General features: G+C 35.7%; 1 non-coding gene and 1 pseudogene across 1 annotated transcript; one reads left to right on the top strand and one right to left on the bottom strand.

Moving 5' to 3' along the window:
- The first annotated feature begins 4,666 nt into the window (after positions 1–4,666).
- LOC129510025 (small nucleolar RNA SNORA54) lies at positions 4,667–4,788 on the top strand. The gene has a single exon (XR_008664482.1). It is a non-coding gene; the product is annotated as a small nucleolar RNA SNORA54 (small nucleolar RNA).
- A 16,217-nt stretch (positions 4,789–21,005) lies between these two features.
- Positions 21,006–58,679, bottom strand: LOC129509370 (60S ribosomal protein L7a-like; annotated as a pseudogene).
- Between the last annotated feature and the right edge of the window lie 13,410 nt (positions 58,680–72,089).

Raw genomic sequence — 72,089 nt, 5'->3', positions numbered from 1 at the left:
ATGAATAAAAAAATTTTAAAAAAAAGTAAATAAAAGCTGAACCATATCCAGACCATATCTATGCTTCACTTGCAAGTTATTATTAACCTTAAGTTATAGGTTCACCCTATAAGCAACTCAGAAAGACAGACTTTTTTTTATGAAATGCACAGTGACATGTTGGGTTTCAAGAGATCTGAAGGTCTTTTCATCTGTCACCTTCAACAGGCTTATTCAGAAATTTATTTATTTATTTATTTATTTATTTATTTATTTATTTATTTATTATTTATTTATTTTGTCCCTTCCTTATAACTAATTAACCATATGTTTTGGGGTCATGAGATGCCATGATGCAGATCACATGCCTTTTCTGTCCACGGATTATTTGAACTCAACCAAAGCTATTTCAGATCTATTGTTGAAAATAACAGTTCTCGTCAATCTGTATTGCATATAACAGCTGCTGAGTTGTGACTATATCATTGGATATAGTTTGAATAACACCAGAGTATGTTGAACCATGAGAAATCCAAACCAATGAATAATTTTTTTGAATAAATTCTTTTGACAGCTCTGACAATCCAAAACAAATCTTGACCAAGCTTCTTAATGACATCCCACACATGGAAAAATAAGTTAATTTTACTAAATAAATAAGTGTCCAGTCATTAAATCCACTCTGGATTTTTGGTTCAATTTCAAATTGTTCATACTAGTATGTAGCAATACAATAGATTTTTACATTTTGACCTAGTATCTTCTGACCTTGCTAACCTCGATTTTTTAAGTGTAATAGCTTTTTTTGTAGGTTCTATGTACACTTTTCATAAACAATCATGCTAATCTATAAATAGATTTTACTCATTTCTCTCCAATCTGTATAGCATTTATTTATTCACCTATTTACTTCCCTTGTTGCACTGGTTAGGACCTTCAGCATAATGTAAAATTGAAGTGAGATGAGAATAAGCATTCTCATCTTTCCTCTCCCCTAATCTTAAGGGGAAAGAATTCAGTCTTTCACAATGAAATATTATGTTAATCTATTTGGGGGTTGGGGAGGAGGGGAGAAGATCCCTTTATTGAGTTGAGAAAGTAAGCTTTTATTTCTAGTTTGTCGAGAATTTTATCATGAATGGATGTTGAGTTTTGTCAAATGCTTATTCTGATAAATATGATCATATGGATTTTCTTCTTTAATTATTGATATCCTGATTGCATGGATTTTGAATACTGAACCAACCTTGCTTTTCCAAGATAAGTCCCATACAACATTTTCTTAAAATTGTTGATTTTAATTTGATTACATTTCACTGAGGATTTTTTTTTTAAAGATTTTATTTATTTATTCATGAGAGACACACAGAGAGAAGGAGGCAGAGACATAGGCAGAGGGAGAAGCAAGCTCCTTGTGGGAAGCTTAATGCAAGACTCAATCTTAGGACCCCAGGATCATGACCTGAGTCAAAGGCAGATGCTCAACCACTGAGCTACCCACGCATCCCTCACTGAGGATTTTTATATCTGTTTTCATGAGAGATAACAGGCTTTGTTTTCTGTTTGTTTGCTTGCTTTGTTTTTTACCTATAATGTCTTTAGCTGGTTCTGTTAAAAGGTTCTGGCTTTATAAGATGAATCTAGAAGTTTTCAGTCCTCTTCTGTGGTCTCAAAGAATTTGTGTAGAATTGATATTTCTTTCTTGAATATTTGGTATATCAAGTCCACTCCACTGAACATACTTTAAAGTCAGCAATTTCATGTAAACCAATACCATTCACACCTTAACTAGGAATCCTTGATGTTTTAAAGAAGTTACTTCTCAAATTGACTTTTGGATTTAATTTAACCTAAATTGTAAGAGTGTTTTACAAGGAATTTGATAAGTTGATTCTAAGTTTATGTGGAAGAACAAAAAATAAAGTGTTGCTGAAGGATAAAAAGATGATATAATAAACCCCCATGAAACATCAATGCTTATTATAAAGCTATAATAATAAAGACAGTATGGGATGGGCTAGGATAGACAAATTGGCCAACATATTAACTAAACCAAGAGGCCAGAAACAAACCAGTACATATAAGGGTATGAGAATATGAGACAAATGAGAGATATGTGTTATAACTCCCTGAAGAAAGGTTTAGCCTTTAAAAAACAAAAAAGTAGTCTACCTTTTCCCTTGTTTGCATATACACTCTCTCAAATAAATAAACACAATCTTAAAAAAAAAAAGAGAGAAAATCCTAAGAGTTCTCACCACAAGGAGAATGTTTTAATTTTTCTTTTCCTCTTCCTTTTCTGTTTATTGTATCAATATGAGAAGATGAATATTAGCTGAACCTATTGTGGTAATGATTTCACAAAATAAGTAAATAAAACCATCATGCTGTATATCTTAAGCTTATGCAGTGATGTATGGTAATTAATTCTCAGTTAAACTGGGAAAAAATTTCTGTTAATCAAAAAACATGAAGTAAAAATATAGACTAAACTGAGACAAGTTACTTGTAGCACAAAGCCACCAAAGGAATAGTATAGTTATAATATAAAAGACTGTAAATTGGTATGTAAAAGATAAGCAATAGAAAAATCAGCAAATAAAAGACATTCCACAGAAGAGGGACTATAAACGTAAATAAATGGAAAATAAAATGCACAGCATCAGTAGAATTCGCATCATTTCAAACTAAGACAGAGAGTGAGATACCATTTTATACCCACTATATTGGAAAACTAAGAAGTCTTATACTACCAAGCAGTAGAGGGTAATGTGGATCAAGAGGATCTCATATACATTACTTGTGGGAAGGTAAATTGTTATGATCATTTTGAAAAATAATTGGGTACTACCATGTAAGTGAAAAATTTTTGTGCCATAACATTTTTATGCCTTTTATGCCATACTAACTCCACTCCTAGGGAAATGTTTGCATAAGTTTACCAAATGATATATACAAGAATCTTCAGAGTAGTATTATTTATAATTGCAAAACAACAGAAACCGAAATGTAGTTCATCATCAGAAAAATGAAGAAATCATGTTATGCTCTGTAAAATTCTATTAAATAAACTTACATGCAAAATAATGAATGAACTGTAGAAGTATAATATTGATAAAATAAGCCCCAAAAGACTATGTATAATATGATAACATTTTTATAACGTTCAACTATTTAGGGATTCATACACAGTAGGAAACTTTTTTATAACGAAGTAATGATAAGCAATGTTGAGCACAGTGTTTTTAGGTAAAGCAAGGAATTGTGATAGAGTAGCATATGAACCTTCAGTGATTCTGGTTCCATACCAGAGCATTTTATAATTACAATTTACATTATTTACATATATATCCTTTGGCTTATATCGATTATGTAATTTAATAGTTTTTAAAGATTAAATAAGGTTGCGTATGTGTGTATGTGTATAATTTTAAACTGCTTAGTTGTTATCACTATACATGATTTAATCCTATGCAAGGGGAATGAGCAAATGGCCAGATTTCCTGGATTCCTCCAATTCTATACACTGAGTGATGAGAGAAAGAAGTTTCATCTGGATTAAGGGCTCAAGACCACAATATATTTCACTCTAGTGCTATACCATTTCTGCCTGAAGCCCCTATCCCTCAGCCTGTCACTAGCTTAATAGGCTGGGGAAAGAAAAAGTCCAAGAGAAAGCTTTATCACCACATAATGAGTTCAGTTTTTTTTTTGTCTCCTCACTCCTCTTCAAAAAAGAGAAGCAAACAGAAGACCAAATCAGTTACAAATCCTGAACATAAATATGCCAGAGGCCTTCCATAATCCTACAACCTATCCATTATCTTCTTTTGGAAGAAAATAAAATCAAATAAAAGGGAATAAAAGGGGAACAGAAAGAAACAATGCCTGACTGGTTGCCGAAATTATTCTATTTTTGACCCACTGAAGCTCAAGTCACATTTTTAGCTTTCAGATAAACTTGTACAAAAACTGGATCCAGGTCAAATATATTTCCTCTTATAAGATAATTTTTTAAAACTTCCCATTTTTCTAGAAATACTTTGGGTAATCTATTGACTTCTTTCTGTGGTCCAATTAATCTAGCACTATATACATTGCAGATCATTTGTCAAGTAGTGTGAAGCAGCCATTCCCAAGACATATTCTTGCCATGCCCTTGCCAAAACAAGTAGAAGCCTCCCTGAGCCTATCATAATTCATACTTTAAAAACTTCCATCCATATCAACTGTATGATTGTGGAAATCTCAATTAGCATATGATGGTTTCAACAAATTGAAGAAAATCTTATAAGAATCCATGAGAGATGTCTCTACTACCTATTGAAGCCATAAGCCACCTGTTTAGGGTTAGAGCAGAGACAGAACACAGAACAATTAAAGGTAACTCAAGGGGCACCTTTAAAAAAAATCTTTAAAAAAGAAAGGTAACTCAATTATATGCTTATATCATTCAAACATAATTAGGTGATATATTCCAAAGTAACACTTATTTAAAAACTTCCTTCCTTTGCCCATAAGTTTTCATCATATGCTACCTATAATTTTATTCTAATTTCTCTCTAAAAAATGTGAGAGAAAGAAAAACATGTTAAAAATTCTTCTGGGCACCTTGAATCAGCCTTGTTCTCCACCTTCTCTTTCTTTCACTCTCTGTTAGGTAGATGCTCCCAAAGAGAATGGGATGAGGCACTGTTTGTGGTCTGTTAGGCTGGCTACAGCTAACAGGCTCCATTCTAGTGCAATAGTAGCTCCAGTGGCACAGGGCTGGGTGATTGTGGCTCTCAGTTTCAGGTCCTAGGGATGCAGGACCTGGAAAATTAAAAAAAAAAAGACCTTTTTTAAATAAAAATAAATTTTATTTTTTATTTTTTTAAAGATTTTATTTATTTATTCATGAGAAACACAGAGAGAGAGAGAGAGAGAGAGAGGCAGAGACACAGGCAGAGGGAGAAGCAGGCTCCATGCAGGGAGCCTGACGTGGGACTCGATCCCAGGTCTCCAGGATCATACCCCGGGCTGCAGGTGGTGCTAAATCGCTGTGCCACCAATAAAAATAAATTTAAAAAAATTTTTAAGGGAAGGAGAGGGAAAAATCTGGTTTCATAAAGCCAGAATCATCCCTATTGGTTTGTGAAAGAGGAAGGACTGTGGAAAAATTTTAAGTTAATAATTTTTTACTAAAACTATATGAATCATTCTATATATCTGTGCAATCTGAGCCACCTTTATCTTAACCAGTGGTTCTCAATTAAAAACACTTAAGGGGCTATGATTTTAAAAATTTAAGGGGCATCTGGGTGGCTCAGTCAGTTAAGCATCTCCCTTTAGCTCAGGTTGTGATCTCAGGATCCTGGGAATCAATCCCATGCTGGGCTCCCTGCTCAGTGGGAAGTCTGCTTCTCCGTCTCCTTCTGCCCCTCCTCTCTGTTCACACATCTGCTCTCTCTCTCTCTCTCTTAAATATTTTTTAAAAAACGATAAAAAATTAAACATTTAAGGAACTTTTATTCTTCCTTCACTACTGAGGGATAATTTTGTTGGATATAGAATTCTAGATTAGTGAGTTTTTCTTTTCTTTTAAGATTGTATTTATTTATTCATGAGAGACACAAAGAGAGAGGCAGAGACATAGGCAGAGGGAGAAGCAGGCTCCCTGTGGAGAGCCTGATGCAGGACTGGATGTCAGGACCCCAGGATCGTGACCTGAACCAAAGGCAGATGCTCAACCACTGAGCCACCCAGGTACCCCATGAGTTTTTCTTTCAACACTTTAAATAATTCATTCCACTTTGTCCTTGCTTGCATGGTTTTTGATGAGAAGTCTGCTGTAATTCTTATCCTGTTTCTCCATAGGTAAAGTGTTTCATTCCCTGTGACTTAACATTTTCTTTCAGCCTTTGAAGTTTGAATAGGATTTGCCCGTGTGTGTGTGTGTGTGTGTGTGTTTGTGTGTGTGTGTGTGTGTGTGTGTGTGTGAGAGAGAGAGAGAGAGAGAGAGAGAGAGATCCTGCTTGGCTGTACTCTCTAGATTCATCAATCTCTCTACATTTAGGGAGAGTGGTTTTCCCTATGACTTCAGTTTTCTGATAAGTTCAACAAAAATCATTGATTTTTAGTTTATTCCATTATTTTTCTTATAAGGACAGGAATGATGACTTATAAGCTCTTTACATGTCAAAACTAAAGCCAGAAGTCTTAGGGGGCTTTTAAAATTCAATTGAACTGGGTTGTTGAAAGGAATTTGTGTTTTTTACTCTCTGGAATGATTATAATATGTAGCCAGTATTAACAGCCTCTTCCCTTAGACCTTTAGATCTTAAAACATTTCTAAATTATGTCACTATTCAAGTCTCTTAATAAGAGATAATGTGAAATACCCTATTTATAATTTTCTTTCTGACGAATATCACATGGTATATCTATTTAATAGCATTTTTCTATGATGATCATTAAAAATGTGAGACCACAACTGTGACACTTCTGGGCTTAATCCTGCATGTCAGAACCAAGCTGCCACTTTTACTTAACATGATCATCTATCATTTCCTAAAATTTCACTCACCTGGGACAAATCACTCCTGACCAGTCATTTTTTACATACTTACCCTTGCTATTACCCTAGAGAACTCTAAAATCCATATCAAAAAAACCCACCAGAATTCCTAGTTTTATAGATCCTGAAGTTCTAAGAACTTTACTTCTACTCCTCTTAAATAGCCAACCACATGGTTGCTCTCTATCTTACCTGACCTGAATAATACTGTCATAATACTCTTATGGCATCTCTTCTCTTTGACTATTGCTTCTTATTCTCCCTCATTGGGTTTTCTTCTTCTATTCTCCCCTAATTGTGTCTTTCAGTGTTGCTTTCTTCCATTCTTCTTTGTTTTCTAAACACTTCCCATAAGTAATTTTATCAAACATTTTGACTTCAATTATCATCCATCAACAAAACCAAAGAACTGTGCCTCCACTTTCCCCAAGAAAACATGTTTAAAAGTAGATATCTATAGTTTGGTTGTATATATTTTATATATTTCATAATTTGAAGGTACATAGTTGGAATCTTTTTCATTTTTCAATTACATACAATAATTCAAAACATATTCTTTTGGAAAAAGTTTCAAATAGCCATCAAATTTAAAAAGAGCCTCCACAAGAAAAAACTTAGCATCAGTAGTCTAGGCAAATGATATGTCATTTCTAACTGATCGACTGAATTTTAATCATCTACGTGTTGCTCCATGCAAACATAAGAGGTGATATTCATTAACTGAGGAGAATTACAATTGTCATCAATTACTTGCTGCTTTACTTTCTGTGTAAAGGTCTAGTCTCTTGAACTATACAGTAATATCTTCCCCCTCTGTAGAAAGACTTAGGTGTTTCACTTCTTTAGGATAATACATCCAGAATAATGAAACTCAAACAAGGTTAGCAACAAGGTTCTGGGACCTTGTCACCCTCTGAATTTAGAAATCATCCAGATGATTCTGTTACAAACCAGAGTAGCTCCGTCTGGTCCAATGTTGAAGATCTAGTAGTGATTGATAGGTATTTGTTAATTGATTGATGTCTATCTGATACAGCGAGAAATTTGACTCCACATTTAATATATAGAAAAAGGGAATCCCTGGATGGCTCAGTGGTTTAGCATCTGCCTTTGGCCCAGGGCATGATCCTGGAGACCTGGGATCTAGTCCCATGTCAGGTTCCCTGCATGGAGCCTGCTTCTCCCTCTGCCTGTGTTTCTGCCTCTCTCTCTCTCCCTCCCCCCCCCTCTCTGTGTGTGTGTGTCTTTCATGAATAAATAAATAAAATCTTTAAAATGATAATAATATATAGAAAAAGATGACATTTTTCTAATATGTAAGAAAGTTACCTTGTTGTTTTGTTTTGCTTGTGCTTTTATTTCCTCTTTAGCAATTTGACTTTGGATGCAAACAGGATAACTTTCTTGCGTTAATGGAGTTATCATCCCTCAATTTTCTTTGAAACAAGAAGCTAAGAATTATTATATGAACATATGATCACTAAACTCTCCAAAAATTCTCATTAGTTCATAGGATATTTCCCTTTTTATAAAATAAAAATTATTTACTTATGGTTATTCAGCATACATCAGATTATCTGTCATCTATAACCTTCTACTATGACCCCTTTCCATTTTTTCCAAGTAAGCAGTAACATTTCCATCATTAAATATCATTTAAATCATGATTGTATCTAAAGAAAATAATTTCTTTTTTTTAGAAAATAATTTCAAATATGGGACAACATAAAATCTAGATTCCAGCACCAATCATATACCATACTTAACTAGAGGACACATAATTTGAGGAGTGAGATGTAACACAGCATTAAATTAGCCCCTCAGCACAGTAAGATATTTAGTAGGCCATTATTTTCACAGTTCATCACAATGAGTAGCTTTGCCATATTTGCTTTATAGGGAACATTTTATCCACCCCATAAAAATCTTTTTTCCCCATCTCTTCTTCTTTAAGCAACGGTTGATAATCAGACATTGAATTTTAATAAGTGTAAGAATATCCTAGTCACTGAGATTAGAAGCTTTCCTTTGCAAGATTCCATTATTGCTTCAGGAAAACTTCTCTAACACTCTCCAGCATAATATATTGTTACTGCTTTGACTTTCATTCCCAAATAACTCCATTAATTACCAACAACCAGACTTCACTTCCTTACGATGTTTTGTGCACCTGGTTTGCAGACAGGATGTAGTAACAGAAGCCGACACAGCACACCCAGACCGCAGTACAGGCCAGAATGTTGGCTACTCTCAACTAATTTTATGTGTCTGTGGAAAACAGAGCTTTGGATTTCAACCAGCTGAAATTACTGTTTGCTATTTTTCTATTCAACACCAACATTTTCTGTACAAAATCAGAACAAGGAAAGTTAATTTTCAAGATGGTGATCAAGTCATCTTTTACTTGCAGACCTATTCAAATAACTATGGATTCACATGTTGAAATAGAAACCTTGTGAATCAAAGCCTTCCAATAATTTGGGTCTTTGTCATTGACTTTGCATATTACAGCATGATATCTTTCTAGTAACAATTACACAATAAAGGCTGAGGGCTCCTCTGGAAAAACAAACCAAAAAAGGCCTTAATATACTGCATTCTTATTTACCATTTATGTCTATATTAGTTCAGGGAGTTGAATGTCTACTTAAAATAAGTCTTAAAATGCCTTCTCTGCATGTGGCATGAGCTCCATGCCTGTAGTATGCCCAACAAATATTCTGTGGAAAGAAAAATGCTTTGTTTTTATTGTGAAATCAGGCTTTCTTCCCTCCTATTTCTCTCACATTAACTTGTTTTGTAATATCCAGGGTGGGTTTTCTGATAAGAAACTAGCCACAGGAGCTGTCTTTGGATCCTGCCTCCCTGGGATCTAATAAAACCTCCAAATAAAAGTGTCAATGAAGTTGATGGTGAACTGTCCCAAGACCAGCCATGTAGGATGTAAGAAGCAAGCTGTCTATGAGAATGTAAGAAAAGTACATTCCGCACTTTGACTAGGAGGTTATATTGAGCTAAAGATACAGATGAGGAAAAGACCATAGTATAATTCCTCAAAGATCTCCAGCACAACTGAATTAAAGTTTATAACTACAGACACTTTAAGGTACATTACAAAAATCCTTACACTAACTTCAGCATTCTAAAATAAACTGCAGAAAGATATTCTCTGGGCTTTATATGCTCTCTCTGGATCCCATGGACCTTGATTTAGGGAGATCTAGGATCACAAAAACCAACTCAGGACTGCCTTCAGGGCCACTGCATGGTACCCCAGGAAAGAACCAGAATTGTTTCATAATAACAACATACTGTTTGGACCAAATTTATTTTACTTCCCATAATATTATCAAGAAAAATGGAATGAGGTGATTGATTTTGTGGGAGGACTGGCCTAAGGGCCAAGCATGACAGAAATATTTAGAGCTACAGAAAACTGGAAATTTAATTTTTTTTTCTTAAGGATAAGACTACTTCATTTTAAAATTAAGTGGAACTTTGCTCTAAAAATATTTAATATTCTAAATTTTTTCTAAAGTAAGAACAGATAGGAAGGTAGAAAAGTCGCTGGACTATACAACAAAATGAAATCTGCAACAGCATTTTCTCTTTAATATTGATTTCATCATTAAAGAAATAATTGGAATTTTTCTTCTAGAGTACAGACTTTGATAGAAATGTCGAAAGATTTTTACTAACTTTATCTTTTAATCTTAGTCCTTGTGGCAATTATTCCCAGACCTTATTGTGGTTTCCTGCACAAAATTATACCCTTAAGCAAAGCAGCCTTGCATTTACTACAGCCCAGGACAATAAAAAGTCAACAGCAGGAGAAAATATGTTTTATATGTTCAGTTAACTTTACACAGAACTGGAAAATATTGGCAAGTGGCACTTAATTATATGTTATTCTAGTTTCTTTAATATATATAAAAATTGCCAACCTGAAGAGAGATTATTAATTTCTGGTTATTTAGAGAAACAATAACTATTTCTATTATTAAAGCCTTCAAAAAATAGCCTTTATATTTATGACTTTTAAATTCTTCTACTCAATTTATAGCATTATCATTTATTTTTAATTTAAATTATCTTCATATATAAAATGAAGGAACAGTGATTTTATTTGATACACATAAAAATATAAACTAGACCTAATTTCTTTAGCAGGTTGATTTGGGACTTGTATTAGTTTAATATCATCTGGATTAGAGATCTTCCCATTGGTGGTAGAGTACATATGCATTAATTATATATTGCTATATAATAAATTACTCCCAAACGTGGCTGCTTTAAATAGCAGACATTTATTTTCTTACAGTTTTGGTAGGCCAGAAATTCAGGGGTGGCTTCACTGAGTGGTTCTGGCTCAGGTTCTCTCATGAGATTACATGCAAGATGACAGCCAGGGCTACAGTCATCTGAGTGCTTGGCTGGGGTTGCAGGATCTGCTTCCAACATTTCTCACTCTTTCATGATTACTGGCAAGAGGCCTCAGTTCCTCACTGGTTGTTGGCAGGAAGCATCAGGTTCTTGCACATAGGGTTTCCATTGGGCTTCTTGAGTGTCCTTACAAAATGGCAGCTGGCTTTCCCAAAACCAAGTCATTTAAGGAAGCAGGAAATCAAGGGGAAGCCACAATGTCTTATCACTTAGCTTTAGAAGTCACATTTAGAAGCCATCATTTCCACAATGTTCCATAGGTTACAAAAATTATCTCTGTTCTACATGGGAGGAAAATATACCAGGATGTGAATACCAAGAAATAGAGATGGGTGTGATGAGCTACACCAATCTAGTCCAGAAAGGAAGAAAAATCAAGAAGAAGAAGAAGAAGAGAACAAGGAGGAAAGAAAGAAGAGGAAGGGAGGAAGGAGGAGGAAGAGGAGGAAAAGAACAACAACACAACAGAAAGAAAAATCCCCATATACATGAAAGATGGATAGCAAGGTCATAGACAGTAAAAATTTCAGAACTAGCTGGCACATTTTTAGTATTAAAACATTTCTTGAAAGTAGCTGCACAAAAGCTACTCACACTTTAAAATAAAATGCAAAGGCAAGTGACCAAAACCTTGTGGGATTCTAGGCAGGTACCTGCCTTTTATTCAATTATTTTAATTTCAATTCTCAAATCTTTCAATAATTGAGACTCCTTATGATTGCTGCTTAGATTTCCTACTCCTTCTAAACACTAATAAGATGGTGAATAACGTGTATAAGAAGGACCTCATGAAATTTTACCAACAGAAATTTAAATCAAATGATATAAATAATAATTTGTTACCATTTGAGTTGTAAGCTGACACCATTGGTGGCTATCAGCCCATGGCTATGTAACTAAAAAATAAGATTTGTAAACTATAATCTGAGTTTGTACATATATAAATAAAATCTCTGCTAGAAATGCCGTGTGTGTATCCTACATGTAAACCTATGTGTAATAGAGGCCATACGGAGGCATGAACTAAAAGCATTTTTACAGTTTCTCAAAGTCCTAAAGATGTCTGACTCATTGGTCCTACTTTTTGACAAGAAATCTTCACAGGAAACATCAGTAACCTGGATTAGTTTTACTTCCTCATTACTGACTTTCTAGTTGCACTCAAGGACCTATATCCTCCAGATTGACAATGAACTCTTAATGGAGTTCAATAGTTCCCCATCATCCAGGAAATGACAGTGAGAAACTTATCAATGATGAAGTCAAACATTTTATTTGCCCAATGTCTGCCCATAGTAACAGATGTCCAGAAAGTACACAGCCTTAAATTAGAGCTAGACATTAGCCAGAAGGGAAAAATAGTGAATCTAAGTGCAAAAGATGGTAAAAGAGCACAATAAAATAAAAAAGAGAAGTGAATTTGCAAAAGGAGGAGAGAAACAATAGAAAGGATAAAAGCATAAGCTGAGTTACATGGAGCAAGGAAGGTATACAACTTCAAGTAGGGGAAAATACAAAAACAAAACAAAAACAATACAAAAAAACAACACACACACACACAAAAAGAAAGAGAGAAGAAAGAAAAAAAAAAGAAAATGCTATGAGAGAAGAGACAAAAGAGGCTTTATTAGAATTAGCATCCAGGCACGCCTGGGTGGCTCAGTGGTTGAGCATCTGCCTTTGGCCCAGGGTGTGATCCTGGGATCTGGGATCAAGTCTCCCATCAGGCTCTTAACAGGAGCCTGCTTCTTCTCGGCCTGTGTCTGCCTCTCTCTGTGTGTCTCTCATGAATAAATAAATAAAATCTTTTTTTAAAAAAAGAAATAGCACCCAGCACAGCAGGTACCAAGAAACACTGCAGAACATCAAGTACAAGCAGAAAGATACTCTGACCCACACACAGACATAATAGAAGAGAGTCGCGGGATTATAGCTGGCTCAGTAGTCAGAAGTGAGGAGTGGAGTTAGAGACAAATCTGGGCTTGTATTTAGGGAGTGCTAAGCCTCATAGAAGAGGACATCTTATAGGTGTGTATTGGGGGTAGAGGTAGGAGGAGGTTGGGAGGAGCTGGGGATAAAAATGTGGCACAGAAAGTCAGGAGATTCCAAATAGCATTAGGTGCCACAATGGAGCAAAGGAGGTTGGAGGACAGAGCCCAGACTAGTTCTAAAGAATATACTCTTGTATTTTCCTTGACACAAAAGACAGAGCTCCAGTACTAAAATCACCTAGTGGCACAAAGCAGTTTATCACAAGAAGATGACCCATTAATCAAGAAACTATGAATTAAACATTAATTATCCATGACACAAGAGACTATAGGACTCATAATGCCAAAGTGGCTTTACTGAAATCCTTAATTTGCAAAATTTTATATATGGAGTTATATTCATGAATGCAGCATATTACCAGACACTCCACAGATACTAAATGAGCTATTCTTTCACTTGAATTTCTTACTTACTTCCTTATGACTTAAAAATGTAAGAAAAGAGTAATGCTACCTTTGGGCATTTTTAGTAGGAGGCTAAACAAATGTGAGTGGGGGTTAACCATGTAGCAATCAAGGATGTGGCTAAAAAAATATAGAGGTGGAATAAATTGAGGAGCCAAGTAGCTCTACAAATCTGTGGTTCTATTGACCACATTAGAGTATCAATTTATATAAACAGTGTACTTTTAATCTTTTGAAGTACTTCCACATATTTTCCATATTCCATTTCATATCCTTACAACAGTTCTAGGGTAAGTTGGACAGGTATAATTATATCTGTTCATTTAGCTGGAGAAATAGACTCACAGAGGATAAATGGCTTCTATAAGCTGATGAGTTACAGAGATATAGTATACGAGTGCCCTGAATCCCAGCGTGGTTTGTCTCCCCCAGACCAAGCCTCTGGTACTTGAAAACAATCACTAGGAATATTGCTGAACTATAGATTCTAATGTAGTAGTTCTAGGGTGGGACCCTAGGACTCTGCATTTCTAATCAGCTCCCAGGTGATACCAATGCTACTGATCTATATTCTACACCAGACTGCATCTAATTCAGTAATTTCTTGGGCAGCCTGGGTGGTTCAGTGGTTTAGCACCGCTTTTGACCCAGGACGTGATCCTGGGGACCCGGGATTGAGTCCCACATAAGGCTCCCTGCATGGAGCCTGTTTCTCCCTCTGCCTAGGTCTCTGCCTCTCTCTCTCTCTCTCTCGTGAATAAATAAATAAAATATTTAAAAATAATAATTCAGTAATTTCTTAAATCAGTAGCTGACCATCAATTATTTTTTAAAATACGGATTCAGGAGCCTTAATTCAGGTACAGATTTGGTACAGAACCCTGATCTCTGCATTTTCTTTAAAGTTCCGTGGATGATTCTGATTAATAACCAGGGCCAAGGATATTTTCACACTTATAAAGTCATAGCACCTGTACTATACATTTAAAAATCTTTAAGAGAGTATTTTCATTGCAACTATTAGGAATTCTGGTTCTCTCCTAACTCACCACAAGAGAACTTTTTCATCCACTTGTAAAATATTGAACTCTTTCAGATTTCTATCTCTCATTTTTTGATCTCAAGATTTTCATTTCTCCAGTTTCCAAGGTACAAAATGTTCCACCACTCTATAATGTCACAAGATGTCAGTTTCACTCATTCTTGTTTAAAATAACATCACTTACAAATTTCAATCCCTATTTTCTTTGACCTTTTAAGATGTCTATGGTTCTTGAAGAATTTAGGTGTAATTTTCATTATAAGGCACATTTTAGAGGTCTGTACAGAGAGATAAGAATGAAGTGTTCAAGATATAAAAATCATTTCAAGAATTACAGTTTGAAAGGGAAAAAACTAATATCTGAGTGATGATTAAAGAGATGGCAACCCTACTGCTGCAGTTAAGCTTCTCAAGTGAACTCACGGCAAAGACTAGTTGAGATAAGAACAAGCACTGATAGAAAGCATTAGAACGATGTGCCATGCTGGTCTTGCATGTGGTCTTTGAGCGTTTGATAAACTAGCAAGTTATCTTCCAGAATCTCCACTCACTGATTTGAGGCACAAGTTAAGAATAGTCTAAGGATGCACACAGCTTTCTTTTTTTTTTATAAGGATGACCTTGGCTTTAAATTGCTAAACTCTACTGTAGCCCATGTCACTCTTTATATAAAAGTAAACAAAGGTGGTGATCATAGGCTATAGATTCTGGAAAAACAGTCCAGGCAAGTGAGAGTTCTCCCCATGCACAATCTCAAGTTATTAATGTTACTTTTTTGGGGGTACTAATGGGGTAATGTCACCAGAGCAGAGATGTCTTCTCAGTTTACAGTGGTCTTAATATCACAGTAATTTTTTTAATAGCACACTCTAAGCTAAAAGAAATACCGAACAGTTCTACTTAATCAGTAGTTAGGGTTTAACAATTTGCTAAGTATTTATATCCTAACAACTCCGTGTCTGTTGAGCACAGTACAACATCTCAAACCTTGGAATCAGAGAGAACACTGCTACATCATTTCCTGTTCCAAAATGATTTTCACAAAATCCTTGCTTTCTATCATAGAAAACCCAGCCTCACAAAGATACAACATGAACAGAAGGAACATAGCAATCTAATGTTTAAATTGTTAGCTCACATAGTATCCAAAACAGGTTACTGTAATTTCCCTTGAAATTTTAAAATATCTAAAAAAAAAAAGAAAGAAATTTTAAAATATGTAGTAATGTCCCTATAAATCTGCTGCAGCTCCACAAAATGCCTTTGTACACAATTTAGAAAAGTGGCTCTAGCAAATTTGAAGCCCCAGACTCAGATTTCTGGTCCTGGCCGCTGAACCTTCTAGCCATGTCTTATGGGGGAAATCTATTAATTACTCTGAGCTCCAATTTCTTCATTTTAAAATATAAACAGTTTCATCACTCTAAAAACGAACATGACTAAAAGTACTTTGGTATATAGAAATACTATACTAGATATGTATTTCCTTAAAAGTGGTCTAGTATAGCAAATTTTAAACTTTTATTTTTTTAAAATCTAGAATTCTTTCTTCAATAAAACACCCTTAAGATACAAAGCACACATATGAGATTAGACATAGAGATACTCCATTGGAAAAGCCATGTTGGTCATTTCACTCAGACCAAGCCCTTTATCTCTTTATGCTCTGCTATGTTCCAAGGGGGATGGATTCCCACTTTCTTGCAAATTGGCTTAACACTGGGCTTGTTTTATAAGCTACTGGAAGAAGAATCTAATATTCCTCCCATCCTGTCTTCTGGAAACATCTTCAGCAGTCCTGCATTCCATCTCCCATTAAAGGCTCCCTCCTACAAGGTTCTCATTCCTATCACATGGCCTCAGCTCCTCCTCCTGTCTCACTCGTCCAATGGGTACGGGTGGACTCCAACAGATGCTTTACTTGGAGTTGCCTCAACTTCTCCAAGTTGCTATCTCAAGCTTGTACCTAATATCCTGTATTAAATTTCCTACACCAAATTTTTTGCTGTTAGGTTTTACCTATGACTGATCTCTAACTGATACTAAGATGTGAATAGCCCAAAGCACTGTCTTTAGGCCCCAGGCTTCTGATATAGTGTTCCTTTGGCACATCTGAAAAACGGAAGGCTCATTTCTCATTCTATCACTAAAAAGCTGTACAATTTTAGGCAAGTCACAGAATCTCTGAGCCCCATTTTCCTAATTCTGCAAGGATCATACCTACCTCCACTCCTGATAAATGGAAACTATTTGGTTTGATTTTAAAAGATCAGACTGACCTTTATTACAACCCAGGACTTTGTATCTTTGGATAAAGGGTTTACACTTAAAAATGAAGACGTCGATTTTCAGGACACCAAAAAAAAAAAAAAATAGACCTCTCCTCCACACTCACCATCAAAACCCAGGCCTAGCTTTACAGAAAGAAAATTATGAACTGTTCTTTCAAACAATTAGATGGGAATGAATGAATTTCTATCAATTGCAAAAAAGTTAAAACAGATCTTGTTTACAGCTACTGATTCATGTTTCTATTCTGATCTTGGTGTTTATGCCTAACAACCCACACTGGTATTGTGCTCATTCCTTCTTGTATTGTGGTTTCAGCACTTCCAGAGTGGTTTTAGGCACTCCTAATCCAAATTTTAGGTTCATGTACTCAGAGATAATTATCTTTGGTTGCAAGGAGGATGCACACATGACAGAAGATGGAATTAGACAATTATGGTTTGAGAATTGCTGCTCCAAATAGAAAAGTTGAAACATATATGTTTGTAAATAACTGTGGCCTAGAGTATGTTGTAGGGTTTTTTTCTCAATAAAACTTTTTTTCTTTAAGTTCCATGTTCTGTAGCATCAACTCTGTCTGATAGAAAGAAGATATTTGGGTCAATGTCACTACCATGCATAGTCTGAGCCATGACTGAGTACTGACTAAATAGACTACAGCAATATGAATACATTGTATTGTGACTCCTCTTATCAGCCTGGCCCCTAGGATATAATAAACTTGGAAAGGAGCAAGAGTGAGTCTTTTCCAATATGTATTTCCCATGCCAGCATAACTGCCTGACACACAAGTGGCTTTCCAAAGACCTGAGATGAGTAAATGAATACATGCAAGGCTCGATTAAAACCAACTGATGCTTTCAGCACAGTTCAACAACAGTGTCTCCTCAGTCAGGGCTCAAAATGAAGACCTTAAGAATCATATGTATAAATCAGCTGGTAAGTTAAATGCTAGCCAGACTCACCAGCTATGTTTACACTGGATATAAGGGGAAACTCTCAAGCCATGAGATAGAAACAAATGTGGAATCTGACAACAGCTTTAACCCAAACTTTTAGTCACTCATCATGACAAAGAAAATGTCTAATAATAACAGATTAAAGTAAAATATGGCAGATAAAGATGATACCAAAAAAATGAACTGACATCAAGAGCAGCAGTGAGTGGGGAGAAACTCTAATGTTCTTCTTCCTTGGTGTACTTGCTTATTTTGCTTAACAATTAATCCAGGCTGAATGGATGGCAGAAAATGTAGGGCTAATATTAGAGAAACTCTCCCTTAACAGTCTCCCTGTCTGATTTTCCCAAAACACTTTAAGCCTCAGGCCACAGTTCTATTCCATGACTCTACTCTTCTTTCTTCATATATCTTTTCCACTTTCCCCAATTCTATGACATCATGCCTGACAGAGCTTTCCTCTGGTAACACTCTGCACCCTCACCACCCAAGCCTCTGGCCACCTAGTCAACCAATGTTGTTGCATAATGTGCATAACACTAAGGAAAGCATGGGAATATAAAGGAAAGATAAAACAACTGCAGTGCCTTCATCCTGAAAATAGTTATTATCTAGCTTGATAGCCAATGCACATATGCATGAAAATATTCTAGGTCTCAATTTCATCATTATATCAACAGGAAAATGTAGTTTTTCCTAGCGCTATCATTCTATGACTGTAAGACTTAGACAGTAATAAATCACCAAGTCCAAATTGATAGAGTATTTGCAAAATGACACAGTAAAATTGGAGAGTTACTAAGTCATACAAAGTTATCCAAGAGTTATAGTTAAATGAATTAGACAGACTTCCGAGTAGAGGGTACAGTCTGAATGACATTGGATAAATAAGATCTTAGGAATGAGAAGCCCTCAAGAAGTCTCTCACTCCACCCCATTATTCAGATTTATTAAATCTTAACATTTTTTCATACTTTTCACAAATCCCTATTGTTAAGAAATATTGTTAACAATAGTGATTTCTGTGATGTTGATCCTATTCTCCTTCCCCACTAGATAAATCAATTGAAGGAAGAATGGATAAATTAACTGAGATATACTCATACTATGGAATACTCTACAATAGTTACAAGAAATAAGTATGAACATAGACAAATTTTTAAAACAATGAATGGTTAGGTTGATTCCAGGTGTTTACCAACACAAGCATTGTTGAAATAAACATTTCTATACATATTTCCTTATACATAAGTGCAAGAGTTTCTCAAAAGCCTATGTTAAGAAGTGAAATGTGTGGGTTTTGAAGGATATGTACATTTTCAGCATTATTAGAGATTGTAAAAATCTCTCTAAATAGATTTTTTAACCAATTAGTAACATATGACAGCTCTCATTTTTGCCATCCTCGGGGATATTTGGTTAAAGAAAATTCAATTTTGACAATCTAATAGTTTTTAAGTTTAGTTCTTGAGAATGTTCTTAAGAACATTAGTTCTTAAGTTTATTGCTTCTTTCTATGAGTTGCCTATTATATACTTTGTGTATTTTTTCAATTGTTTTGTTATTTTTATGTTGATTTGTATGAATTATTTATATATCCTAGGTAATAACATCTTGCTAGCCATATGCATCTAAAATAATGGATAATAATAACTTTGTGAGGAGCATGTTTTCTTTAGAATTTGTTCATTTTGATACAGTCAAATTTGGCATTTTTACATTTTGTAGTCTTATGTCTTCTCTAAAATATTCTCCCCTAAAGGATAAAAAATGAGTGGGAAATATCAGAAAGGGAGACAGAACATGAGAGACTCCTAGCTCTGGGAAACAAACAAGGGGTAGTAGAAAGGGAGGTGGGTGGGGGGTGGGGATGACTGGGTGATGGGCACTGAGGGGGCACTTGATGAGATGAGCAGTGGGTGTTATGCCATATGTTGGCAAATTGAACTCCAATAAAAAATTAAATATAGGGATCCCTGGGTGGCGCAGTGGTCTGGCGCCTGCCTTTGGCCCCAGGCGCGGTCCTGGAGACCCGGCATCCAATCCCACATCGGGCTCCCGGTGCATGGAGCCCGCTTCTTCCTCTGCCTGTGTCTCTGCCTCTCTCTCTCTCTCTGTGACTATCATAAATAAATTTAAAAAAAATAAAAAAAATTAAATATAAAATAAAATATCTCCCCTATATTTGCTTCTAAAAACCTTTAGAAAAAAAATAGTTATCTTCCTTTGTATGATGTGATATAGGAATCTAATATTTTTTCCTTTATGAACAATCAACTTTCATAACATTGTTTATTGTCACTGCTTTATAATTCTGCCTCTAAGCTATTCTAAAAGTAAATTTTAGGCAAAAACGAGAGCTGTCATATGTTGCTAATTGGTTAAAAAATCTATTTAGAGAGATTTTTACAATCTCTAATAATGCTGAAAATGTACATGTCCTTCAAAACCCACACATTTCACTTCTTAAGATAGGCTTTTGAGAAACTCTTGCACTTATGTATAAAGAAATATGAATAGAAATGTTTATTGCAACAATGCTTGTATTGGTGAACACCTGGAATCAACCTAACCATTCATTGTTTTAAAAATTTGTCTATGTTCATACTTATTTCTTGTAACTATTGTAGAGTATTCCATAGTATGAGTATATCTCAGTTAATTTATCCATTCTTCTTTCAATTGATTTATCCAGTGGGGAAGGAGAATAGGATCAACATCACAGAAATCACTATTGTTAACAATATTTCTTAACAATAGGGATTTGTGAAAAGTGTGAAAAGTTCTTTCCAGAACATTCCAGAATGCAGCACATTCTAAAAATTAAAGTCTCTCTTTTAAGCTATTTTGGGACAGAAGTAACTACAGGAAACTTAATGGATTAGTCTGTGTGCATGTATGTATTTTGTGTGCGTGTGTGTGTATTCCAGAAACACTGAACTACTAGAAATCTTGTTTTTAAAATACTCATTCTGAGACAGTAGTGGGCTGGAAAGAAGAAGAAGAAAAGAATATTAATGATGCTGGGGACTCTTTGGTATAACTCAGCTGCAGAGATCATCCCCAGCCATAACGCGAGACTTAGGACCATTCTGGTACAACCAGAGTCTCAAAATCATGTCATGCATAGACTTCAAACTTCTTGTGAGTCTCTGAAATGTATCTCTACGTTCTCATCTTCAGCCTGAATTTATCTATGGCCCACAACCTGAGTCCATGACAGTCTCTAGATCAGTACTTCTCTGGGAGCAAAATAGGGAGCAACATTATTTAAGTTGTTTTTAACACATCATCTTCAGAGTAACATGGTCCACTATAGGTGCATTGCCTTCAGGATGACAGCTCACCACGATGTTTCCCTGAGGGTAGTTGGCCGTGTTCTGAATCAAATGCTTTCTTCTTGGGAATACGGGGTCATCTATCAGGGAAAGAGAAATGACCCATACAAACTACTAAACAAACCATCTCCAGGAAGCATCTCTGAGGAAGCCAGTGGACAGGGTACATATGGACATTACTGAATTATCTCAGATAATAAAGGAGGGGCTGTTAATATAATCAGACGGGTCCTGCAGCTGTTCAAAACAAATTCTGAGCCCAGGTAGTAAAGAGACACATATGAAAGCAGTAATTTCTGGGGTGTTTTTTTCTCACTTTAATACTCCCATAATTTAAAAAGAATTTAATGGATTTTCATTTTCAAGACCTGGAAAAACAAAAGTCCTCCTAAGCTAAGAGCAAATGCTTCCAGTGTTTGCCTAAAGCCATTCTTTTTATTGGGGCAGTTACAGCCCCTTGAGAAGAAGGGGTTTATAATGGAAAAAATGAGACAGCATCAAGCATAATGAAGCTCAGAATATAAATAATAAAAACACTGTTAATGCCTGACACTTTATGTTTCTAAAGAAAACGCCTGCTATTTATCTAAAATAAGACAGTTGTTGAGGAAGTGGATAAAGACCAGGCCAACTTGCCCACAGTGGTTCATTCCCTTTAAAATATTCCACAAAAGACAGGCGCATATTTAACAGGATTCTTTTATTTTACCTTTATTATCCTTCAGGGAAAATGATCCCTTGATGTGTGTTAGATTTCAGTTAATTTCAGTCTCCCATCTAATGCAGCAGAAACACTTTCAACAAAGTCCCCAGTGAGGGGAGGATCATGTTTTTCAGCTAAACCATATAGCGTCTTAATGTATGAGAAAGAACAGGAGAAATCCCAGGGCCCATTTCTTCCTGCAGTACAGATTTTGTGTGTAGAATTCTTCCATCGGGGGTGTGTGATTTCTTGAAGTAACAGAACTTTTCTAAACAACTTATAGAAATATGAACTTAATTCATAACTTCATGGAGCTTGGTACCACAGACATGGCAATATATGTGATACTGTCCCCGTCCTCAAAGAACTCCTATTCCAGGAAGCAGAGTCAGGCATTAAACATAATTGTAGGCAATTATTAAACATCTTATGTGTGTACCACTAGGCTCAGCTCTTTACATGCTTTATGTCCTATAACCTGTACATCAATCCCAGCAAAGCAGGGAGGATTATTATTACCACGTTTTGAGTTGCTCGAAACAGTCTTCAAGGGATTAATGAGCCTCCACACAGGCACCGGACAGCTTGAAAATTCTGTGATTCTTTAATAATTATATTTTAGATTTTAAAACATGACAGGAGAAAATTATTATGAAGATGGTATTCTTAGCATGCACTCATGACAGATTGTGGAAAGTTGTCAACTAGCTCACAGATAAACATCATAAGCAACATGTTGGCATTTTTTATATTATACTAAATGTAAGTTATTTTGGAATATAATGTAAAGAAGTATTCTTTTGGCCTAAATGACATAAACTCAACTCAAAGTGAACTCACCTAAATAAATAAATTGAGGAAAGTATTCAAAGTTCAAAGGTCCTGGACTAGTAATCTCCAGGTTCATGTAAATGCATGTATTCACATATTACCAGCAATTGTTCTACTTTCCTCTGGGTCACCCTCTTGGTCAGGTAATTTTTCTCCTTGCAAGAGGATCTCCCTATAGTTTAGCCAGTCTGATAGCAAGAACTTTTCCTTTTTTTTTTTAATCTAACAGAAATCCCAGAATTAAATATCATTAACCTGATTTGGATATCATTGCAGTCAGAGGAGTAGAATGCTCTTTAAAAAAGAAAAAAGAAAAGATTTTATTTATTTTTGAGAGAGAGAGAGCAGGAGAATGAGTTGTGGGAGGGGCACAGGGAGAAGCAGACTCCTCGCTGAGCAGGGAGCTCTATGCGGGACTCAATCCCAGGACCCTGGGATCATGATCTGAGCCAAAGGCAAATACTTAACTGACGGGAGTCACCCAGGCACCTGGAGTAGAATGTTCTGATGGATAAATCAGGATCATATAGCCACCCATGGCTGCAAGTGGAGAAAGTTTCCCACCTAAACCACATAGACTGAGGATGGAAGAAAGGGATTCCTCAAAATAAATCAGAGAGTTGTTGAAAAAAAAAAAGTGGCCAGATTCTGTACAAGGAAATACAATTGATGTCCTTCACAAAGAGGATACAGTAGTAAAGAGCTAGACATGCTGAAGATTGGTGACCAGGTAGAGTGATATAGAAGAACTTTAATCCTCTTTTCCATAATTATTTGATGCTCCTGAAAAGAAATCTGGGTAAAAAAACAAAACAAAACAAAATAAAACAAAAAAAATGGTAGAAGAAAACCAGTATTATGAAATTAACAGTACCAGTGAAATCACCTCATGCTCCTAGCTCCTCTCTGAGGCAGAGAAGTACTCATTGAACCCCTGAATGGAGGTAAAAGAATCCATCTCAATTTAGTGTTGAGGTAGAACAATTATTAATTGAGCAAAACACTTTTTTTTTTGAAAGACAACCTTTTATTACTTTTACGTACAGAAAATTCAACAGCATCCACGTAGCCCAGCTTGGTGGCTAGTTCTTGAGCCTTTGCTTTTTCCAGCTTGGCAATGGGAGCCACTGACTTGGGACCCAGGACATTGCCTCCCCAGTGGCGGTGGATCTCATGGTATCTGTCATTATAATTGGTCCTGATGGTTTCTACCAGCTTAGCCAGAGCTCTCTTGTCTTCCGAGTTAACCTGTGTGAAGGCAACAGTGGTGCAGGTCTTCCTGTGGACCCGACGCCCCAGCCTGGCCTTCCCCTTGATAATACAGTAGGGAACCCCCATCTTACGACACAGGGCAGGCAGGAAGACAACCAGCTCAATGGGATTCACATCATGGGCTATCACTACCAGCTGAGTCTTCTTGTTTTCCACCAAGGTGGTAACAGTGTTAGCCCCAGCTCAAAGGACAGGTGGCCTCTTAGTGGGGACATCCCCTTTGCCCGCAGCTTTCTTCTCCTCTAGGGCCAGCAGCTTCTGCTTCTTCTCTTGCCTTGTCTCTGGTCTGTACTTGTGGGCCAGCTTAAGCAGTTGCATAACTGTTTGGCGGTCCAAGGCCTGGGTGGACTGGTTAATGGCAGGAGGCACTTTGAGACGTTTATACAGGATGGCCCTCTGCCGCTGCAGCCGGATGTAGCTTGGCCACTTGACAAAGTGGGTGAGGTCCCTCTTGGGCTGGATGTCCTGTCAGATGCCAAAGTTTTTAGGCCTTTTCTCGAACAGGGGATTGACCACCTTCTTGGTCTCCTGCTTCTTCACCATGGCAGGGGCCAGGGCCACATTCTTCCTCTTCACCTTCTTCCCTGTAGCAAAACACTTTTCCTACAGTTTCTTAATTCCAAAAAAGGACAAAGGTTCTCACTCTTAAAATTGAAGAAAAAAAGAAGTTAGAGTAAGGTGTTGATTTTAAAAGATTCTATTTTTCTTACAGGAAAAATCTCTTAGCTTATCCTCCCATGTATCTCTTGAAATTCTCTACCTTAGAAATTGCTGGGCAAGATACTAATCAGAGAGCTTTGAATTCTCCAAAGAAAAGTCTCTAAATATGAAAATCAATGTTAAAATTATTATAACTTGGAAAGATAAAACTACTTAGGTATCATACACCACAACAAATAGTCTTTCAGTCACATTTAACAGATTAAACTCACTGATTATTTTAAGATCAACAACCCCTTTGTGATTGGCATCTCATCAAATTAAAATATATTCTAGTTTACACACTCAGTTTTGTATACACTCTGAACATCAGAGCATAAATAATGTACATACCAAATGTTGACTTTAGAGCTTGTGTAGGCAGAACGAGTTTTTCCTCAAAAAACAGACATACAACTAAGGAGATATGTTTCAAAATCTTATATGAAATGATCTTAAGCTTTTGCCAAGAATTCCAGTAGAAATATAGATTTCTTTTGCAGTCTATCTTAAAACAGGAGATAGCTGAATAAACATTTTCTAAAGTCTTGTTTTCTGTAAAATTTTATTCATGAGCTACCTTCTGAATCATAAATTCTACAAACTTGTTGGACTCTTCGCCTTTCACTCTGATCAAGTATAAATATCAATCCCACTGAAGATGGCCTCAGAAGAGCAATTGTATTCACAGGAGTTGAATAATGGGCATTTAATACTATTAGTTTGTATCTTATAATTCTTCAGAGCCAAGGTTGGCACATTAATTTATCCTCCTCAACTTTTCTTACTGATATATAACTCCCTTATCCTTTAAACATGCTTACCACACAAAACATTGGCAGGATCTGAACTCTGCATCAGATGAAAACAGAACAAATTATTTGCACATAGGTCCAGATCCATATGTGTGTCCTACTTTATGTTCATCAATTTCACTTTCAACTCCAGAAACTCAAGGATGTCAGACTTTCAGTTCCTAGATTTGGCCTTTTATGGAAACAAAAGCTACTCCTCCTTTGTACATCTTGAAATAATATTCTTTGGTAAGAGCCTGGAAAGATATGTGTACATTTGAGGGTGTTATCCACATCCACATATGTGGAAATTTTTATATGTATATATATGCATATATATATGAAAAACATAATTCTCTCTGTGTGTGTGTGTGTGGCATTTAGATCTAACACCACTCACATAAATAGTTTACAGTAGAAAAATATTTGTAATTCAACTTCTCCAAAGGAGACCAGTATAAGATTATTCATGATGAGAACTCATTCAAAATTCTTTTAAATGTCAAAATAATGGATATTTTACTACTTTCATCTAGCCTGCTTTCCCAAGATGTTTAGTAAATTGGATGTTTCCACTAGATAGTTTCTCTAGATATTAAGTCTAAATATAGGTTTTCTCTCATTTCCTCTCCCTCAACTTTTTAGATTTATGCCCATCATATTTTTTTAAGATTTTCATTATTTGAAAGAGAGTACACACATAAGCAGGGGGAGAGGTGGGGAGAGAGGCAGGGGAATCCCAGGATTCTGGTGTTAACAACCTGCAGCCACCTAAGAGCCTTTGACCAAAACATTCTTGGTCTCCCATGAACAATCACATTCTAGCCAAAAGTTATTTTGCGTCTCACTCAATTAGACTTAGCTACTACATGGCCACATTCTACCAAAGATAGGTTCTTTTCACACTGAAGTCAAAAGAATTCTGGGCAGGCAACAGGGAAAAGCATAGGGACAGGAGGGCCTTTCATCTCTCTTTAGAAGATAATAGCCCCAGGCCTCTTGTTGCTTAGTTCTTCTCTGAAATTCCTGGATTGTTTTCCACTTAAAGGCCAAGCTACTGCTCCCTTAGCTAATGTCAAATACAAGACCACCATAGCTGCCAAAAAAACAAACCAGAGAATCATAAACTAGCCAACACTGAATTCTCAACAGTATCCATTAGCTTGCTGATTCACATGTTACTTATTCCCACTTTAAAATACAAAAAGTTAGGCAATGGGAAACCACAGCACATTTAACCTGAAGCTTTGAAATGTGCACGGATGACAGCAATACATGAAGTCAACACAGGAAATATAAGTTTAGAGCTATGGCAAGCTTGGAGAGTTTCTGGAACCACAGATCTTACTTTGATGTTCATAGCTATTTCAATCGGCAGAAGTAGCAGTTGTAGAGGAGAGAAAGCAATCAAACAACTTCGGCTAGCATTTCTCTAGAGGACTTTTCTTTCCTTTGAGGAACTCTTTTCGATTTATTAAGTTATCTATCTCCTTTTTAGCAAAGTGTTTTAGAATGTAAGAATTTACCAAAGTGACAAGTAACCTACCGGGAATTAAACCAAAATGCAAACTTAGCTGTTGTCTTTAAAACCACATGTCTTTAAATCCCTTGGTTGTTAACTTTTATCCCAAAGAAAAGAGGCCTTAACTTTCATTGACTTTCGCTAGGTAATAACTGGACTATTTTTGAGTTATATTTCCCTTTACCTTGACAACTTAATTGACCTGTTAGAAGTGTAATTTACTATATAAAAATGCTCCAAGAGCATTAAACAAATTTTATATAAAAATCAAAAGAGTATATATTTTAAAAGGGCAGTATGGAATAAAAATTAGATTAAAATGGTTTTAAGAAGCCCAAGTGCAAAATTATGATGCTACAATTTCTATTCAGAAACATTATTCCAAAGCCTTAACCCAACTGTCTACCTCAGATGTATCATGGCCATCCACACAGCGACTTTCTTTGGAATTAAACTTTGGAATTACTTGTTTACACAAGAAAACTCATCTCAGATGTAGCATCTGTTTCTCACTAAGGCTTAGCTTTCACCTAATTCTCCAAATGGGTTGACTGAGGTTCAAGAATGTGAGGTGACTCACTCAAGATCATACAGTGAATCCAGGGCAAGCTGCCTCTCTCCCTTGAGTAGTAGATGTATATCTTGGTACAAAACTCAATTGATGCTGTTCTCGGGCCTGTGACACATACTGACATCCACTTGAAAACCTTAGTTCATTGAGTAAATCACCTGACGTCTTTACATTTTTAAGTGTATCAGAAGGAAGGAGAAAACACCATGGAATCTGAATACATTCACCAGGTCTCCTTTATTAAATTATGTGTCTTGACTCCAGAAGCAGCCTAACCTAAAATATTTGAGTATGAAACCCACAGGTAATATTATCTACCTTGTATAATGCAGCAAGAATGCAGTAAAGGGAAAAGAATATATGTAGAGTATATTAAAAGGTAAAAAAAAATCTGTTTACATGACCCTATATATTTATTTCATATGAAACATTTTACTGTCTTTATATACTATGAGCAGCTACTTTCATATACTAATTCTTGCTTGGATAATTTATTGTTTTACATCACTCACTGCAAGGAAGCCAAATAATACTTAAGTTTAAAATAAATCCAAAATGATTATATTTCAAAGAAATTAACTGTGCCATAAGTATAAATCTATATATACTCAGCCAAACTGAGTTACCACTGTGTGAACTTATACATTTTCCTATCAATAAGCCTATATATTTCAACATGTTTTCATTTTAATCATGATCTTCAGTTAAATGTGTGTGTATATATACACAGATATGGAATTGTTTCAATTCTCTTCTAAATTACAGTGAACAGAATTATTCAAATTTTTATCAGCATTTTCCAAAGAGTAATATTTATTTGATACATTACTATAAGAACAGCTTTGAATCAAGCAACATATCCACAGAGGTCACTTTCAGACTTATTTTTCTACAGGTCAAAGTTCTAAGTTCAGATGTTTCTACATACTGTAATTACCTATGATTGACTCAGTGATTCCTAAGTCTGGCACTATAACTAAAATGTTCTTTTCTATAACTCCCAATAGGTATCATATAATTCTTCTGACACTCCCACCAAAGAGTTGCTCAAATTCCCTCTACTTCATTTTAAATAAAAAAATAAATGGGTTACGTCAGATATTAACATTAGAGAAGCATGATATAGGGTGAAGAATATATGAAAATTCTTTATATCTTTGCAATTCTTCTGTAAGCAAAATTTTCCATTAAAAAGTTTAATCTTAAAAAATATGCTTTATGTCATTTTAAAGTGGAATGAAGTGATGGTGAATATTAAAATAAATAATCAGGATCTGAAGGCAAAAAAAGGGAATTCTTTGGAGTAACCACATGGTTCTTTCATGAATTTGATTAACGCTTAACTATTTTTCTTAGTCTTCTTTTAATTTTCTGAAATGTTGTTAATTAGAACAGTCAAAATATCTGTAGTCATACCAAAAGTGTGCCCAAGTCTTTCCATAAAGATGACTTGTCATGAATGTTCTTCAATCACCTCACAGTAATTTTGATAAATTATTCAGCAAACATGTATGGAATACTCACTGTATCCCAGATATCAAATTGGGCACTAGAGCCATGAAGTTGTAAGGTGTGGTCTCTATGCCTGGAGAGCTAACACTGCAGGGGGTGGAAATATAGACAACACATAATGAGAAGCTCTAATTCAGCAATACTGTAACTCCAGTTGAGCTTTCAGGAAAGCTCCACAAAACAGTTTTTCTTTCAACCTAATGGTCACAAAGCTTATATTTGATAGCACTGTGTAGTTTACAAAATGGCCTCATATAATTCTTCTCTTCCCAGCCTCATCACAAGCACGTAATGCTAGATAGACTGCTTTTTCATTCATTCCCATGTTACCGATGAAAGTTACACCCAGCCACACCTGAGGCTCAGAGTTTCATTCATGTCCTATGAACTCTTGATTTGTCCTTGTCACACCTTCCTAGGTAGAGATTTTGCCAGACTCTCTCTATAAAGATTCCATTCTTTGTTGATATTAAAGTGAATGCCCAATTTATTCTTCTTTGGCTTTTCTTCTCTTATCACCTATTTCTCAAAACAAGGTAAATAATTACAGTTATTCTAGTTTCAAATCAAATCTCCTTTCCCAGGATAGGAAGTTTGTTTTTGAAAAAAAAGTGATTTTCTTAGACTCAAAAGTCCTATAAGTACATTAGACATATTTTGGAAGAGAATTTAATCTTCTCAAGTCATTCATTACTTTCTGGTGTACTAAAGAGGCCGACACTTGAAAAATATTCTTCAGTATTGTGCTTCACACAACATATTAGTTTGCCACTTTTATGTGCCAGGTATTATGCTGAGCCTTAGGGATGGAAAGATAAATTAAAAATAGGATCTTCCCTAAAGGAGGCCCTGATCTAATAGAGGTAGGAAGATGGATGATTAGAACACATATGAGAATTACTATTATATACGTATGCCCAGAACCTTAAGAGGACTTATAAGGAGTTCCTAATGCAAAGGAATGGAGGGAAGCATTTTAAGCTGAGTTAGAAGCAAAGGTTTGGAATTAGTAATGTAGCTGCTCAAGGAACTGGTAGTAATTTAAAAAGGCTAGACCCAGGGATGCCTGGGTGGCTCAGTAGTTTAGTGTCTGCCTTTGGCTCAGGCATGATCCTGGATTCCTGTGATCGAGTCTCGCATTGGGCTCCTTGCATGGAGCCTGCTTCTCCTCCCTCTGCCTGTATCTCTGCCTCTCTCTCTGTGTCTATCATTAATCTTAAAAAAAAAAAGGCTAGATACAGACAGAGTTGAGGGAATGGAGAGATCCCATTACAGAGAAGTAGCTTTGTGTATCAGGCTGAGGATCACAGACATTATTCTGAAAATGAGGAGCCACAGGAGGATTTGAAACAAGAAAGATGTGATCAGAGATAATATGAAAGATATAAAGATCATTCTAGCTGCTGTGTAGAGAGCAGACAGGAGCAGAATGAACACTGGAATCCAAAATAAGTGAGAACAGAATAACAGCCAGGAATGCACTGATGAGAATGAACCTGTTTGACCAGGTAATGATAGCTAGTCTTTTTTTTTTTAAGATTTTATTTATTTATTCATGAGAGACACACAGAGAGAGGCAGAGACATAGGCAGAGGGAGAAGCAGGCTCCCTGTGGGGAGCCTGATGCGGGACTCCATCCCAGGATCATGACCTGAGACAAAGGCAGACACTCAACCACTGAGTCACCCAGGTGTCCTGATAGCTAGTCTTGAGAGGAGAAGAGTCCAGAGCTACCAAGGAGGCCAATATCATTCAGGAGACAATTGGGTGTGAGTGGAATAGAGATGGGTAAAGAAAAGAGGATCCGGGTCTCCTGGGTTGCCAGCTTAGGTAAATTGAGGGAAGCTATCCACAGAGGATAGTAAAAAGGAGGTTGCCAGAAGGTCAGACTCACTTTTGGGAGTGGGAGGGGGAATCAGGACAGCAGAGGAGGTGTTTAGTTCAGGACACATTGAGGTAGATACCTGCTTATCTGCTGTGAGTCTACACTAATGCTTGGGTTTCTGAAAACTGTCAAGGGTTGAGGAGTCAAGGGCTGAAGTTTCAGAGGGGGAGGCCAGAGTCTAAATCATGGATTTACCTCTGATTATCAAAGCCCCAGCTTTCCCATCTGTTATTACCTATCACATATGACTGTTACAAGGATAAAGCCACACATAAAATAAAAAGCCTGGTGTTTAGCATAGAAAAGAAACATAACAATTGTACATTGTCATGATTTTTCAAAAATGCTCAGAGCAAACCTAATGCATTTATAAGGGCTTTTCTTCTAAGAGAGAAGAGTAAGTACCTCTCCTCTCAATTATTTGATCATTTTGTATATTCATACTGTTATTCCTCAAGATGTTTTAAAAAGCAGATTTTACTGCTTTCTGGCTTGATATATGTTAAAATTACTTCTGAAATTTAATATATTATGAAAAACTTTAATTCAATCTAAGCAGATGAAATCCTCTCACTTTATAAAAAGTTGATATTCTGTGCTATTACAAACTGAGTCTCACTACTTGTATACACTAGAGATTAAGGTGACTGAAAAAAATGTGGAGGTATTTAATTGCCTAATTGTAAGTTCTGGTTGGTAATTTCCCTTTTTTAAAAAGACAGAGATGATAGTTCAAAAAATTTCAGCTGGATTTAATAAGCTCACACTCTAAAATATAACAGAGTAGAACACCCTCCCATCTTACTTGAGAGCTCATCCTCAAGAATTCCCTTTAGTCATTCTTCCTACGAAAGGTCATTGGAAGGAAACTGGAAGATCTAGTGGCCTTTTTTTTTTCTACCAACTTTCTGTGCTACAATTTTAAAAGTCTGGATGCAGCACAATCAGAACTCCTCAACTACAGAACATAAATTTTTAGTACTTGTTGTTCTGGAATCCAACAGAAGAAATATTTGGCTTTTGCTTGGCCCCATCCCATTAGCATTAATAGGTTGTTTTCATTGGAGTTGTCTTCAAAAAAGATATGGATATGAGAAATGATATATTTAAACACCAGTTTTCAAGCTAAGGTCGTGAAATGCAGCTTTTAAAAATGAAATAGAATTAACTGGACTATAGTACAGCAGAATAGAAAATATCAGGCCGCACCCATGATAGTAGAGTAGATATTTTTGGGGGAGACCTTTTATTCATACACTGTAGGACATATGGACATATATAGAGACACACATAGCAATACAGATATACCTGCATGTGTTTACCGGGTTGCAATATATGTTCATTAGAGTTAAACATTTGAAAACATATACCATAAGACAAGCAAAAGAAAGACAAGTTCTTTTTCTTGCAAAGTTATACCCATCTTGCATTTGAAATCTTGTCTCAAAACTCATTTTTAAAATAGAAACATCTTCTGCTGAAATATGTTAAACACTGGACATTAATGATGCTGACAATGATAACAGTAACCCCACTCTGTTCATATTATACTCTGCAAAAGGATTTCCAATCAATTACTTAATGTATTCCCTTTCTTTTCAGCAATATTGCCAAACCAACAGGAGAAGCAGTAGCAGCTGTTTGAAGTGAAGCACAGAGTGACTTGCCGCAGGTAACTCAGTAGAACTACCTGCTTAAACCTGGTCATTTAAATCACAGCCTTCTTTGGATTGTGCAGCTTCGTGCAGCACAGCTGCAATTAGTTTGCCACTGTTTATTTCATGGGTCTTTGTCATTTGTTTTGTGTTTAAAGCGCTGTCCACAAAAGAGTCCAAAATATTTGGGGAAAGGCAAGGAGAAGGAACATGCAGAGATGACTTCATGATTTAGGAGTTTGTAAGCTGTCAATTGTATTTTCACCCAAGAATGAGCCTTTAACTGCAACTCGCTAGCAGCCAATCTTTGTAGATGTCTTTTCCTTCCAAAGATGATTCCAGGGCCCACGATGCAATACACCACCCAATTAATATTGCTAAATTTAAATGACAATTGCAACTTGCCAGGCCACTTTTAATAGGGAATTCATGGGGGCACCTGGGTGGCTCAGTGGTCAAGCATTTGCCTTTGGCTCAGGCCTTGATTTTGAGGTCCTGGGATCAAGTCCTGCATTGGGCTTCCTGCATGAAGCCTGCTTCTCTCTCTCTGTCTCTGCCTCTCTGTGTCTCTCATGAATAAATAAATAAATTTATTTTAAAAATATGGTAATTCATGATTATAGGAGATGGATTACAATTTAAAAGACAGAGATATGAGATGGGGTGAAAGGAGAAGTGAGGAGTCTCTGGAGAAAGCACCCAGTATACCACATAAAATGAGCTGGAGAGCTTCTCCTGCTTTGGCAGGCTCTGGAACAGAGACTAGGAACTATCTGACCTACATGTCTAAAATTCCCTGGGTAGAATGCTTTTTTGATAAGAGATTTGAAAACTACTTATCTGACTACTTGAATAGGTATTCAAGTAGGTAATTTGTGTTTGTTACATTATCTTATTATATTTGTCTAGAAAATTGCCTGTTTTAGTAAAATTTTCTGTAGAGTTTCCATAGAATTTAGTGATTTGTCGATTCTCTTTAGTCTCCAATTTTCCTTGTTTCATTCCTTTTTTTTTAAAGTTTTTTTTTTAATTTTTTATTTATTTATGATAGTCACAGAGAGAGAAAGAGAGGCAGAGACACAGGCAGAGGGAGAAGCAGGCTCCATGCACCGGGAGCCCAATGTGGGATTCGATCCCGGGTCTCCAGGATCGCGCCCTGGGCCAAAGGCAGGCGCCAAACCGCTGCGCCACCCAGGGTGACCCTCCTTGTTTCATTCCTAACAATGTTTCGAATTTGGGTTTTTTTTTTTCTTTATTTCTTCATCACTTTTGTAGAGCAAATATATTTTTAACAATATACCTAAAGAATGACCTCTTAATTATTCTACCATTTTGGTGCTCTATAGCTCACTAAAATATGCATATTATTTTATTTTGATGTATTTGGGTTAACTCTATTAGATCTATCTTAGCTCTTAAATTCAAGAATAGCTATTAAATTTTGAAATGTTTCCTTAACATATGTTTTTGAGGCTACAAATTAATCTGTAAGCACTCTTACTTGCATCCTACAGATTTTGAAACTGTTGTTCCCTTCTAAATATCCATTGAAAGATGAACTATATATAAATTGTATTTATTGGAGATATATTTACATGTATATATATATTATTGGTTTGGTTATTCATTCCATTTTATATAACATTAATAAAAACATGGTATGTATAAATTTTTATTGTGTTTACTGAGTCCACTTTGCAGCCCACAAAGGGTCAATTTTTGTAGTTTCCATATGTGTTTGAAATAATGTAAATTCTCTAATTTGAAAGTTCAGATTTCTATAAATATCCATTAAAATTAGCTAATTTTAGTTCAAAATCTGTATCTTTAGTCACTCTTTTCCTCTCTCACAAAGTGTATATTTAATATTCTACTATCACTGAGAATCTAAAAATTTCTCCTTGTAATACTCTTAGCTTGAACTTGGTAGTTATGTTTTCAGGCACATATACCTTGAGAATTATTATGCATTACTTGTGAATGCTGTCTTTTAGGGTCATGATACAGTCTGCCTTATCCCCGGGGAAGATTTTTTTCCCACAAAGCCTATTGTCTATATCAGAAATATTGCTACATCAGATTTTTTAGTAGTATTTTCTCAGTAAATTTCTCCTCTACCCCACTATTGTATTCTTTCATTATGTTTTAAGCATGTTTCCTGTATGTAGCATATGCCTGGAGTTTTATGCACTTCTTTTTAAAAAAATATTTTAAAACTTAAAAAAAAAAACTTAAAACAGAAAATTTGGAATTACAGCCAAAGAATTTTTCTGAATGATTTGAGAGTAAGCTGGAAACATCATGGTCCATAACCTTGTAATATTTTAATGTGCAATTCCTACAAACAGAGCATTTGCCTACATAAACACAATATCACCTTCAAAATCAGGGAATTATGAGCACTGGTACATTGCTATGATCTAATCCATAGATCCTATTAATGGTGCCACTTATTTTATTTAGCAACGTCTTTTTTTTCTCTTTTATTTTCCATTTTTAAAAAATTTTATTTATTCATGAGAGAGAGAGAGAGAGAGAAAAACAGAGAGAGAGAGGCAGAGACACAGGCAGAGGGAGAAGCAGACTCTATGCAGGGAGCCCAATGTGGGGCTCGATCCCCGGTCTCCAGGATCACGCCCTGGGCTGAAGGCGGCGCTAAACTGTTGAGCCACCGGGGCTGCCCTTTTTTTTCTCTTTTAATTGAAATACTTACTTGACTCTCCTTGATATTACTTTCAAAAATTAAAACTAATTATTTCATAGGATGTCCCAAAATTTAGGTTTGTCTGATATTTCCAGGTTATGCATTTTGGGCAGTAATATTACAGAAGTGATTCAGTGTTCTCCTTATTACATCCTACTAGGTGGTAGATTGGTTTTATTTGTCCCATGAGAGATGTCCCCCAGGTCTCCACCCTAAAGCTCTTATTCTTTGTAATAAACAAATCTGTGAAACTAAGTCAGTATTGCACTCCTCATCAAATTTTCACCCACTAGTCTTAGCATCTGTTGATATTTTGTAACTGAATTATCAGTATGTTGGTTGCCAAATGATGATTCTTAATTCCACCATTCCACCTACATTTATTAGTTGACATTCTATTATAACAAAGAGCTTTCTCTTCTCTCCATTTATTTATGCATCTGTTTATTAATATGTATATAGACAAATGGCTTCCTATTTTATTTAATCGATTATAATCCATTACTAACATTACTTTGATGGTCAAATCATTCCAAGAGTTTGCTAATGCAGGTCTCTTCACTCTACTTCTGTCTATATCCCCTTCTGAGCATTTCTTCACTTTTTGACATAAGATTTTCCATGCTCATCTTGTACCATGCTTACCTCAGTCTTGAAACCAAGCATTTCTCCAAGATGCCTTAGTTCATTACAGATGAGAATGATATTTAGAAATGAAGAACTAGATATGTACATGACTGTTAGTATTTCACACGCAAGCCCCCCAGTAGACAAAACTGAGGAATATGTTTAAGAATACTCATCTATATTTGTAACTGTTTTTCCATCCCTCTGTATATAACCCATCAAATCTCCAGCCCAACACCATAGGATTAATTCCACCTTTTTTTCCTTTCCATATTTGTAAATCCCTACTCCTATGGTGGGAAATCTGACTTTCATTGTACTAGTCTGATGGGCTACCGTAACACAGACTGGGTGGCTTAAACAAGAGAAATTTCTTATAGTTCTGATAGGCTGGAAGTTCAAAATCAAGGTAAAGGCCAATTTGGCTCCTGCTGAGAGCCCTTTTCCTGGCTTCTGGTAATTACTACATAGCAACAGAGAATTAATAAACCTCTCTAATACACTTAACACAGAATTCATTTCAAAGCAATTTCCATCTCCTCAGCTCTAATACACTTGTGCCTTCTGGATGGAGTTGCCTTCCAGTTTCTGACAAGCTGTCTAGATGAATTTCTTCAAATCCCTTCCACTCCACAAATATATCTTTAGTAATATTTTATCCTCACTTATTGTCTTTCTCTCCTTCTACCTGTCTGAGAACAAAATGTCTCTTCAATGCCAAATCTTACACTTAAGCCTTAATTCTCTTTTCTCTTTCTGTCTCCGCTGGATATTTTTCCCAGAAAGAAAAATCTCTCTATTTTCATGAAGTATTTTTAACACAATCTCATCATTCATGTGTACTCATGCTTTTCTCTCTCCTCCTGGCTCATTCTAAAAATACTGGAATGCCTAAAAATTCTAAGCTCATGTCTGCTCCCCTTTCAAGCTATAATCAACTCTCTCCTTACTTTTATTTTTACCCTTCAACTTTTCCAAATACACTATATTTATAATACTTATAGACCTGTAATACTAAACCATTGTTAATCCCTTAAAATCTGGCTTCAGCCTTCATTACTCTGTGAAACTGCTCTTGCAAAGATCACTGAAGTACAGGTAAACTGTGAAAATCTAAATGGTTTGTTTAGTTTCCATCTTTCTCAGCCTCTCAGTGGCATCAGGTATTGTTGACCAACTACTTTAGGGAAACAGGTTCTTCTTCTATCCATGTGATCACTCCTTCTGTCTCTATCTGGCTCCTTCCATTCCCTAAATCTAGATTTTGCACAAAGATGTGTACAGTTTTTGCTCTCTTCCCTGTTAATCAATCAAAACAAAACAAAAATACCAACAATGGCTCCCATCACAACCAAAATAAAATCCAATGCTTAACTTTCCAAAACTCTCTCCATCAGCTGTGCCTATCTTACCTTTCCAATATTACTGAAACCTAGCGAAAGCAAACTGCTTTCCAATTCCTAAACAAAGTTCAATTCCTGAACTTTTATTCTCTAAGCTGGGTTTTCACTCCATAAACCTTAGAAACAGCTTCTCATTTCTGTCATGTGCATAAAAAGTTTTTCATCACTATAAATGTTCAAGTCCTGTGTGTCTTTCAATAATAATAATGTAGTGACTTCTATCAACACAACATATTAGGTATTGTCCTGAACACTGTATTTATTCATTTAATCTCCAAAACAACCTCATGACCCAGCTCAAATTCTACTTCCCCAATAAAATTCTTCACATAGATACCATATACTATCTCCATTCTGAAGTCTCAGATACTTTAAGTGCTATATCTTTTATAGTTCTAGATGCTTTGTCTCATAGTTATGTGCCTTTATATTACATATATTCAGCAATAAGGTGTTGAGGTCAGGAGTCTTGCTAACCCCTCATTGCACAATTAAATGATATCTTTCTTGCCAAAGCTCTGAAATCACCCGTTAAAGGAAACTTCTTGATTCTAAAACTCTGTCTGGGGATCTCTGGGTGGCTCAGTGTTTTCACGGCCTGCCTTTGGCCCAGGGCACGATCCTGGAGTCCCGCATTGGGCTCCCGGCATGGAGCCTGCTTCTCCCTCTGCCTGTGTCTCTGCCTCTCTCTCTCTCTCTCTATGTCTATCATAAATAAATAAAAATAAATCTTTAAAAAATAAAAAATAAAAAAATAAAACTCTGTATTAGGTGTTGCTTATTGTGCCATCGCAGTTCTTTGCATATCTTTATCTTTGCTCAATCTTATCACAATTTCCTATCTACCTATATGTTTTCTCTTGCAAGAATAAGCAAAGTCTTTTTCCTTTTCTTATTTATAGCATTTGTCATAATATACTACAGAGTAGGTACTCCATAAATGTTTGTGGGATGAATAAATAATTATCCCAGTCATGACCATCTGATCTCCAAGTCACAGGAGATTGCAACCTATAAACTGAAAGAAAATGACTGTTGGAAAAAAAATACACTATGTTACTAAAGAAGAAAGAGAAAATGAGGGTTTTTTGTTTTTTTTTTTTTTTTTTGTGTTTTTTTTTTTTTTTTTTTTTTTTTTTTTTTTTTTTTTTTAGCACAGAACATAGTTCAAGATCATCAATTCTGAGCCTAAATCTGTGTGAACAAGTTAAATATAACAGGGAGCCCTATGTCCCCATACAAAAAAATAAATTCAAGTTGGATCCTAAGTCCAAACAGAACTAAAACTATAAAGCTTTTAGAAAGAAACATAACTTATCTTGTGAGCTGGGGCGTGGTCTACAAGTTTCTTAGGCCACAGGAAACAATAACCATTAAAAATACATATATACAGGGATGCCTCAGTGGCTCAGTCAGTTAAGCATTCAACTCTTCATCTCAGCTCAGGTCTTGATCTCAGGACCATGAATTCAAGCCCTGCACTAGGCTCCATGCTGGGCATGGAGCTTATTTAAAAAAATAAAAACTAAATTTGACTTAAAAAAAAGATTTTATTTATTTATTTGAGAGAGAGAGAGAGAGCAAGAGAGAGAGAGAGAGCACAAGCAGGATGAGGGGCATAAGGAGAAGGAAACATTCTGCTGAGCAGGGAGCAAGATACAGCACTCAGTCCCAAAACCCTGGGATCATGACTTGAGCCAATGGCAGTTGCTTAACCAACTGAGCCACCCAGGTACCCCTAAATTTGACTTTATATTTTTAAATGACTACTTATTAACACATATTGTTAGGAAATAAATAGGTGAGCCACAAATTAGGAGAAAATATCTGACAAAGTACTGAAATATAGTATCAGTAAATAATTCTTTCAGCTCAAAAATAGACAACCAAAAAAATGGTTGAGCCCATGAAAAGCTGCTCAACATTGTTAGTTACTAGGAATAAGTCAGTTAAAATAAAAATATCACTACACCCTTACCAGGGTGATTAAAATCAGAAGACCTACCACCACCAGGTGTTGTCATAAAAGCATCTGGACTTCTCATATATCCTTTGGAGGTATTTGGAAACAGTACAACTATTCTGGAAAAGGTATGTCAATTCCACTTACAACTAAAAATATATGTACTCAACGACCCAGCAATTCCATTCTTAGGTATATATCTAAAGGAAATGAAAACATAAGTTCATCAAAAAATTAAAATATAGAAGCTTTATTGATAATGGCCAAAAAACAGAAAAAGCCTTGTATCTACCAAACAAAAACAGATGAACAAACTGTGGCATGTTCAGCTTTCTGAGAAGTTAGTAAAAAAAAAAAATACAGATTAAACTAAAATACATCCTGCTAATAGAGAAAAAAAGCTATACCTAAAAGACAACATTCTGTTTGATTCCATTTACATGGAAATTATAGAATGACAAACTTAGAATGGCAGAAAGAATGTTAGTGGTTGCCTCTAAGAAGGTGGGAGTGAAGATTGACTAGAAACTGCCATGAGGAAGCTTTCTGGCTGATGATAACATTCTGTGTCTAGAAATGGATTTGGATTATGTATGCACATGCATTTATAAAAACTCAGCAAACATATTGTATTTCATTGTATTTAAATTATGTATCGGAAGTAAAAACTAGTGAAGTCTGATACAATAAATATCAGAATCTAGGAATGCTAGAATATTTAGGAGGAAATAAATGTGCAATTTACTTTGAAATGCATCCAAAATAAGTTAGATGAAAAGGTGCAGAGGTGGATACATTTGTGTTTACAAAAGTAAAAAGTTAATAGCAGACTATGTCATTAGTACATAAGTGCTCAATGTAAAAGTCTTTCCATTTCTGTTGGTCAAATAAAACGGGCAACCAAAGTACTATGTTGTAGGGAGATTCCTTTTCATTATGTAACTTTAAGGACTATTTGAAATGTTAGGTAAAAAAGGAAAATCTAAAAATCAAGATAAAGCACTGTCATGTGTATATAACTATTTTATCTATGAAGTTGAATTAATAGTTCCAAGCATTATATTCAGAAAATTCAGATGCATGGTTGACTAATAGGATGTCTAATTATTCATTTAGAGAAAATGAGAGACAATTATTCCAAACTGAATTTGGAATTGCTCAGTATTTGGGGATAGGGACACCAGGAGAGGGAAAAAGTAGCTTTCACAAGTTCTTAGCTTTCTTTTTAACAGATTTAATCTCTTACTAAACTTCTTGGGTGCTTCTACACACATTGATACTTGAGTTTTTCTAAAATTCCACTTAAAACTAGATAGCAAGTACATCCCTCAAACAGAAAGTCAGTCATTTATTTCTCAGAATTCTTTTCCATCTGTGTCCACTCCTGCCATTTCCTTACCCCTTCTCTGTAGCCTATTCAATTTCATCCAGTTATCCCATGTTTTTGAAACATTTTCTTTGTGTGAATACTAAATCCCCATTTCCTTCTTTTTGATCTCCATTTAGTCTTGATTACAAACCTAACTGAATTATGGTCAGTATTACTAAGCTCCTTCCTCCACCCACTCACCTTATTAGAACAGTCACATCATCTCCTTAAAAAATAAAAAGAGTTTTTACAATGGCCCACTTATCATGATGACTTTAACATGGATTAAAAAGAAAAGCCATCACATAAGATTTATCTTCCCAGAGTAAACAAATGCTCAGAGAGAAACCCAGGAACCCCGGGAAATTTTTGGTAGTTTGGGCTTAGTTAAATATGTAAAACATTCTAGAGTAACACTCAAAGAGAGTTTTAAAATAAGTTAAAACTTGTTCTCTTCTTCCATAAGGAAACTGGCCAATGGTTGGTCAAACAAGGTAATAGTTAAACCTTAATTTGTCTCTGATTCCAAAGTAATTCTCTAATTGGTAGTAATATTATTTAACATCTTTACAGGAAACGCAGGTGGATAAATGGAAAGATATCTACTCTTCTCATCTTGGTTAGCCAAAAGTCCATTTGTTTTCCTATATCCATTTAAAGAAATTCTATAAAAGTAGAGATGCCTAGACTGAAACAACAGGAAAATTTTTACTTTAGCTATTATATAAAAACATGGAACCATAAATGTTAAAGCTAAGTAGAATTACTATCTATTCCAGCATTTCCTAAATAGCTTGGTGCAGACATTTTTTTTGTATGGAATACCATTCAGTGTGGTTCCCCAAGGAAGTAAGGTGGGAGGTGGTAGATTCAATCAGATTGAAATTCAGAATGAACTAGGATAAATTTTCATGATCTCTTGGGAGAGTAGCTCATCTTTTCTGCTGTCATTTTAGCTGCAGAGAGGTGAGGCGATTAGCCTAGATTATGAGTAACAAAAGTAGGACTATAACACAGGTCTAAAACCAAGCACAGTAAATCTTCATACATCCCATTAATTTAATAATATGGCATTAAACATAATACCCATAAAGGTTTATAGAATATATCCTAACACATCTGATATTTCCTTTTTTTCTCTCTGTGAGAGAACAAATCAGATATTTTCTTAGAGTATTCTGGTGCTTATCTACTGAAATGTGGACATCGTCAGCAAAATGTTAACACAAAGACTATTGTATTTCCCCATTTTTCTCTCTCTTCCTATCAAAAACCAAAACAAATCAAACAGAAAAGCTCAAGTAAGGCATCTCAAAAAAGTCTTTGCAAGTAGAAAAGTTCCTTCTTTTATCAAAAATAAAGATTTTAGTTACAATTAAGCCTTCAGGACTAAGCCTGACTAAAAGATAATAGTTAGCATAATTTCTCCCTGTCACATGAAAAATAATCTGGCTATTTTCTTTTCTTAAATTCTATTTATTTATTTATTCATGAGAGACACACACAGAGAGAGGCAGAGACATAGGCAGAGGGAGAAGCAGGCACCCTGCGGGAAGCCCAATGCAGGACTCAATCCCAGGACCCCAGGATCTTGTCCTGAGCAGACGCTCAACCACTGAGCCACCCTGGCATTCTTTTTTTTTTTTTTAAGATTTTTATTTTCTTAAGAAATATCCAACAAAAAGATCACACTTCAGCAATGAAGATCTGAACAGGGAAATCCAAAAATAGTTGTCTGTGCCAAGCTGGCAGATGTCATTCCTGAAGAGCTCAAGGAGACAAAACTGAAACAGTGAGAGAAGAAAGAAGTGATAAACAGGAGAATAACTGCTTTAAAAGGCTGCCTATTCCATGTCTTCTGATAGTGAAATGAATACCATTTCTCAAATTATTTTATTTCACTAAGGGACTTTTCATAATCTAGATCATTTTGACTCTTTGACAAGTAAATTGTTAGCAGAAAAGATTACTCTCCCAAAGTATCACTAAAATGAACTCTGACTTTTTTATTCTGGTCCCCTTTTGAATCTGTGAAAGTCATCTTCCACTATTGGTTCAATGCCCCAAGGACCTCTAAGAGTAAAAAGTACATCCATTTTTCAAGTGGGTGCCTCCTAGTTAAGAGGAAATAGAACATGACTCGAATTCAGATTCCTTCTGACTCAAAAAATGATCCAATGACACTCTATCATTTGATAAAAAATGGATGCTGTATCATTACAAAACTAATAGAAAAAATAGGAAAGAAGGTATTCCCCTCCCATTGTTACTCTTTTTAAAAAAGTAATGCTCAAGTCCATATTGATTCTTGTGGTACTGTTCTCCAGGTAACCAACTAAAATTGGATTTTTGCTTAATCAACCAGCCTAATTAAGGCTTCTGTTCAGATCTTTGGATGACAAGGCAGAGTGTGGCTTCAATCAAATTGCTGGTTGACTCTTCCATGGGCCTAAATCATACCCGGTAATGTAATCAAACCAGTTTGGCTAAATTACACACCATATATCAGGAAATGGCTTTTCTAGGTCACTGGCCTACACACAATCTGGCATTAAAGTACAGCAGATAAAAAGAAATGTTTTAACATTTCCAAGAAACTCACATGCATTACTTAAGGTTTTAACTAATAAGAAACTATTAGAAGAAAAAAAGAGAGACATGAAAGCATAACAACATTGTGTCCATCCCAAATGTCATTAGCTACAATCTTTAATCAGGCACTCACTCCAGTTACTGGGCGGTATTGCCAACCTCCCAGAGGGAAGTCAGCCGCAGACCAAGAATGAGAAAACCAATTTGAAAAAAAAAAAAAAAAAAAAGAACCTGAATGATAACTGAGCCCAGATGGGGAGAAGAAAGGTTAACTCTGGAACTGGTCTTACTTAAAGGCCACCAGTAAATATAAGCCACAGAGATACTTGGCTAAATAGGGAAAATACTGTGTTTTCTTCTCTATAGTAAAAAGGGAAATGAACATACTCAATTTGACCCACCAGCAGTCTTCTCCCAAGTTGTAGAGTGGAACATAAGGTCCACGGAGCAGGAGTTATAGGCTAAATACTGCAGTGGGGCAGTGTAGGAAAGAAGCAGCTGTTTCTTATTATTCGCGTGTATTTTTCTTATGGGTAAAAACATGGGCAGAGTGCCACGGTGCACTGCCGTGCAGACCTCCCCAAATGGCAAGGGCAGAACACTGGCTTTCCCCTGCTACCATCCAGCATGTGATCAACAAGATATCTACCCAGGGAAAGTTCAGTAGAAAACAGACCTGTTGCATCGCCACTGGCATGCAGCTCTATAAAAGAAGAAATGAATTGAGGGACGGCTTTTAAAAGGCACATTTAAAAACTTGATTGCAAATAATACCAAGGGGAATTAGACCATAATATAATCAAACATGGAATATTCAGTCTTTAAAGCCTGTATTTCTTAAATTTTTAAATGACATGAGTGAAGACAGAGACACTACCAAAACCATGATCCATCAGGGCAGAAGAGATAAGTATCCAAACCTCTCTCTCATTCTCCCACAGATGTCCTACAAATACCTGCCTTTGCACAAACCCATTTGGATGTGGAGGGCAAGGCAGCCCCAGGGATTTAGGGGTAGGGAAGGCCCAAGAATGGATCTGGAGAGGCAATGAGAATATTCGGCATGTTTCACTGGCTATTCTCAATATGGCATTGAGACTGAACCCTTTTTCAACCTAGGTCAGAAGTGCCAACCACTCTTCTGCTTAAAACCCTCCTATGACCTTCTATGGCAACAAAAGGGAAACTGAAACTTCATAAGGTCCGCCCTCACCTCTACTCGGCCTGTGCTCCAAGGTCCTTTTCGGTATGGCTTGCTGGATGGCTCTACTTCAGCCCCCACTCCAAACAACCTGCCCCTTCCTTCATGATTTGTTCTTCCTGATAGCATGATCACCATTAGTATGACTACATGTTTTACTTTTTTTTTTCTATTTCTTCCTTACTAGCATAAAAGCTCCAGAAGTACATGCTATTTGTTTTGTTCTTAGCTGTAATCCCAGAACACCTAAAACAATGCCTGGCACCTACCAGCCATTTAATATTTGTTGAATGGATAAATGAAACAACGGATTAATGAGCATTTAAATATTTAATCTTAGCATGCTTTTTGATCATTAAGTATTATTCATTTGTGGACAATAATCAGTGTCTCCTATAAATTGACTTGGCAAAGTAAGTTCTTTGAAAATTTAATTATATACTTATATTTAATTTAAGTTAAAAGACAAAAACAGTTCTCAACACCCTTCATAGTATCAAGAAGCATTAAAACTGAACAAATTGATTTAGACAAGAGGAAAAATGACATCTCTTTGATTTTAGGAACAAACTTTCCCCCTTTTAATGTGGAGTTGTAAAGGTCACAATGATTGACCTACTAATTACCAAATCCTACAAACACTCCTCAGTATTTGTCTTTCCTGACTTCTCTGAGTTATCTGACACTCTTGAGCATCTTGTCCTTCAAAAAAATTATTTAGTGATTTATCATGGTTTACTAAATAGGTGGGAAACTGGCTCCTTACTAAAATTAAATCTACTTTGTTAAATCTTTTTATTACCATTAAAGTAGTAAAATTTGCAACTTAAAATGTAAAGTATCATTGCCTAATGATATAGGGAGAACATGTCATTGTAAAAACTAAATCAGAAAAAAAAAAAGAAGATTCTAATCCCATCACTGGAAATAAGCAATTTAAAAGCTAGATGTAGATGTATAATATTTATAAAATAATTTTCACTTTAAAATGTTATAATTATTCTTGTTAAACATATGCATATACATCTATATAGTTTTTTTTTACTGTAGAATATCTCATCGTAGGAATGCATATTATTTAACCTAAGCATCACTATTATGCACTTAGATTATTTCCATTTTTTCTAATTTAGTATATCATGATTAACTTCCTTAAATATATATCTTTCTTTAAATATAACCTTTAGAAATTGAATCACTAGTTTATAACATCTGTAAAAAGGAAGAATACTGGCTTTTAAATATATATTGTTCTTTTACTTATTTATGTTTTTACTTATTTATTGCTTTGGTTTTTTAATGTTGTTTTGGCTGGAATTTCCAGAATAATTACATAGTAAACAGACATCTTTCTTTTTTCCTGACTTATGAGAAATCTCTCTTGATACTATTTTTTAATAGCTTTCTCAAACTTAGGAACAGATAGTAAGTACACTGGACACGCAACTATAGAATTGAGTATTTTTCTAAACAGAAATTACAAACATTTGACCTCTTGGATGAATTTAGTATACCAAAGCCATTTGGATTTGCTTGCACATATATTTTATTTTTTAATTCAGCTAGCAAGTAAAAAATTTTCAAAAAAAAAAGGATTTTCACAATTAATTTTAATCTCTTGGAAAATCAAAAGATCAAGCTATATTCAGTATACATCCTTGGGAAACAAAATTGGCTAAAACTGAATAGCCATTTACTTTTGAGAGAGGACGCAAACATCTTAGCTGACTCTGGTCCCCACAGTTCACATGCTAAATACATATATATTTGCACTTAAATCATTTCACTCATATATATTTCCTGCCTGATGCCACTGGCATTGGATTTTTGGCCCTATTCCAAACCATAAATTTTAAAGACTCCATAGGATTCTAATGTGTCAAGGTACCTTAATTTAAATATATTTAAATATGTTTTTATGTATAACACTGATTACTAAGAAGAAAAATCTTAGTTGTAGAATTGTTGGTATGTCTATTTTGAAAGCATTAGGTAAACACTGCCTAGTATCCTACACAAAAGTTTTAGGTAAAGGACCTTGATTGGTCTGGCTTAAGAAAAATGCCCATCCATCACTGGTCCAGTTAACTGTACGTAATTCAAACACTGCTGGGAGAAAACTCTTAGGGGAGTTTTGAGGACAGGAATGAAGACAACCAAAACAGTTTCTTCCATATGTGATTGAACAGGGTTCTGTGTTATCATATGTCATTTGAATTTCTACTTTTTAAAATTGCCAGTTTGCATTATTCCTTGCTACTACTGAGCTCAAACTATGATCAGGCATGGAGCTGAGCACTGAAATGCAAGGATGAAAAAGGAGTGATCTTTATTCTCAGTGTGCTGATGAAGCCAAATGTAATACATGGATGCCTCTGACAGACTCGTTCAGGGACATGATAGAAGTGTGCATGGTATGGAATGGGGCTTTGGAAAGTTTCCTGGAGAGCAAAACATCTGAGCTGATACTTGAAGCTAAGCAGGCAAGTGAAGAACGAGTGCAAAGGACATAGAAAAGTCACAGAGCATGACTTGGGTATTAAGCCAACTGCAAGAGTTTGATCTCGTTTGAGTATGAAGTGTGCAAGCAGGCAGGCATTCAAAAGACGCTGACTTGCAAAGCAAATACAATGTGGGCAACCAATGCCTGAGATGCCTGGAGGCATCTGGTTGTCTTGCCTACATTTCTGCCTCCGGTAGCATAGAGTCTATCTAGGTGCCTGTTGGGATCGTTGGATTACACTTTTTACCAAACCAAAAGATTCTGGATGGTGCCACAGAAGTCTTAAAAATGTGGAAGTCCAGGAATAGAAAGTGTTATGGGGAAAAAAAAAAGTCTGGACAACACTTGTATGTAGACATGCCCTGGGCAACTTTATTCCCCTTTGCTTTCTCTCTGGCAAAACTGAATTCTGCGAAACTAGCTTGCAAACCCATCAAGGGGCTCCACTGCCTAATTTGTCATGGGCCCACTTTACTTGATTTGGGCAATTTAATCAGCATGAAGATGAATTGGCTGCAGGTCTCCTATGAGCATGTGTCATTTCTCTCCGCCCCCCCCCCCTTTTTTTTTGGAATCTGTATTTGTTGGAACAGATCCTCATTGGAGCCCTCACTAGGGCAGGGGTGGGAAGCAGGGGGTGGAGGAGTGAGCAGGGGGAGTGTGTGCAGTAGGAAACCAGAGTCAACACAAGCTGAATCTCTAAACTTGCTTCTAACACATCCAACAGGCATAAAGCAGACTTTGAAGTGCATTTTAGGGTTGTATAAGACCTTTCTTAATCTCAGTCTCTCTCTCTCTCTCTCTCTCTCTCTCTCTCCTCTCTTCTCTCTTCTCTCTTCTCTCTTCTCTCTTTCTCTCTCCCTGCAATGAGCAGAGAAAAATATTACTCCAATTTAACATGGGATCATTCTCCCCATAAAGGAAAGTACAACTGCCTCCTCTAATGAAATAACCCTTTCTTCCTGCTTTAATCAGCGGATTGGACTCCCTTTTAGGCTTAAATAATAATGGTCATATAATCTAATACAGTAAAAAGGAAATCAGCAAAACTATCTAGATGACCAAGAGTCATTATCTAAGCCACTTGAAGAAAATGGTTATCTGTTCTGCCTTTTACAGATCTGGAATTTTAATATCTACATAAGGGAAAATATATCCACAGGATTTGGAGGTAAGCAAAAATGTCTGATAAACAAAAAAAATGTATACCTTGTTGAATTATCTTCAGTTTGTGAACAAAACTTTGTGGCATTTAGATCACTTATTCTAAGAAAGCTCCTCAGAAATACTAGTTCTTAGGGAATTTTCTCTCTGTTGTACTCCTAGAGTACTTGTTATCTGTATTTTAATTTGGCAATTAATCATACTGGATTCATGTGTATTGTGTATTGAACTGAAATTTGTTATTTATCTCTTGTAGTGCCATTTAATTTTTCATGGTTTTATGAGCGGTGGCTCAGCATAGGAGAAAGGATATGGGTTCTAGCAAGACAAGAGCTTAAACTTAAATTGGCCAACACAACTGGATCGGACAACCTGGACTGCCTACTTTACAGCAATGTGGATTATACAACAATTCTGAATCTTGGTTGCCTCATCTTTAAACCAGAAGTAGTGGTACTCACTTTGCAAGGTTATTAGGAGAATAAAATAAAACATATTCACAATATCTGGCATAGAAACAGGTGATAATTAAAATAGTACTATTGTCAGGGCAATTGGGTGGCTCAGTCGGTTAAGCATCTGATTATTGCTTTCAGCTCACGTCATGATTGCAGGGTCGTGGGATCAAGCCCCATGTTGGGGTCCACACACAGCAAGGAGTCTGCTTGAGGATTCTCTCTTGCCCTCTCTTTTTGCCGCCCCCTCCCCCCGCTCATGCTCTCTCTCTCTCAAATAAATAAATCTTTGAAGTATCATTATTGTTTTATTTTACCTCTTAAGATGATTTTAAGCTCTTGGTACACTTGCTTAGGGGAAGCCAGTTGCCATGGTGAGAAATTTAATGACTGAGGCTGCCATACCATGAAGGAACCCATGTGGAAAGCCTGCATGGAGAGAAGGCATGAGAGCAAGAAAGACATGCCCAAGCAGACATCCTAATGTCCCACTCAGGCACCACACATGAGTGAAAAAGCCTCCAGATGACTCTGGCCTCATGACCATCTAACTCTAAGTGGGATGAGAGGCCCCTAAGTGACACCACCCACATAAACCTGGTTGACTCTAACAACCAAGAGGGATGATACTGAATTTTTGTGTGAAGTCATAGAAAAGGATGTTGATTGCCTTTAAGCAAGTGTTATTCATTTCATGTTTTGCATTTCCCAAGATCTAGCATCCTACCTTATGCAACAATCACTATTTACAAGGAGACTGCTGTTTCTATGTCTTTACTAAGCTAGAATACCGATATATCAGTGAATCTCTGTAACAATACACAGATTTAAAAGCATCTGATTTTCTCTCCATGCATCTTCACAGAGGGATTCTCTTTGTTCAAACATGTATATAGGCATAATTGTAACATATTTTAAAGTAGTGCTTATTTACTCAGAATGTATGATATGCTAATACTATATCCAACTTATCTATAAATCATAGGAACAAAAAATCAGCAAAAATCTCACAATAAAATATATTCTGGGAGTTGTTTTCATGTTTGCTCTTAAGTCCCCAAAAGAGATCTGTGACTTCACAGATGGAAGAAAAACTCTCTCTCCATTTTACTCTTAAATTTTTAAAAATTTTATTCTTATAAATTTTATTTTTACTCTAACCTATTCTCTATTTCCTATTTCTTAATCCATTCTTTCTCACTACATTTCCTTGCCCTTTTTTTTGGAAAGCTAATGAAAAATTTATTTAGAGATGCATTTCTTCTGAACATATTCCAATGCCAGTGAAAATTTGAGAATTAAATGAAATTAACTGCACTAACAATAACATTATATTTTAAACTACTCAATTATATATATTCAGAAGGGCTTGCTTTTTATTCTCCACTTTCCTTCATATTATCAGTGATAGCATTTGCTCACTATTACTACACTTTCTGTATTCTGAGCCCGGATTTACTGAACTCTAAACATATTTCCAACTTTTTACTGAACTCTGCATAAGGGAACACCAGTGCTTTGAAGTCTGTCACAAAATGAAGCCCTTATTTTTCTCTATAAACCACTTACTCTTATGGTTCCTGACTCTGCTAACACCAAGAATTCACCTTTTCTGTAACTCAGTTAAAGACAAAACCACCTAACCAATAGCTGGAAATGTTAGCATAATCTTCCTCTGTATCTGATAAATCAAATTTCACTTAGAAATGTGGTCTGAATATGCCTTTGTTAACATCCTTATGTTCAAAATCTCGTTGTTTCCACTTGAGGTTGTATTGTAGTCTTCTAAGAGCTCTCTCTCTTTATCTTCGCTGCACATCACTCTCACCTACTCAGCATGTATCTCATATCAGAGTTATCGCTCCCACCTGCAAAATCGATCCTGGCTTTTCCTTATTCAAAAGCTTTCTTGGCTTGCTATCAGTATCAGGATAAAATGCAAACTTACTCACTACATATAAAAGGCCCTGAAGAATTTGAATCTTTCCTTAATGGACAATAGCTCTCCTTGGGTCGGGTCTAGATCCACTGCCCCACACTCATTCACATTCCATTTCACCTTTCAATAATGTGCTTCTCCCCTTTTGCTCATATGGGAACCCCCCCACTGTTCCTCCAAGACTGTTCAAAATCAACTCTCTGAAATCCTTCTAAGCCTCAGGATATAGTCTTTCCAAAATTCCTTCGCCCAATTATCTGATTTTATTATAATCATTTGCTTACAGATTTGACTTCTTCATTAGGCTGAGTTACATGAGGCTGAGGCCATGTCTGATGTTTCCTTTATCTCTGGGACATGGAAAAGTTTAAGTATTCAGTAAGTATCGAATGACTGAATATACCTGATGCTTGGATCTTGAAGATCTGTGACCTGTTTCAAACATTAAATTTAGCTAATAAAATGGATAGAAGGAAAATTGATAAAAGATTCAGAAAGATTGTAATTTTTAGACCAAGGGCTATCACTTCTGGCCACATGACTTTAGTCAAGTCATGGAATATATGAATTGGAATTGAAAGGCCCAGAGAATTATTTAGTCTATTCCATTCCCAACCTCCCTTAGAGTTTTCTTTTTTAAAGAATATTTAAACATTTTAATTCTTAAATAATTAGGACAAATTCAAGCTTAAGCAGCCTATAATAAGGTAATGAATGTGTTCAATTTGCTTAAGTAGCATTACTTCATTTTAAAACATGGTTTAAAACCATGGAAAGATGTTAAAGCCTATTAAGGTGATTCTAAATGAATTAAACATAGTTTTTATTTATATAATGAACATAATAATGTTCTTCCTATATATCAGAATTGTTTTGACAATAAAATGAGGCTGTGTGTAGGAAAGCCTCTCTAAACTTGGAAAAGCTGTATAGATATAAAGCTTTTATTAATTCATACTTCATCATGTAAGTCAATCTTTTATGTTTAAAACATTCTTTAAGGGATCCCTGGGTGGCGCAGCGGTTTGGCGCCTGCCTTTGGCCCAGGGCGCGATCCTGGAGACCCGGGATCAAATCCCACATCGGGCTCCCGGTGCATGGAGCCTGCTTCTCCCTCTGCCTGTGTCTCTGCCTCTCTCTCTCTCTCTCTCTCTCTCTCTCTCTGTGTGACTATCATAAATAAATAAAAAAAATTAAAAAAAATAACATTCTTTAACTAAAGTAAGTCTTTTTAAGGGAAACTCTTTTACACTGCTTGTGGGAATGCAAACTGGTGCAGCCACTCTGGAAACAGTAGGAGATTCCTTAAAAGGTTAAAAATAGACCCACCCTATGACCTAGCAATTGCACTACTAGGTATTTACAAAAAAAAAAAAATGTAGTGACCTGAAGCGGCACCTGTATTCCAATGTTTATAGCAGCGATGTCCACGATAACCAAACTATGGAAAGAGTCCTATGTCCATCGATAGATGAATGGATAAAGAAGCCGTGGTATACATATACAATGGACTATTACTCATCCATTAAAAAAAATGAAATCTTGCCATTTGCAATGACATAGATGTGACTAGAGTGTATTATGCTAAGCAAAATAAGTCAATCAGAGAAAAACAATTATCATATGATCTCACTTATATGTGAAATAAAACAATATGAAATCAGAGAGTGAGAGACTCTTAACCATAGGAAACAAACTGAGGGTTGCTGGAGGGGAAGTGTTGGGGGGATGGGGTAACTGGGTGATGGGGATTAAGGAGGGCATGTTATGTAATGGGCACTGGATATTATGTGCCACTGATGAATCACTGAACTCTACCTCTGAAACTAATAATATATTCTATGTTAATTAACTGAATTTATATAAAATTAAATTTAAAAAATAAAATACCTAGAAATAAACTATATATAAAGTCTTCTATATAAAGAATTACTGGCCCCTACCTATTAGCACTCCCTTAGCTCACAGACAGATAAGAAATAATCACATATTCACATGAAATTTTGAAAGTACCCTCAGTTTCAGTTTAATCAAATCATAATTCACTGGAAATGAGAATATCTGCATTCTAGATCCTTTCCAAAAACATGAACTTCCTGATGCCAAATTTTTCAAAAATTAAAAACAAAATAGTTTGCTATTGGTCTGGGATATGTGGTCAAAGCAATAAGACACTGGGCACATTTGAAGTATAAATACAAAATAAAAGATAAGCTTTTATAATTATATGAAATTGATATGTTTGTCTGCCTAGAAAGGCCAAGAGAATCTGCTCAGAATCTATTACAATTAAAAAGAAAACTCAACAAAGTGACTGGATGTAAGATAGATGCCTGAAAAAGAATACAAGATTATTTATCAGTAATGATAACAGATAATATATGGGAAATGACTGACCTTATACTTTAAATCAAACTTTAGAAATTGCTTACTTAGAAATAAGAAAAAGCAAACAATTCTACAGAACTTTTAAGTAGAAAAAAAGCAACATTCCTAAATAGTGCAATGAATAAAAGAAGTGCCTTTTTAGTAAACAAAATTATAACAATCTATTCCAAACAAAATGTCAGTGGCATTTTCTGAGGTGCTGGAAAGAAGCAGAGCTTGACAAAATAATTCAAAAATTCTTCTGAATGAATACTGATGAAAACTAACCATGAATCTATCATTTTAAAAGAAATTTGATGAAAGGAACTTGCCTTAGCAGGTATTGAAACATACTGTAAAATTACAGTTAATAAAGTGGTACTGCTGTAAGAATGGACCTATCTTAGTTGAGCAGTGGAAAAAAACAACACATGGATAATTGCTTAAATAATATATTCTCTGTTAAACTTTCATCAGCTCCCACAAGCAAATTTTTCTCATCTTCTCTGTGTTCTATAATTTTTTACTTGGCTGACTCAATCACATCACCACAAAAAAGGGCAAATTTATGTATCTCTTCACGCTTGGGTTTTGTAATCAGTATTTTATATGTCTATCTCAGCCTGTGATTTTCTTAAAATCAGAAAGTTTTTTAATCTATTCACATATCCCTAGCACATAATGCCTCACCCATTTTAAGAGCATAAAAAACAATTAAGTACTTTTCTAAATATTAAAAATTGTGTGGCTCTAGCATATGAGCACACCATTTTTTAATACATACCAATATCTCCTAGAAATCAAGATTGACACCGACCCAATGAACATAGATTAAACATCCGATGGTAATAAGATTGTGGTAAGAAATCTGGGAAACCAAATGAATAATAAGATCAGAGATAGGAACTAGGCTTTTCATCTATAACTAGATGGCAACATATCTGGAAGCCAGGGCTGTTCTCATGTATTCCACAGGATATATATTTTATCTATAAACCTCAGATATTCAACTATAATATTGCTTTGCTGTTAAAGATATTAGGAGTCATTAGCAAAATCTATAATTAATTTGGATGTTTTAAGATGTGGATCATCACTACTGCTCTTTTATTTGGAAAAACATAAACCTCATAACCATCCCTATTAAAAAAAGGAATTTAAACCTCAAAAACCTAATTGTATTTAAGCAATCTTAAGGAAAGGAATTTAGACTTAACAAACATGAAGATAATAAAAACCTAATTTCATAGAGCTATGTTTGGCCTTAAGTCTTATTACGTCAAAGAAAACAAAAAGCTAATAAGATATTTCAATAAAATCTACATTATTATAAACACACATTTTGGCAAGAAACAATTGTGTATGTTTGGTTAGGCAACACCAACCTAAACCTAATAGTAAAATGGTATCTCTATGGCTACCACCCCCAATTAAGTATTTTTTAAGCCTTAAAAAACAACAACAACAACACAACAAAAACTTTTATGTTTAATGGAAGCTCTCCTGACCAAATTCTCACTTGCCTTCATATACACAACCCAACCAATTAGCCAAAATGTGTTAGAAAAACAGGAGTGAAAGAGTGTAATGGAATTTATTAATAATACTGCAAATAAAAGTCACTGATAGTGGTTACTTTTTCCTTTGATAAACCGAAACCTAAAAAAATTCCTTTTACGTGTAAAGCTGGTGGTGATTTAATCACTATTGTTAACACAGAAAATTACAAATTGTACCAAATGTATTAGTTTGTTGAAGATACGTCCAGAAAGTGAGTTGAATTTTAGAGCTCAAACTTGGATCATAGATTCCCTCAAATACAGCTGGGTACTAGTTTGATACATTATATGATAAAGCATAAACCTCTTTTTTATCCTTAATCTTGTTTTTTAAATTGTATTTTATTTTATATATTTTAAGATTTTATTTATTCATTCATGAGAGACACAGAGAGAGAGACAGAGACACAGGCAGAGGGAGAAGCAGACTCCACAAAGGGAGCCCGACGTGGGACTCGATCCCGGGTCTCCAGGATCACAGCCTGGGCCGAAGGCAGCGCTAAACCGCTGAGCCACCTGGACTGCCTTGTTGTTTGTTTGTTTGTTTGTTTTTAAAGAAGGATCTTAAAAGAGTTATTTATGGGGATCCCTGGGTGGCGCAGCGGTTTGGCGCCTGCCTTTGGCCCAGGGCGCGATCTTGGAGACCCGGGATCGAATCCCACATCGGGCTCCCGGTGCATGGAGCCTGCTTCTCCCTCTGCCTGTGTCTCTGCCTCTCTCTCTCTCTCTCTCTCTCTCTCTCTCTCTCTGTCTCTCTGTGTGACTATCATAAAAAAAAAGAGTTATTTATGGATACCCACCTAAATTAAGTGATCTCTGTGAAGAAAGTGTCTATAAAGATTCTGTCCATAAAATGAAATGCCAACATAGGGAAGATACCCTACTGACTGAATTCCATCTTACCATTCCCTCTATTCTGCCAAATTAGTTACAGGCTCCAAATAAGAAGAGAAAAAGACTGCAACACTGGGTTATAAAGCTTCACAAGCCCATAGCTACAACCCCAAAGCCTCTGGACAGAAAGGGCTGTATTTTTTTTTTCTTTTTCTTAAAGATTTTATAACCATTTATTCATGAAAGACACAGAGAGGCAGAGACACAGGCAGAGGGAGACACAGAACTGGATCCCAGCACCCAGGGATCACAACCTGAGCGGAAGGCAGATGCTCAACCACTGAGCACCCAGGTGCCCTAGAAAGGGCTGTATTTCTTTACCTTCTACTGTGTCCAATCCAAGGCAGAAGACATGAGAATGTTTAATGAGGTCTTCAGAATGACAATGAGCAAAATTAAACTGTGAAGTGTTTTTTGTCTTCTGTAGTTCCATTTTTATAAATATTTTCTAAGATTTTAGAATAGGTGATATTATGTCTCCATTTTACCTAATTTATCTTCTTTGTGTAATGTAGTTATGTAATGACCTTTGTGGTATAAAAGATGCATTCTATGATAACTGCCACATTTACATGTAAAAAGTTTCCTATTCTGTCTGTGAGTCTTTGGAGACCTTGAATGAGACAAATTCTAAGCTTTAGCCTTACTCTCTAATCATGTTGCTGTTAAAGGTTTTTTTCAGAGTCAAAAGTCAACCTTATAACCCCAAAGTCTTCTAGCCCTCTCCTTATTTTAACTGATATTCTGATGCTCACAGTACTTCTGTTTTCTGAAATGTGAAAGGGAATTGTTGGAGAGGAAATTCTTAAAATTAACAATCCCCAAACCCAAGACCTTGAGCCTATATGTATGAAAGAACACTGTTGCCAAATTGACACCAGTCATAAGAGACTTTGAAAATTAAATTATAAAGAGTTTGCACATGTTGTCAAATCCCTGAATAATATTGCCCTGATCGAGGTGACCCATTATGGAGGAATCAGAAATCTCCCATAACAAGCAAATGATTATGGGTGGAATGAACAGAATTGACTAGAGCAGAAATTTGACATCTGGACATACTTCCTCATGTCTTAAATAGATCATGTTTTCTAAAAATCCAAATACTATTTCCTGCAAATGCTTTCCCTCAGAAGATTGACCATGGAGGGTGAACAGCCTAAGACCACCTTTATCATGCCTAGTACAAGATTAAGTCACACTGTCCATGCTCTACATCCACATTCTAAAGGTGTATATCAAGTCATATAGAAGAGCAACCTGAAGGTTAGAGAACAGTTATATTTCTGCTTCTCCAATGTCTGGAAGATAGCAGTGGTTTACACAACTACTTATATGTAAAACTCAGATCTTTTTTAGCATCTGTTGGTTGAACACCCTCATTTTCCTTCCCATCCCACTTCCAGAACATAGGCACCAAAGTGATTTTTGTCATCAGTCATATCCTTGGTTTGTTTCTGCTGACAAACATACTGTTGTTTAGAAAGCCATCTTATCACCCACACTGAAAAGTGGAGCAAAGGAATAAGTAAAATCATACTAAAATTATCTGGTAAGCCTAGAATGGTCAACCTCTCCTATGATCCTTGCATGATCAGTGAAAATAATGCAGTCAATAAGACCAAGGAAAGAAAGAACATTCTTTGGCTTTGAAATTCAGATAAGGTGGTTTTATGGTTTTAATTACATTGTAGTAACTACATAGAAGTAAATACACTCTTCCTGTTTTAAGTTAGGTGAACATCTGTCGTAAATAACTCCAATGCTCTTCCTTTTGTAAACTAATTACACAATAGGCCCTATAAATTCATGGAGTGTGAGGATGCAGAATTTAATTATATAATTCACCAAAGTTTTGCTCTTCCTTCAGTGCAGTTCACAATTTTCCATTTTTACAAGATGTAGTAGGAACATGTTACATAATGCCCATGTCAATTTCAGGTTCGAAAGAGCACTATGACTATTTTCCCACCTCTCTTTTTTTATCCAAACAAAATGAAATATAATGCCATTTATTCTGAAAAGAATCTAAAGTAATCACTCTTAATTCAAAAATGTAGGTACACCATTTTTGAGCAACTTAACCTGTGATTGGCTTTTCTCAGTTCTGTGGGAAGGATAAGCAAGAATTCATTTATTTATCCATTTGTTATTCATAAATCAGTACTCACTGATTACCTAGTATATCCCAAACCATAGATTATGTGCTAGCTCTATAAAGACAGACATTCACATCATGTTGGGGGAACTAATTAGAATAAATTCCATAAAAGATGTATGTACCAAATATTCTGGGATCCCAAAGAAGCTACTCCTAGGGTCAGGAAAACCTTCCAAAAAAATAACGTATGAAGTAAATCTTTGAGTTGACTGCAAGGAACAGAGACCTAGCATGCATTGTCCAAAAGATTTATTTTGTATGGATGCATATTAACTAGAATTAGAACTAGAAAATCCCATTGAACCAAAAAAGCTCCATGTGCTAACTACCTTCACTGTTCTTTATCAAAAGACTCATAATCTGATGACCTTTTGCTTTGTCTTCCTGCTCCATGGCCCTCTCCATACTGAAACTTCTCTTACTACAGACTAACCATTTACTACTTATGGTCAATCCTAACCATATTTTCTAGATCAGACCTTAGAGGGTACCAGCATATTAGACAGACCCCTTTATGCATGTCTGCTTCATAGCCACCAGTTAATCTTAAAATGGACTGGTTCAGAGACCCCCTGGTGGCTCAGCAGTTGAGTGCCTGCCTTCAGCCCAGGGTGTGATTCTGGAGTCCCAGGATCATGTCCCACGTCAGGCTCCAGGCATGGAGCCTGCTTCTCCCTGTGCCTATCTCTCTCTCTCTCTCTCTCTCTCTCTCTCTCTCTCTCTCTCATGAATAAATAAATAAAATCTTTTTAAAAAAATGGACCGGTTCAGGAGGTGAGTTCACTCTGAACTAACTAGATACTAGATAACTAACTAGATAACTAACTAGTTATTTCCCATACAAGAACTACTCATATTGTGTTCTTGAGGAAGGCACTAAGGAGCAAGGTCATTTTTTCTAGAAAGGCAAATTGAAGGTGGTAGGCACCGAGACCTATCTAGTTCTAAAGTATGAATAGGAGTTACCATTGTAGATAAGGTTAGAAACGTCAGGTCTAAACACTGTCTCCATAGATATAAAGAGATACTACCATTTATGTAAATTCTACTACACTCCAGTTATTGTGTCAAGTATTGTATTGTACCTATCAAGTCTAATACTCAAAACAATTATGTGAGCCCTGGCTGTCATTTCCATTGAATCAAGGATAAACAGATGTTCAAATAAGTTACATAGCTTGATTGAGGTCAAATAGTCCACAATGGTCAAATCCAAAATTCATATCTAGGCTTACCTGACCCCTCCAAATCTGTACCTTTCCGCTGCTCCATGCTGATTCTTTGGAGCCTTGAAAGAACCTGGTACAATCTGGGGTAATAGAAGTGGCCCATTTTTGAATACTTCTGTTGATTATACTAATAGTTTGCATTTGACTATTACAAGAAATCTCCCTGGTAAGTGACAAACAGCAAGATGGACAGAGACTTACAATAGAGAGACTTAGGAGGCAGGTGAATTACAGTCCCAGTGGGCTACTTGAAGGTCTAAAGTAAAGCAGCTGCCATGAAGCAACTGAGGAGGAAAAATATTTGGAGGTTTGGGAAGTAAATGGAAGGGGGTGGAATACCAACATTGATGGGGCAGGGAGAAGAAGAGAATCAAATGAAAGAACTTAAGAAAGATTAGTGAGACAGGAAATAATATAGGACAATGTTTCAAGACAGTGGAGCAGTCAAGAGTATTAAAGGATGTAGAATGGTCCACCAGAATAACGATCTAAATGAAAAGCTGGTAACAAACAAATAATCCACTTCCCACTGTGCTGATTAGAAAACATTAAGTAAAGAAACTACTAAAAGTACTTGCAACTACCTACATTCAGGTAAATTTCCCTCTCAGACTTGAGGTTATTTTTGTATTAACTACCAATCTTATAGTGATGAAAATTTTCTTCCAGAGCAATAGAACTGTAAGTATTGCTACTGAAGGAGAGCCTCATACAGGGTGTATATTAAGACACAACTCCAAGAGGCACTTGGGTGGCTCAGTGGTTAAGCATCTGCCTGTGGCTCAAGTTGTGATCCTGGGGTTCTGAGATCAAGTCTCTCATCAGGATCCTTGTAAGGAGCCTGCTTCTCCCTCTGTCTATGTCTCTGCCTCTCTCTCTGTGTCTCCCATGAATAAATAAAATCTTTTTTAAAAAAGACACAATTCCAAGATACCAATATGTCCTATTCTAAGCTGAAGAACATCTAGATCCAAATTTTACCTATGTTCTCTCCAAAATGTTATTGTATGCTAACTCCTCAAAAATTACTAGTCAAGGGATGCCTGGGTGGCTCAGTCAGTTAAGTATTCAATTCCTGATCTCATCTTAGGTCTTGATCTCAAGGTTGTGAGGTCAAACCCTGTGTTGGGGTCTGTGCTGGGCATGGAAAGGAAAAGGAAGGAAGGAGGGAAGGAAGGAAAAAGGAAAGGTAGGAAGGAAGGTAGGTAGGTAGGTTTCTTAAAAATTACTAGTCAACAAAAATCTGCCTTCTGATTCCAAAAGCTTTCAGAATATTGTCCAAAAATGGAATACTTGAGATGACTTGAGAAACTGATGTTGCTATTTTATTAAAAAGACTTCTACCTATTGCAGCGTATTATTTGTTATTCTCGTTACATAAAGTCATAGGATATTTTTAAATTTCAAACCCTTACATCCATATACCTCCATCTGGGGTGTTGGGAGTGTAATCAGGGATTGAAGTAGTCATTAGTGCTACTCACCCAATACCTAAGGCTCTCCCTCCAGAAACATGACAGGATTGAAATTTTTTGCTCCTTTGTAGTTCTGTGTAACCATATAACTAACCTGAAGAGTAACAAAGATCAATCCACACGTATAGGTAAAAAACTAGTACCTTACTCACCATGCTTTTGCTTCCTCTGCCACAGAAACTGGTGACTTCCCAAAATGTGTTGCCTTCTCAGCCTAGAAGCTAAGTGAGAACAACACGGATCAGAATCTCCAGCCAACCCATGATGGACCATAGAATGAACAGAAAACAATAACCATTGTTTAAAGCTACTGAGATGTGGGTGTTGTTTGCTACTATAGAATAATCTAGTTTGCCTGAATGGATATGGCGTGTATAGTCGGCGCAGTGCTGAGGGAGATGCAGTGAGGAGAAAGAAAGAAGGTTTGGCAGAATTTTACCACCACAAATTGAACTCACGATCAGCGCTGACTTTATTCTATTCTATATAGTTTATTTCTTTATTTTATTCTATTTTATTTTATTTATTCTATACTTTATTCTATTCATAGTATAAAGGTTGATCCAGATGAATAGCCAAAAGGCGAGGGGAGGGAAAAACACACAGGATAGGCCAGTATAAGAGACCAAAGAAGGCTACCTTCAGGCATTCACTTTGGGTAGCCACCATAACACCCAAATACTTACTACCTGTATTGGAGGAGACTCATTATTTAATTTCTTATTCCACAAGGGAACAAGAAACAAATTATACATCTTGCTTAAAGATGACAAATGGGGGGCAGCCTGGGTGGCTGAGCGGTTCAGCGCCACCTTCAACCCAGGGCCTGATCCTGGAGACCCGGGCTCGAGTCCCGCGTCGGGCTTCCTGCATGGAGCCTGCTTCTCCCTCTGCCTGTGTCTCTGCCTCTGTGCGTGTGTGTATGTCTCATGAATAAATAAATAAAATCTTTAAAAAAAAATGACAGATGGTAACACCATGGATAAGTAGTAACACCACCCCAGCTCCTGCCCAGATTTGATGGCGTGGATCTGCAAAGCAGAGATTGCTTAGAGCCTGTAGTTTTTCCAACCTCAACTGATTTTATCAGTTAGTAAGGATAAGTTTTGCTCTATGATCTCAAAATTGGCAAGAATAATCTCACCCAAAGGCAGTACTTTCCTCACCACATGGTTAAAAGTATACATATCAGTTTGGCAATTTCTTAGGTGCATCTGGGTACAATGCATTTAAACATTTTGTGGATTTTGAAGGCTAACTTTTAAAAACTTTTGAATAAATAGTGAATTTGGGAAATTTTATGTTACTGTTAAAGTTAATATATTTAGTCTTAAAGAGTAATGAGAGTAAATGTCTAATAATAAATATTAATACATAGGATATACATTTATACAATATTTTAAATGATTCATGTATTTTATACAAAAACTTATTCAAACAAAATATGTGCCTCCAGCAGTACAACTTTTTTTCTTATTCTTTATTTTCTGAACATAAACTTCTTACGAAAAAAATCAGATTTCCTTAGAGAGGGAAATAGTACAAATGAGCTATCAATAGTATTTTAACGAAAGGAAGCTATTTACTCTTCTGGAATACTTGAATGTGAGATGCACTGCCAGCATAAGGGGAGGAAAATGTAATACTTGAAAAGTTCATAAACTAATTTACAATTCGTTCTAGAGCAACCACTAAGTTTTAGAGGCAAGTGTTCTCAATTCACTTAGAAGATTCCTAAGTGATCTATGTCATGTCATCAACCACTTCTATTAATCCTGTAGCTTATTGCAGAAACTGTAGCATGTCCGACTAGTGAAATATTCAGTTCATACTTGATAGATTTATACATAATTACCTTTAAACCCCTCTGTACTGTATAAAGGAAATTTTCCCCCAGTACAGTGGTTTCCTACAATGAATGCTGAAGCTAAAAAGCCCCTGGAACAAAAATAACTTTCCCCAGAATATATAGTCCTAATTCTTATGATCTTTTATTTCCCTTTTCTAGTCTATAACTTCCAACTTCAACCTGTACCTCTAATCTTGACATGATTTTATTTGAAATGGGGATAAGAATAAAGTACTTTGTAGTGCCAAAGGAATTAATGAGTCTTGAAGTAAAGACCCAAAAGTCCATTTTTCTACTGCTACAAAAATGCATTTAAGTACCATCTCTATTGACTTAATCTACATTTCATTAATATATACTTTATTATTATTCAAATTGATATGAAGAAATATCATATATTAAATACTATATTATTCAATAAATATATATATTAATTAAACAGATATTTAACATCAAAATGTAATATTTAAGCATAATAGATCATAACTAACCCAGAACAGTGTTTGACATATGGCAAGCATCCAATAAATATTTGTTGAATATGTAGCTGAGTTAAGAAACTTTGAACCCATGAACTAATTCATACCTATGAAAAAGTAAGCCTTTAATTTCAAATATATGAAGATGTTTAAAAGATAAAATTATTCCTGCCTTTGAGCCATCATTAAAACAATATGAAAGGACTACATATATGTTACAGCAAACATGGGAGTTTTATTCTAAAGGACTATGAGGACATTCAAATTATAAAGATATGGGAGGGAAAAGTATGTGAGTTGACCAAATTCAAAGTATTCAAGCTAGGCATAGCTTCAGCTTACAAAAAGAAATCTGTCAGTGTTCTGAAAGAGGGGCTCTAAACTAGTGCTCGTTGAATATATTATTATTATAACGTGTAGATCAATCCCAGTCTAAGGATGAAAATTTGGAAACAACATTGTCAGTGCTATTCAATTAATGAATAATTGTTCATATGAGATTAGAAGTGTTTTAGCTATTGAGAGTTCCTGACTCCCTGTATTGAGATTCATCATTTCCAAAATTAGATGTAAGTCTCACTTATCTATACATGTACACCTTAGACTTACACGATGGCATATGTCAATTTATCTCAATAAAACTAGAAAAATAAGAAAGGGAAAAGTCTCATTTTATTAAACAATCTTCAATTTGTCACATTTTTTGCTTTCCCCATTTAGGTCAAGGAGAGATGCAGAAAGAAAATATGCTAATATCTGCATGGGCTTTCTGTTTTGGCTTGGTTTGGGGGCTTTTTTAAGCTTTACTTTCCATGTATATCCCAAAGTCAATGTACTTTGGAATCAAGCCTTTAAGGACTTCCACATTCCACAATAATATCACAATATGCAGTAACTGAAGTTTGCAGTAATGACCTTGGATTCTGTTGAGTCAAAGAAAATTTAGCTCATGGCTATTATGCTTTATTTATTAAGACAAAATGAGTAGATTTTTATATCTTAAGATTTACAGCAATAGATGCTTTAAAAAATATCCTTCTTTAATCAGAAAATGCCAATAACCAAGATATCCAATTGCCTCGCCATTTTGTTTAGTTGAGTTTATATTTGCAACCACTCAAATCTTTGCATTAAAGTTTAACTCTTCCTGGTGTTTTCTTTCCAAAATACCATACACAGGCACTAAATTCTTTCACCAGACCAGCTTTTAGGGTTTTTTTTTTTTCTGAAAATAGTACTGAGTTAACAGAGATCATAGCATATGCTCTTGGACTGTTTTGAAAAATCACTCAAAATCATAAAGTCATCACTGTGTACAAGAAATGATATGAACATCTTTGCAATGAATGTTTTTTTTAAAGAAAAGTTAATTTTCTAAGATTAAGTAAGGTAAAGGAGAATATGCCATCAAACTATATTTTGCTTTTATAATGTTTTTAGAGAACTGCATAGTAAACAGTTTTCATTTTGCTAATCACATTCTGAAATAGCCAAAATTGTACAGAATATAAGAAATAGCAACTTTAGTAGTAATTACTACTGCCAAATTTAAAAAGATTGATACTGAGGAGCCTGGCACTGAGTTAATTTTAAAAATATTAATATATTTGTTTGGAAAAAAACTTCAAATGCATCACTAATACAGAAAATCCCATAATTTGACAATGATTAATAAATTTCTCCATAGAGTAAGTCATGATTCGATAGTAGACTAGCCATAAGTAAAGATGACAAATCCTACATCAAATGAATGTTACCCCATTCAAAAACTTAAAAGTGATTCTTTATTCCTTTCCCTCCCCATATATATCACAAGACTTGATCATTTTAACCCCCTAAATATCTATCACCTTCTCTTTCCATTCACTTCCCTCCATCTCCATCAATATACTTTGTCTTTGCTGACAACCACCCTGCTCTGCTGAAATAGACAACTGAATGGCTTACATAAATCTACTCTTGCCTTTCCAGAGTGAAGTCTAAAGAAATGATAATTCAGTTGTCATCTACACCATGCTAAACCCCCTCAGTTCCTTGAATTATTTTAATTGCTTCCCATGGCACTTATAAACATTCCTAGTATAGCTTAGGGGGATGACTACTAAAGCTTCACTATCTTTTCCTTCTTCTCTAGATTCCAGCCATGCAAGTACACTTTAGTTCTCATTTATGTGTCATTTGGACTCTCACATTAAAGGACTTGGTGCATGTTGTTCTCCCTACTGGAATTCTATTTCTACTTCTATTTATCTAAAAAAACAAACAAACAAACAAACAAAAAACCCTAGTGGCGGTCACCTCCCTACCTTCCTCACCTTCCTAAGTAGGTCAAAACCTTCCATTAGATGTACTCAAAGCACCATGCTTCTGCCATTAATGGTACTCTTCACAGTTGCGATTATATTTAATTTTATGATTATTCTAATAGCGAGAGAGGTATTAGCGAAATAAATTCAATTAGAGCAAGGACTATGTTTCACACTGAGTCTTTGATTTTTTACATAGTATGTATTCAATTAATATTTGTTGGAAAAATAGTAAAGGAAAGTCTCCATCTAAACACAGATTCTAGTGATGCTTCAATTGCTCAACACATTTTCAAAACTCTCCCTTTACAATCATGTACAGAATGTACACATTCATGATTTCCTTGTTCATTTACCTGCCCTAACCCTCTAGAAAAATTTAACACAGTATGCTATTAAATCAGAATATGCACACACACACACATAATAATATCTGTCAAAATTAAGACATAATTGTAAAACTATGAAAGTTTTGTGAAAAAACTCCTCCTAATGAATCTAAATGAGATTTATTTTGCCAACAGCTTTTTGTTTTGCTTAAATGGAAGAATAGATAAGCTTTATTGAGTTGATACAAAGTGCCAAACATTGTGCCAGATTCACATCTTTTCTTACATTTAATTATGCCAAGTAGCTATAAAATTCACAATTCTATCCTATTTAATCTTTAGGTAACAATTTCAGATGGACTGAGATTGAATTGAGGCATAATTAGCATCTAAAATTCACAATTCTAGATTAATAATGTGAGTCTCAGAGAATTTGGGTATCTTGTTCAAAGTTGTATGAACAGAAACTGACCAAATTGCTAACTAAAAGTATATAATGCTGAAGTTCTTACTCTGAAAATAAATTAGGATTTCCCCACAAAACACAATCAATGCAACTCTGAAGCAGTGAGGAATACAGGTCTAGCATTGACACTTAGTTCTCAAAACATATATTGATTTCCCCTTGGATCATTTCATCTGAGAAAATATATTAAGCAATTACATATTTGGAGTAATAAGACCTACTTAGCAAACAGAAGAAGAATGGCCACCAAATTTGGTTTGAGCAATATCCTCCCTATGATCTATATTCCTATTCATTAACATCTGGTTTAAATTTTGGCTTTGCAGTGAGTTGTAGTCAAAGTACATACAAATACATTTTAAATGAAAATTACTGTCTTCTCTATTCAAATGCTTCAATGGGGGAAAGTGTTTTGATGAGATCCAACAGAAGCACACTGACTGAATTTTCTATTTTCATAAACTATGATACTTTTTGTATGTATATGCTTAGGGCTGTAGTGGGTTTCAGGAAAACTGGCATTTTCTTGCTGCTATTTTCTAAAATTTTGTTTCTGGTAAAAACTAAAAATGGCTTATGTAAGAAAAATAGCAAATAACTAAATTATCTTGGACAGATGAAAGGTTTGCCATATTTATTACTAAGTACATTTAATAATTCATGGAATAAGTCTTCAGAAAATAAGGTAATAACTTAGATTTTATCAAAAGCAAAAGAATAAAATTTATTTTGAAATATATGGCAAATTTAGTCTCACACAATTTAAAAAATATCTAGAAAAAAATTTCTTTTTCTGATACTTCTCAACATGAAAGGCATGTCCACTAATAAAAGAAAAATTTATTGACTAGGTCATATAATACCATCAATATTCACCAATATTTTCACATTTTAAAGCATTTGTATCAGAGACCAGACACTAAATCATGATTTTCAGTCAGCAGAAAATGTTCACTTTTGAGTAAAGGATAAATATATTTTCCTCATTCTTATTTTTAAAACAAAATACTAGAACATGGACCATGAAAGATGTACAGTATAAGCTGTACTTGTAAAGGGATTATGGTAGAGATAAACTGCAGATTTAGGCCTCTGCCATTTCAATAATTTTGTACAGGGCCAGTGGTCAGAGGTGCTATGGCATCCCTTACAAAGTAAAAGACAAATTGTTTCATCTTGCACCTCCTGTCATGAAGGAAATACAAGGTCTAGAAGGCCTCTGTTTTAGAGGCAACACATTCTACACTTAGAAATACTGCTCTAGCCCATATATGGGTGTTGTAGAAGCCTGCTGGCTTTGAGTAGGGCCTACAGGAGGAAAAAACTTTGCCGAAAGTCCAGACTGCAATGAAAGCAGTTGGACCAATACTATCCAACAGATAGTGCTGGAGGCATCAGTGGTGGGGAAAAAAAAAATCAGTGTGGATTTTATAGCAAGCCCTAGTGAGAGAATCACAAAGCAAGCTCCTAGGGTTTTGGAGCAAGGCCATGACATCTGCAGTAGAGAGTTACACTCTAGTAGAAAAACAGCCTCTGGCATGCTATTGGGCCTTGGTAATGATGGAATGCTAGAACATATGGACACCAAGTGACCATGCATCTGGAATTGTCCTCTTGGACCCACCCAGTGATAAAGTCAGGCAGGCCCAGCATAATCCATCATAACATGGAAATGGTACATCCAGGACCAAGTATGAACAGGCCAATAGGGCACAAGCAAGCTCCAGGAGCAGGCAGGCCAGACCCCCCCCCCCCATCACCCATTATATTTGCACCAGTGCTCCCATTTGAGTTCAAAAAGATGGATGGATAATGAGGACTACTATATAATCACCTAAAGAAGCATGAAGAAAGCCAAACTGAATTATGGGTTGATATGCCTGATAAGTAAATGAAAACCAAAAATTGTTAGAAGCTGCATCACAGCCCCAACTCAGGAGTAGTACTGAAAGACAGTAGCAGGGGAAAAATCCTCCCAATGGATTTTTGGAGGTGTTTTGGATGGTGAACCTGGTAATCTACTTTACATGAGTAGAACGGTGTTATCCAATAAAAATATACTGTGAGCTATAAATGGAAGCCACTTGTATATTTTTAAATCTTCTAGTAGCCACATTTAAAAGGTATTTCTTTAACCTAATACACCTAAAATGTTAGTATTTAACACATATTTTAAATAATTTGATATTTAACATTTTTCATATTAATTTTTTATACCTGGTTTGTATCTAGCATTTACAATACAGCTCAATTTGGACAGTCACATTTCAAGAGCTCAACAATGATATGTGACTAGTGGCTACCTTATCTGACAGCGTGGGGTTGGAATATACATGGATGCAAAGGCAGCAGCTGGTCAGGAGCCTAAAAGGAAAACGCTGGGAAATGGGAAGAAAGTCTGAAGCAGAGGCATATGGATAAGCACATGGAAAATGGGCACAGAGGGAAAAGATCTTTATATTACACATTAATGCCAACCGGAAACTACCCACCACAGAAAAGGCATTAAACACTAAGGTAGACAAAATGTCTTAACCATTCAACATTAGTTGGCCTTTATCTGCAACCACCCAGTACTGACACAATGAACCCATGAACCAGCTGTTCAATGGCAGTGATGAAGGCTATGAAGGTGCCCCGTGACACCGATGCTCTCTTATCAAGGCTGATCTAGCCACTGCCACTTCAGAATGTCCAACTTTCTAGCAACAGAAACCAACATGAATCCTTGGTATGCCACTGTTCCTAGAGGAGGCCTATCACTTGGTAACAAATTAACTACATTTGATCACTTCTGAAAGAGTCAGTGGTTCATGCTCATTGGAATAATCACCTGTTACTAATACAGAATTGCCTTTCCTGCCCACAAGACCTCACTATACCGTACAATATAACACTAATCCCTAATTTTAAGTTTACCCACCAGAGTCCAGGAAAAGCTGCTTCCCAAATATAGAGAGAAGTAGATGAATGCGGTGCAAAGCATGCACGGTGGACAGAGATACCGCACTTAGAATCTTCTTCAAAAAAGGACATACTGCCCAGTAATGAGGAGTACGGCTAGCTGACAGCCTCCAGTTGTTAGCTTCTCTAGCATTCACCTCAATCTCTAACCCTCATTATACTAATTTCAGAGCAGTCCTTAGTCAATAATTGACCAAAGCAATAGTGAATGATAGCACACTCTTCTTGGGGTAGCCCCCAGCCAATGAATAAGTCATGATATAGGGCCTCACCATTTCTACACAGAGCAGACTCCTCCAAAGGACCGTCTTTGCTCTAGACTCCTCATTGGGCTATCAGATTGGATCTGCAATCTGATAGCTCCTCCCACATTCCTTCCAATTTTCCCTTCACAGGTATTAGTCTCCAATAAAACTTTGCACTCCTAATTCCAATCTCAGAGCCGTCCCAGAGGACCCAACCAGTGACACCAACAAGTGAGAACTACAAATGAGTTCTAGCAGTGAGGGCAAAAGTGCCTTGATATTGGTAGGGTAAGAATGGGAAGTTGAAAGGTCGAGAGCCTCTCATAGAAATAAAGTATTAATCATATTTCACATCGGAAAAAAGACTATATTTTTTACAACACGTGAAATTTTGTCAATGAAATTTAAAGTCTCACGTAGAATTAGGAGAAAGAAATTTTGAACACCCAGATAAAAGCTCTAAGTTTAAGGAATATATAGTAAGCCAGTTAGGAGTTTTCTAAAAGAGAGATTTTGAACTCCAATAATTTTCTTTACTTCCACCTAATCCAAACTTTCTGTGATGTCTATAAATTACATGTAAATACCTCACCCTAGCCAGTTTGATTTTATGTGTGTGTGTGTGTGTGTATTAATACTATATGCTAATCAAACTTTAACTCCAGGAGTAGTCATTTGTCCTGTTCAAAAATCCAGACTCCAAATCATTTTTATCATATTAAAAAGTCCAAAGTCCTTCTACACATGCTTTTTCCTTTTCTTATCTGCCTTGATAATGCAACTTTGTCAATTTGCATACCACATGTCAAAAATGTGTTTTTACTGGTTAAATTAATGGCTTCCTTATTAGGAGAATAAGTTAAATATTAGCTTTTACTTGTTAAATCAAAAGCCATTCAAGTAGAGTGAATTGAGTAAAACTATTTTATAGCCAGTCTCCTCCTATGCTTTCATGAACAGGATATAAAAACCTCACAGTCTGTCCCCTTTCACCTAAGGACTGGCACTTGAGGTTGAATCCCTAGATGTATCCAGCTGTTAATTTAGGAGGATTTTCATTGGCCAACACACTCAGGACAGCAGAATTCCTCTAAAATGTTGTGACTTCCTCAAGTGACCTATCATGCAAGGTAGTAGATAGAATTCTAAAGAGAATAGACATCTGGAACTTCAGATTTATGGAATATGTTGTATAAGCTATTTTTTTCTTGCTTACTAATAATTGTTAGTTCAATAATTATCTCTATTTGTTGCAGATTTTTGTCTGAAATCAGCTTTCATTAAACCTTGGGGGAGAGTGATGGGGAAGTAGCTAACATATACTCACTTTAAAAATTTCAGACTGCCATTATATACTCCCCACAAAACAAAGAGTTATTCATGAAAAGATTAGCAGTTTATAACAGAAGTTTGCTTGCACTTACTTTTACAAGTCTTAGATAACTAGAAAAAGAAGTCCTTGATATGACTGATTTCAATGATGTAACAAATCAAAGTTCCAATAATTGCACTGAAAAATATTACCAGACTTGGAGCTTTCTGTGTTTGGGGAATATTAAATACTTTACATAAAAAGATGTTGAAATCATGAAGTTCCTGGTAGGCTCAGCCAGTTCAGTGTCTACCTTTAGCCCTGGGATTGAGCCTTGCATTGGGCTTCTTGTTCAGCAGAGAATCTGCTTCTCCTTCTCCTTCTGTCTCTCCCCTGCTTGTGCTTGTTCATGCTCTTTCTCTCTCTCAAATAAATAAATAAAATCTCTAGAAAAAAGATGTTGAAATCTATATGGACATATGACTTACACAGTGAGATAATTATAGAGAATACTGCCAATGTAAATACATAATTTTTAACCAAATTGATCTAAATTGAGTTATCCTATTAGGGTGGTGTTTGCTGACTTTAAAAGTGAGTATGGTCAAGTCCTGATAGACACATACAAATATGTTTTAAATGTATTTCTAGAATAATTTTGATATCTAATTGTCAATATTAAAGCTGATCTTGAAAAATAAGTAAAATGTCTTAACTCAGGAAAGAAATATTGCAAAGCATGGCTGTAAACTATCACAGACTTACAACAAGATAAATTCCTATAATCTTCTTAGGTGTTTTAGGAATTAGACAGTTAACCTGGTGGTCATTAATACACCAACATGAGGGGCTCATTCAAAAGCCCTCTGATGGATCCTAAATTATTGTAATCTCGTCATGGGAACACTGTAATGATCAGGTCATCTGAAAAGCAGTTACAACCTAGTTAGAATTTCTAAAGCTATGAACAATGATAATATAAACAGACCTAAATAAAAGCTCTAAGTTTAAGGAACATATAATAAGCCAATTAGGACTTTTCTAAAAGACAGATTTTGAACAGTTTTATTGCAAGTTCTGAAAATTAACAACAGAAAAGGAAGTAAATTGATAAAATAACACCAAATACTTATTTTTAAATAATATCACATTTTGGTAACTGTTGTATATTTTAATAAGTCTAGACAATATGTAATTTGAAATTAAAATGTACTCTTACTGAACCAAGGTCAAAGGATGCTGTGAAATGTGTATATATAAATGTATGTGTGTTTTTAATTAAAACAATGTTCAAACATAAAGCAATTAATATGGATTCTGAGACATTGACACTGAATATCATAGAAGTCCTCAAATTTTACGTTATTGATTAGCCTTTGAGCATGAAAATGTTTGCTAGAGGCAAGAGAGTTCTTTCAGAAGTTTTAAGCTTGTGTAGATTGTTGGAGGACAATTTAGTTTTCTGTCAATATAGTCTATTTATGATGTTTATATACAGCATGTTATTTATTTTTGATATTTATATTATGATATATGCATTCATAGTACTTAGGATGTATATTCTGTTAATATAGTATATTTATAGTAAGCAATATAATAAGTCATATAGTAAGATGGTTACTCAAGGGGTTTGGAACCAGTGTGTCTGGTTCTGATATCTTCCAGTATCTGCCCCCTTACTGATATAGATGACTTGAACAAGCACATTAACTCCTCTAAAAATCGCAGTCTTCTCAGAAATAACAGAGATAATAGAACTAACATTTAACAATTGTACAATGAGAATAAAGTAAAGGCATTATAGAAGAATACTAACATCATAAGGTTCTTATGAAGATATTAGTACTTAGTAGAGTGCTTTATAAAGTGCTAATCTTAATAAATGGGATCTTATTATTAGTAGTATTATCAACCAATGACCCACTCCATGCAGAGAAAAACATGATGCATCAAGTGAGAAGTAGATTTGGTTCATGCTGTGAAAGTGTTTTAAAAATACAGTCAATAGGGGACCCCTGGGTGGCTCAG

This window comes from Nyctereutes procyonoides, unplaced genomic scaffold (assembly GCF_905146905.1).
Source record: "Nyctereutes procyonoides isolate TBG_1078 unplaced genomic scaffold, NYPRO_anot_genome, whole genome shotgun sequence".
Classification (NCBI taxonomy): Eukaryota; Metazoa; Chordata; class Mammalia; order Carnivora; family Canidae; genus Nyctereutes; species Nyctereutes procyonoides.
Note: the sequence above shows the minus strand (reverse complement) of the source record. Positions and strands in the feature narration are given on the sequence as shown.